Source organism: Pithys albifrons, chromosome Z, assembly GCF_047495875.1.
Source record: "Pithys albifrons albifrons isolate INPA30051 chromosome Z, PitAlb_v1, whole genome shotgun sequence".
Lineage (NCBI taxonomy): Eukaryota > Metazoa > Chordata > Aves > Passeriformes > Thamnophilidae > Pithys > Pithys albifrons.
The window spans coordinates 75,146,310-75,218,398 of NC_092497.1; the positions used below are offsets into that span (position 1 = coordinate 75,146,310).

The 72,089-nt window shown below is 39.8% G+C and overlaps 1 protein-coding gene across 1 annotated transcript; it reads right to left on the reverse strand.

Annotated features, from left to right (window-relative positions):
* Positions 1-6,344: 6,344 nt before the first annotated feature.
* On the reverse strand, positions 6,345-40,162 carry SLC28A3 (solute carrier family 28 member 3). The gene is made up of 17 exons (XM_071581579.1): positions 40,106-40,162; positions 35,336-35,442; positions 32,708-32,799; positions 30,633-30,822; positions 28,598-28,742; positions 26,959-27,072; positions 25,082-25,159; positions 19,251-19,331; positions 17,566-17,646; positions 16,748-16,873; positions 16,299-16,429; positions 15,353-15,521; positions 13,536-13,733; positions 10,837-10,918; positions 10,149-10,247; positions 8,282-8,405; positions 6,345-6,447 (listed from the first exon to the last, which is right to left on the reverse strand). Exons 1-17 carry the CDS (start codon positions 40,160-40,162, stop codon positions 6,345-6,347), a joined length of 1,977 nt encoding a protein of 658 aa, XP_071437680.1.
* Positions 40,163-72,089: the final 31,927 nt, after the last annotated feature.

Genomic DNA, 72,089 nt, shown 5'->3' on the forward strand with positions numbered 1-72,089 from the left:
TACAAATGCTGCTGTGATATATAGAACTGGAAAAAGTTTCTTTCAAAAATGTCCTGTTTTTTTTTTCCATCTGTCTCAGCCAATTAAAATAGAAATATTTCTGTTACCAGATTCGTGTTCTGAGAGAGGTAAAGGCTACACAACGTATTTCCTGGAACTGTTGAACACAGAACTGTGTAAAAGTTTTCCTGGAATTACACCAGTGACCTTTAGTGATTGACATCCTGTGAAAGCAAGAGTACAAAGCTATTAGATACATTCTGACATCCAGTGCGTGAAAAATGCAGTCATGCCACAAATGCTTCATTCACTAATCTGCACTAGTTGCAACCTATTGCACACTGCCATGCCAATAACTGCAAAGCAGGTTAAACTCTTTCTTGTAAGACCTTTGAAACAGGTTGACCTCCATATAGGCTTCATCTGCTTTTTAATTATTTACTAAATGTTCATTTAGATATTTGAATCTACAGGTGTAGAATGTATTGGGTTTACGTGGACAGGTTTCAGTAATGGCAGGGCTGATAGCAGTGGCTTCTCTGAGAAGTTGACAGAAGCTTCCTCCATGTCTGGTAGATCCAGTTCCAACTGGCTTCAAGATGCACCCACTGCTGGCCAAGGTCAAGCCCTTCAGTGACAGTAGTAGCACCTCTGTGATAGAACCATTTAAGAAGGGGGGAAAAGACCTGCTGCAAAAAAAGCAGCCAAAAGAGATGAATGAGAGTACATGAGAGAACAGCCTTGCAGACACTGAGGTCAGTGGAGAAGGAGGTGGAGGAAGTGTTCCAGGCAACAAAGCAGAGATTCCTCTGCAGGCAAGGCTGAAGACCATGATGAGACAGGCTCCTGCAGACTGTGGACCTCCATGGTGGAGCAGAGATCCACCTGCAGTCCTTGGAGGACCCCAGATTGGAGTAGGTTGATACTTGCAGAAGACTGTGACCCTGTTGGAAGCTTGTCCTGGAGCAGGTTTGCTGGCAAAACTTGTGACCCTCTGGGGGAGCCATACTGGAGCAGTCTGTTCCTGAAGGTCTGCACCTTCTGCAAGGGACCCATTCTGGAGCAGTTCATGAAAAAATGCAACCCATGGAAGGACTCACACTGCAAAATTTGTGGAGGACTGTCTGCTGTGGGAGGGACTTCATGCTGGAGCAGGGAAAGAGAGTGAGGAGTCCTCCCACTGAGGAGAAAGAAGCAGCAGGGACATGTGACCACAACACCAATTCCCCATCATCCTGTGTTGCTGGAGGGGTAGCAGTAGAGAAAATCAGGAGTAAAACTGATCCCAGGGTGTAGGAAGAGGTGGGGGGGAAGTATTTGTAAGATTTGGGGTTTTTTTTCCCATTATTCTGAGTTGATCAGCAATAAATTAATTAGTTTTCCTCTAGCTGAGTCACTTTTTGCCTATGATGGTACTTGGTGAGTGATCTCCCCCTGTCCTTATCTCGGGTCATGAGCCTTTTGCTGGATTTTCTCTCACCTGTACGGGAAAGGAGAAGAGGGATAGAACAACTTTGGTGGACACTTGGTGTTTGCCACAGTCAACCCACCACATGCGTAGCAAGCATTTGATTAAATCAGATGCTTGTTCTCAGGTTGGTGATGCAAGTTCATTGTCACTGGTGTTGTTGGAAATGTGTTCCTGGATGCTGATAATTCAGGGTCCAAGCTGCCACGTTAACTCCAAGCTGGTTAAATGTATTGTTCCCTTTTTGTATCAAGAGAAACCCAGAGAGCTTTACACTGAGCTCAGCATCATCACAGGACAGAGGGAAAACAGTCATCTGAACACATTATGGTACTTATTAGCAATCCTTTCCTGCTTTCACAGCTCTTTTTTGCTACATTTAAGATGAAATGTCCCATGTATATTGTACTTTGATAAAGACATTAGCAAACTAGGTGGGCAAGCTCTTTTACCAGGTGTAGATAGGGAAATGTCTGCAAAAGTTGCCTTCCATCTAATCCTGCTGTAGAGGAATCCCAAAAAGGAAAAGAAACACACCACACCTCTTCTGTGAGAGGGAGGCTGTTACCTTAAGCTACATGAGAAGATTTTTTGGAAGTTTATGTGTGGTTGTGTTTGCTAGCCTGAGTAGTCCTTTTATTAGCCAATATACAATTGTGGGAATGGAGAGGCTTGCCATTTTGAAAGGCTAATATTAAATACAGCATGGTAGGGAGGAGCAAAGAGGGAGAGTACTAATGATGATTTGTGAACAGAGCACATGGGGTGTGGTCTGCTTGACTGTGAGAGCTAATGCTTCTGATTAATTTCTCTTGAAATAATTTATTTCTCTTTTTCAGATTCAAAACTTATTTAAACACTAAACCCTGATATAACCAGCATGCTGGATAAAAATTGTGGACCAAACTGAGTTAAAAAACAATGAAATCCAATAGAATAGAACAAAATTCTTCCTTTTATTCAGCGCTGGGAACATGGGGGATAATTCCACCAATGACATGTTCCACGAGACTTTTGTGTTTCCAGGTTTATATACGTAGTTAGAACTGATAACCCCTCCCCGAAGTTCAGCAGTATATTTTGGGTGACTTTTAAGAGATCGAATAGGCTGCTCTTTTCTCTGCAGCCCTGTATTTCTTTTTAACCAAACAATGTTACAGCTTCAAGCTTCAACCTAGACAGGTTTACAGATTTATTTCTTATAGCTTATCTACTAATTGAAACAAGGTTTTGGTTTATTTCTTAAAGTTCATCTTACAGCTACAGGGTTAAATTCCTCTTTGTCTAAAGCTATGCATGGTTAAGATAACTGACAGACTAAAGTACAAGCTAAAATAATAAATTAATATAAAATACAAAGTTCATAGAATCATACAATCATAGAAACGATTGGGTTAGAAAAGACCTCTAAGATCAAGTCCAACCCTTGGTCCTACTCCAGTCCATTTACCAGATCATGGCACTCAGTGCCACGTCCAATCTCAGTTTAAAAATCTCCAAGGATGGTGAATCCACCACCTCTCTGGTGGGCCATTCCAATGCCTGATTCCTTTCTCTGGAAAGAATTTTTTTCTGATATCCAACTTAAATTTACCCTGACAGGCTTGAGTCCGTGCCCCCTTGTCCTATTGCTGAGTGCCTGGGAGAAGAGACCAATCCCCACCTGGCTAGAACTTCCCTTCCGGTAGTTCTAGACAGTGCTGAGGTCACCTCTGAGCCTCCTCTTCTCCAGGCTAAACAATCCCAGCTCCCTCAGCCTCTGCCCATAGGACTTGTGCTCCAGTCCCTTTACCAGCCTTGTAGCTCTTTGGACTCGCTCCAGCCCCTCAATCTATTTCCTGAACTGAGGGGCCCAGAACTGAACACAGTACTCAAGGTGTGGCCTCACCAACGCAGAGTACAGGGGAAGGATCACTTCCCTGGTCCTGCTGGTCACGCTATTTTTGATACAGGACAGGATCCCATTGGCCTTCTTGGCCACCTGGACACACTGTTGGCTCATGTTGAGCTTCCTGTCAATTAGTACCCCCAGGTCCCTTTCTGCCTGGCTGCTCTCCAGCCACTCTGTGCCCAGCCTGTAGCACTGCATGGGGTTGTTGTGGCCAAAGTGCAGGACCCGGCACTTGGCCTTATTGAACTTCATCCCATTGGAATCAGCCCGTCTCTCAAGTCTATCCAGATCTCTTTGCAGAGCCCTCCTGCCTTCCAGCAGGTCGACACTCCCTCCCAACTTGGTGTCATCAGCAATTTTGCTGGTCTCAGTCCCCTCATCTAAATCATCAGTAAAGATGTTAAACAGGACTGGACCCAATACAGACCCCTGGGGAACACCACTGGTGACCGGCCGCCAGCTGGATGCAGCTCCATTCACCAGCACTCTCTGGGCCCGACCCTTCAGCCAGCACCTAATCCAGGAGAGGGTACACTTGTCCAAGGCATGGGCTACCAGCTTTTCCAGGAATATATTATGGGAGACAGTGTCAAAGGTCTTGCTGAAGTCCAGATAGACACAGCCACAGCCTTCCCCTCATCCACCAGGTGGGTCACCTGATTGTAAAAGGAGATCACGTTGGTCAGACAGGACCTGCCCCTCCTAAACCCCTGCTGGCTGGGTCTAATCCCTTGTCCATCCTGAAGGTGCTGTGTGATTGCACTCAGGATGAACTGCTCCATAACCCTGCCAGGCACAGAGGTCAGGCTGACAGGCCTGGAGTTTCCAGGGTCCTCCTTGCAGCCCTTTTTGTGGATTGGGGTGACATTGGCCAACCTCCAATCATCTGGGACCTCCTCAGAGAGCCAGGACTGTTGGAAGATGATGGAGAGTGGCTTGGCAAGCTCTTCTGCCAGCTTCCTCATCGTCCTGGAATGGATCCCATCTGGTTCCATAGACTTGTTAGGATCCAGCTGGCTCAGTAAGTGACTATTTCCTCCTGGAATACAGGGGTCTATTCAGATCCTTCCCTCTGTCTTCCAGCTCCAGAGGCCAGTTGTCTTGAGGGCCACCTGTCTTACTGGTAAAAACTGAGGCAAAGTAGGTGTTAAGTACCTCAGCCTTCTCCTCATCTTTGTTAACTATATTTCCCTCCAAGTCCAACAGAGAATGGAGGTTTTCCTTGCCCCTCCTTTTGTTATTAATGTATTAATAGAGTTTTTGTTATCCCTGACAGAATTAGCCAAATTAACTTCAAATTGCACTTTTCTTTCCCTAATTTTTTTTCTGCATAACCTAGCTGTCTTCATAAATTCTTCCTAAGTAGCCAGCCCTTTTTCCCACAGTCTGTAAACTTTCTTTTTATTCCTGATTAGTACAGGTCTGATTAAAAATTGGTAAAGATCATATGATTTTATGGAGAAGGGATAAAATCCTTTTTCTTGAGAGGTCTCTGAATCAAGGTCCGTTCAATTTGTTTAGGATGAGTTTATATTATATATATATACAAAAGCATGTACCTGTCATAATCAGGATTATTGACTTTGAAAACAAGGAGGTTGACACCCAAACTTAGGTGGATGAGGCTAAAGAAAAACACCTAACAACATGAAACTGGTCATAAAAATCACAAGCAGTATAATACTAACATTGATATTTTTTTTCAGAGGATATAAACTGAGTTTTACAGGCAACTAGTGTTTTTTAGACTGAGTTCAAATAAATGTCCACTGTAAATAGCTGTACTGTCTAAGTTTATGAATCTGGATTTCTTGGAATACATTTTGCATTAACTAAGAGGAGATTGAAAAGTTAGTGATTGTTTTAACAGAAGAGACCTTCTGCACCATTTTTATTTGGAGGGTACATCATGATTTTCTGATATTCCTGTACTTCAGTTCCTCACTTTTTCCCCAAGTCTTTAGCATTAGCAATGTCATAGGGTAGGTGTATATCTCTCTCAATCTGTGAAGAATTACTCACTTTTGGAGTCTATGAAAATTCTGATGCTTAAAACCATAGTAGACTTTCCTCCTCAAGAGAACTGGATATTTTAGAGGTCTTCTGCATTAATGCTGCTTTCACAGAGAGTAGTCATTTTATGACCTGATTTTACCCACATTTGAAAATGTTTAAATGTGGGTAAGAGTTCCTGGTTGGTGCCTCCAGGATCAACTTTCACAGTGGTTAAAACCAAAGATTTAGAAGAATCAACTTTACTTGGAGTTTGGATATTTTAATTCATATAGTTAACTCGAAACAGTGACCAACCTCCTGAGCTCTCTTGTGGGCAGAAGAAGGGCAACTGGGGCATAGAGTGGCTGGTCCCAGTTTGGGTACTTCAGTGGCCAATCCAGTAAGGCATACCACATGTTAGCAGCTCAGTTCACATGCAGCAATAATTACGTAGTTATACGTAGGCAAGTGTACATATATGTAACTACACAGTTATCTCTGCAGACTGTGCAAAGATTTCTGTGAACAGAGTCATTTATCTTTCTGCAGTAAATATTTCTTTGCTATCAAAAAGAGCAGAAATACTACTAGCAATGGACAGCAATTCTGAATAGTATTTCTAGTTCACAGCTTTCTGTAAGCAGCTTCCAAATCTTCTGAATCTGATTTTCTTCATGCTTATAGCAGTTCAATATGACAGATTGATCAGTTTCAGGGTTGACATGAAATAAGGAGAATCAGGCTTAGAAAAGTTCTTCTATTTTGATTTGTAATGGGAGAAGAGATCTGCAGCATGAGTTGTCTTTCATTTATCCCAGTTTAATTCATGAGTAATGCCATGCAAGTGAGAGGAACTGGGCTGGTAGAAGATGGAAAAAAAGATGGTGTGTGGGACATTCACACTCATTGTTGCAAAGAAAATTTTTTATTTCCCTTCTTCTAAGGAACACAACTCTTATTTATTATCTATTCTCCATAAAAAATTAAAACTTAAGTACAATGAAAAGAAGGTTGACCCAATATTTGGCAACATACTTTCCAGGAAGTCAGACTGTAGTTTCCTGAAGGAAAGATCTTCTCCAAATCATTTGCACTGGGGAAAGAGTTAAAAGCAGAAATCAGATAAACTCCTTTTCACAGAATCCTCTCGCAGGCATCTTTCTTTTCTCTAAAGCATGTGTATTCAACACACACATACACATGGGCACACACACTTTCTCCAAAGAACTTTAAACATGTCAAAATTTTCATGAGAATTGAAATAAGGCTTTTCAAGCACCAGGCAAATGTCATAACCAGATAGTCTCCCTTTTTATAAGAATAATGCCTGGTTTTCTGTATAAAGTCTTAATGTCTCTGGTACATTTTCTTAGATAAATGATTGAGGGTTTCATTCCTCTGTTCAGTGTTTTGGCATCTGCAAAGCATCTGCTCAACATTGATTCTGCTGAATGTAGAGCAGGTTCTTGTCTTTGTAGCAATTCGGTAAAGTTAGTGTGATGAGCAAAAGTCGGAGTAATGATGAAATAAAAATGGTGGAATGTGCCTACAGATGATTTCACTGTGTAAAAATTTTTGACAATGGTTCAATGCTATGATAAACTCATTTGGAACATCAGCTTGCAAGAACAGAAATTCTTTGCAATGATATTCAGGCACTGGTGTTCAGGCAGAAGCTGGTGGTCTTGATACTCCCATGAGTAATTGTTTTAGATGACATTCTTGTGAATAGTAGAAATCTAAAAATGTTACCATAAAGATAAGGTGACTTCATAAATTATATATGTCCATACTCATAGACATGTATTATGTTAAGGTCATGGAAGGAAGAAATATGTGTCTCAAAAGAATAATAGAGAAAAAAATTCATTTAAAATTAGAACTGAAATTTTGATTCTTAACATGAAAACTTAAACACTGTAAGAAATTTCAAATTTCCACAATTTTTGGTACTAAGTAACTGGAACAAGATACCTGTCTTCACACAAACCACTTGTTTTACTTAAGCACATCAGATCCAGTGAAATCAAAATAATTCTGAACATTTTCCCCATTGAGGATTTGGTCAAGAGAATTCTTCCAGGCTAGATTACAGTGACATTACCATTAAGTTCACATTGTATGTTTGTTGGAGACAAATGTTTAATCTTAGAGCATTGTATTTCCTGAAATAAATGTGAAAAGAAGAATGAAGTTCTTTTGTTTCCAATAGCATGGGAAAAGGATGAATTAAGAATACTTCTAAAGGAATTGGTTGTGAAAATGGGAAAAAAAATGTAGCATATTAGGACAAATTTAAAAGATTCTTGTCATACCCTAAATACATAGACCTTTGGTTATTTGTGAGATAGTGTTAAGTTTTTCTGAATATATTCCTTGATACCATTATTTATTTCTTATCTATCTTGAATGGAGAATTATCAAATGCAGTTTACCTCATGCGGATTACTATAATTTTCAGTCACATTCACAGAGAGCAGAAGGAAAGGCTCTTTTCCAGCTATAGCTATCCTTAAATACTATATTAACATTATGCTAGTTCAATATTTGATTTATTTCTTTTGTTAGTATTTGAGATGAACCACAGCTAGGCCTCTGAATCTTTATATGATAGGTTCATCTAGGCCTCTGAATCTTTATATGATAATCTATCTTTAGTCTTTTGGGTAGCTTGGGTTTACAAGAGATATTTTGAGTTGTATTCTGGTTCTCTGTGGGCTTGTCATGTAATAGAAAAATTTCCAAGAAAAGAAAAAAAAATGCAGCTGCATTAAAACAGTAATTTCTTTAAAAGATAAAAGTTTATGGAAAACAGGGCATAAGAAAAAAAGCCAAATTAAAAAAAAAACCCTCCTAAAAATTAGGTTTTCAGAGAATATATGAGCTCCCTAAATTATGCTGAGACAGGATAAAGACTTCCTGAATACCTGGTGAAGAGATGCTGGCAGCATTCAACTAGCTCTATGTTGTTGGCAGGGACGTCTGTGAAGTTGGAAGCATTCTGTAATAAAATATGGCAAGGAACTTCCTGACCAGGGACAGTCAGCATTCCTGTCAAGTAAGAAAAAAATTTCTTAATGAGTAATGAAGGGGAAGATAAGACTCAGGGATGTGAGTCATGGGGGCATGATAAAATGAACCATTCTGGTTGAGACAAAATCAGCACCTGAGATGGTTCTGTAAAGGTACAAGACTAAAACCCTTGAGTTGTGGGATTTTGAAAGAATCTGAATAATTTTGAAGAACTGGATGAAGGAGTGATCATAACAGTATTTACTTTTAATATGTAGGAATAAACTACGGTAAACTGTTACACTTAGATCATTTTGGCTTTCTGTGCCTTTTAATGATTCTAAAATATATAGTAATGGCTTTCTCACTACTAGGTCATTGTTCTTTCATTAACTAAAATGGAGCTATGCTGCATTTTTAGTAGTGCATGTAAATACAGAACCTTTTATTTTATTTTAAATCGAGGTAGTTTGCTTTGATAGATGTTCCTGAAAATTTCCTGCAAGTCATTCACTGCCATAATGGAGATACAGATTATGAAAATGACAGCTCACTCTATATGTAGTGTTGTGGAACTCAGACACATTTTTAATATGTTCTTATTAGAACTGGGGTAATAGAAATTGCTTGACTTTTCTAATTTTTCCTATGCATGAGGAAATCATTTGCCATAGAAGGAGTGGGTGGAATGCAATTTCCTTTCCAAAGCAGAGTTTATTATTTTGGAAAGGTTTTCCCAGTGGCTGTTCACAATATTATTCTCAAGATCAGTATTGTGAAATGACACATTTTAGCAGGGCTTCCTGATTCCTCAGTTATGCTGAGCAGTATCATGTATTAAAATACTATGGAGAGTTGTGAGACTAAAGACTTTTCAAGTGTACTAATTCTGTAATCTTCAGAAAATAGTGTGGGCTTATCCTTAAAATGTGTATGTTTCTGTTGCTACAGCAAACACAGAGAGAGAGGGAATTTGAGGTTGAAACAGCTGTGATGCTTTCAGATGCATAAAGCACCAAAATCTTTCTTCACTGTTGAAATTTGAGTGCTTTAAACTTCATCACACAATTTTGTGTATCACATGTTCACAGAAGAGAGCTGGAAAAGGCTTTGTTAAATACTGGGGATAAATTTTACCTATTGATTCATATCTGGTCAATTAATTATTCTCTGGAATCATTAATATGTTCTTTTTAATTTACTCCCTAAAATGGCTGTTGCATTGTAATTCTTGCCTCAGCTTGAAGGTGAGACTTTGAAAATTAAGGATCTGCTGTTGAGTCCTATTTTAGGACTGCTTCATTAATGTAAGTGCTCAGCAGAAATAACGTCTGCCTAAAATATCATTTTAATGTTAAGACAGTGTTGTTCAGCTTCCTCCTTACTCCTTCTCCTTTACACCCTTCCTTGATTACAATTCTCTGCTTCTGTTCCAAAATTACTTTTCTATTTCTGTAGCTAGTGGTGTGGAGAAGGGTTCATAACTCATCTATAACTTGGTTGGTTTATGAGTCATGTGTTATCCACAGGCTAACAAAAAACCCAAACCAAACAAACAACAAACCAAGCAACAACAACAAAAAAAGCCAAAGAGGCATAATGGAAGAACTAAAACCTTTTCCTACTCTAGTTTTCAGGAACCCTGCGTCTATCTCATATGGACTTTTAACCCTGCCAAGCCTGAAAATACTTGTGTTTAAGTGACAGGGCCTTCTCAGCTGATACATGCACTCCCACATGGTGGTCATTGATTGTAGGGGACACCAAACCTGGGTACTGTACCTGCAATACAGGCTGTCATGAAACAAGTGACAGTTCCCGCAATCATTGCTCTGAAAGCACCATCAGCTACTTCCTTCTTTTTTGAGGGAGCAATGCTTCCTAGGAAGAAAAATAAAGGGTATGGAAAACAGAAATACATATAAGGAAGATGAAGCTGCCAGTTTTCCACCACAATAGGAATTTCCCACCTTGCAGTTCGAACTAGAGGACAGAAGGAAGAAAAGTATGACACTTTTTAGAGGGTTACTTGAAGGCCAAGTGCCAGTGTTGGCTCTTCTGTTAGAGGGTGGCTTGTATATAAAATGATCATGTCTGTTTGCTCTGGCAGTTTGCACATCTGTGCAGCTGCTGATGCCCTTTAGAAGGATCTGGTCCTGTGGCTGGGATTTCTGGTTATAGTTTCCCCCTTCTGAAGCTCAGGGGCTGTAGTAGCTCAGGCTCATGATCAAAGGCTAAACAGGGAGGACTTATCAGCAAGGCTTGGTTCCCTCCTCTTGTCTTCAGCACCTCTCCCACTATGTCCACACCCAAACCTGCACCCTTCTGGGATCTTTTCCATGCAGTTGGGTGCTAGCAGAACAGCTGCCCAACTCCTAATGCTGCTAAGCTTCACCCACAGTCTGTTCCTTTGGGCATTTTCTTTGGAATTTGCTTGCCAAACAAATTGTCTGTGAGAGGGGGTTCTTACCCAGGCCTCCTATTACCAGTCCCAGGGAACCGAAGTTGGCAAACCCACAAAGAGCATAAGTGGCAATGGCTTCAGAGCGAGCCTGAAAAACAAGCACATGCCCTCTCAGTGATTTGAAACAGCTTATGCTGATTTAAGGGTCTGAAAACATGGCATTGTGGCTCAGGGTTATGAGTACCAAAATGTCAGTTTGACTTGCTTGCTGCCCCGAGGTGTGGCTTTCAGAAAGGTAGGCTCATTCTCTTGCTGGAAGTCAGTGGCTTTTATACCTACTCTCCATGTGAGGGCCCATAAACCATGTGAGAGTTTTATTTTTCATGTATACTTTTGTACCTTGTTGAATTGAGTATTAGCAACTAAAGAAAAAAAGTCTTATTTTACTAGTGGCAATTTAGCTGCTGTTTTCTGTAAGTGTGAATCAGAGTTGTAACTCAGCTGCTTGCTCATAGCTGGATGCCTCCATAAAATTCTGTTGAAACCTCAAGTTTTGGTATATAGCCCTGACTTGTTTGTCCCTGAACAAGCAGAAGGCTCTATGTACAAAGCTACTCTGCACATACTTCATCCTGCGCACAGAAGGGAAATGGGTCTCCCAGAGTGGGTACTCTGATGTTAACAGATAGAGAGGAACATTAACATTTTGGAATCCCCATTAGCAACTTATTTCCTTAATGACTTATTCTGCCTTTCTCCCCTTGCATAACACCAGCTCAGCCTGGAACTCAAGGCAGAGACAAGGTTAGGATGGCCTTTGCTCCATGGAGGGAACCCTTACTGGACACAAATCACTTAAGCTGAAACCAGGCTACAAACCCTGTAAAACTTCAGATAAATGTAGTTCAAACATTTTGAGAAAGGAGGCAACATATTTAGCAAATCAATTTTTGTTTCCCTGGCAGCTCTGAATTCCTAGTTACTGTGTTTAAGCTCAAGCTGAAAATGCTTGAGTGAGTGTTCTAGTGGGTTTCCTGTTTATTAGAAGTTTCTCTGTTTTAATTCCTATGAACATCAATTTATAAATACTTTCAATCAATCTGTAAAAATGCAGGAAAAGGTTTTTCAAGTATCCACTCTACAAGCTTTTCCTAGAAAAAGCTTTGTGTACTGTGATTTCCCTACTTTTGTTTGCGCTTAATTACCTTTGAAAACAGGAAGCCATACAATTACTGACTCAGGTGAGGGCACTTGTTTGCTCACTCTGAGTGATTATCTGTATGTGGATGTATCAGAGAGCTCTGAAGCTGAAGAGAAATTAAAAATGAAAGTCAAGGACACTCTCACCTGAATTTTTGTGCTGTAATTATAATGGCTACTGGGCATTTTTTTACCAGGATTATGAATCAAAATTATTTATACGTATCAGAGCTTTTTACCATGGAAGCTAAAACAGCTCTTTATAGATTTTAGAAGTGAATGTGGAAGTTCTATAGGACATCTTACTGGGGAAAAATAAGTGAAATAATGTTCATAGGATCTGTCTTTTAAGGTTGACTTCCAGATTTAAAAAACCCTTATTCAATCATACAGGAGTTCAGAGCCATATTCTTCTAGCAGAATGAAGCATAACTGTAGCAGGGCACAACAAAGATCTTTCCAGCTCAGGACTCTATTGCCAGAAATTTCAGAAACACTGGTAATGAATGCTCAGGCAGGAGTGCGAATATTTGATCAAACCATCTGCCTTTCTACCCCCACATGGGAAATCTGTTCTGGTAATCAGGAATGCAAGTGGTCAAGAACATGGTTTTGTTTTTTAATGTAAGAGAGTTATCCACAGCATCCCACCACATTAAAAGAAGATTAAAAGCTGTACAAAAGGCTTTATTAATTCAGGGTTCCTCTACAGTGACAATTAGTCTTGATTTGGGGAAGAAAGACCAATGCAGGTATAAAGTTGACTGTTATGGTTTTCGCTGCCTGTGCTCAGGATGAGATCAGCACAGGCTATGCATGTGGATGTCAGGTGGGGGAGCAGTCATGGCTGCAAAGCTTTTATGAGCCTTGAACACTGCATGACCTTTGGCCCTGTGCATACACTTAGGATGCCCTTAGCCCTGCCTTCCTAAGTGCATTGTAGAAGTTATGTATCTGTTGGGAGGACTGTGAATGAGAGGTGGGATAAGGCTTTGGCTGGAAGTCTTTGTGCGAACTTTCACTGGCAATTGAAACAGACTGGTTGAAGTCAGTGTGGCAAAGGGAGGTGTATGCCATGTAATACATGGCTTTTATTAATGCTCTTTACACCAGCAAAGGTGTGCCAGCAATGCCATCTGCTAAAGTTGGCTGGATGCCTCTCTTCAAAGTTAATGCTTGGACAAACCTCTGAGGGCAGGAGGATACTCCAGTTCTTCCCTGAGATTTTCTCAGGAGAGTAGCTCACAGGTAAGCGAGCTTACTAAGTATCAGGTAAGAAGAAGTTTACCTTGAAGACAGCCCCGTCTTAAGTGCAGTGTCCTCTGGGACATTGCATGTTCCTCAAAACTATGTCTTTCTGTTTCCATTTTTGTTTGAGATAGCTAGTGTGATGACAGTCCTAGAAGCCTCACAAAGCAATGCTGCACTTTCATATTTTAGCTCTGTCGGTTAAAGACACATTTTAGAGTAATAAGCAACCATTTTACGCCCATATTAAAAAAAAATTGAGTTTCAACATTGAAGTATTAGATTCAACAAATCCGTAGAACAGAAAATATACTTACTGTCATATACTGTTTCACACCATTAATGTACATGCTTCCACCCTTTTCTCGGTTTTGAATCAGTTTTGAAAGGCGCTCATAAGCCAAAAATTCATTGAAAAAAGTTTTGTAACCTAGTAGTCCACCGACAATAAAACTGTCTTCCCAGTCTACTCCCATCATGAAAGAGAATGGCATGAAGACATAAGCACAAATATTCTGCAGAATATATAAGACAAAGCAGGTCAAAATATATGGCTGGTCAAAGAGCATGCAATCAGCTCTCTAAAATTAAAACAAGGATGGCTTTATTTCAGCTGAGAAAAATTGGCCTTGAAATCTTGCTGGCAACACCTCTGGGAAACTGAGTTCTTCACAGTAAGGTATGCTGGAGTACTTTTTAAAAGCTTAACCCAAAATTTAAATATAACAAAGTAATTAGGTATGTCCCAAATTTTACACCTGAAGTAAAACTAACATTTCTGTAATGTTTCTGTGCCTTCCCACCCCCTCCCCCGTCCCCCCAACCCCACCCCCGGCCAATAATGGCTTCAAATTAGCACGGTGTTTGAAGCAAAGAAGGAAGAGAGCTGATATGGGAACTAAGATGTGTAATTCTTCTGCTGATTAAATCAGAAGTTTTACTGAACATCCTTAATTACCAGGTTACTGGGCTCCAACTGGTGTAAACAAAAGAGCTGTCTCTGCATAAAAGCTGTGCATCAGACACAAATAAAGCTGTACCACTTTATTCTCTGGCATTAAAAGAAATCCCATCTCACAGTACAGCTTATTTTTAACAACAAGAGAAAGTAGCTCCAGCTGTGAAAGGGTTTGGTCAGATAGTCCTTGGCAAATGCAAAATAGATCTTTAAGCAGTTCCTATTCCTGGCTAGTTTCTCTGCCCACAAAAGTTTAGAGGTTTGTGTCTCTAGAAAGGTAAGGATGGCTGTCCGCATCTTGTCTGTGCATCACAACTCTTTGTGGACTACCTATCTGTCCAAATCTTACACCATCCAGCACTTATTAAGATACCAGCCCTTGCAAAATTGAGCCTGAGGCATGCATGTTTGTACCTTTCCTCGTCTGTGGGTGTTTGCACAATGTGGTATCTGTGAAAGCTCTGTAGGGTAATATTTTAATATTGCTGAAGCCACATTTGTTGTGAGTGCTTATCTGCTTCTGCAACACCTTTATTTCAAGATATATCCATATTTAACACAGAGCTTTTATTAGAGTTTTGAAAAACAAAAAGGCCCAAACCATTGGAACAAGATGGTTGCATTGGGTCAAACATGACATATTGACCTGGGTTAAAAGAAAAGTTCTGTTTGAAACCCATTTACTCAGGTGAGTGATTTGGGTACAGTTTTACACTGTAATTGTGTTGAAAACTAAGTGGTATTGAGTAAGTCCAACCTTGCCCCAGTGTGCTAGCTAAGTGAACCGAGTGGGCATTAAGGGTTTGATGGAACTCATAAACTAAAGCCACTTTAATGTTTAGCTGAAGGAGGTGTTAATGGTTTGTCATGTGTGTAACTGACAGGTCTGCTTTTGGCCAGGTATGTATTAGCATACTCTGTGTAAACATACTGTGAGGGTTAGAAAGAACACTGCAGAGGGAAACTGCACATGGAGTATAGATACAGAAATACTTACATGGCAATAACTTTATTTGGACTGTTAAGATATTTTTTGGAACATGCAAATAAAATATACATTTTGATCATGTTAAAAAACAAAACAACAAAGCACAATTGTAACAAAACCACACAGGCACTTAATTTGAGAGAGATAAATTATGCATGTGAGTTGCATGACAAACCTGGAGACCATACCTCAAAGTTCAGCTGTGGATAGTCAAACAAGTTGCCCACCCAAGAAAGGGCTGAGTCAAGGAAAGTCAGCAGGGCAAGGAAGGAGATCAAATTTACGGCAATGTTTGCTACCAGCGTGATGGAGGCAGAGGCACCCTGACTGGCTGCTTCCAGAAGATTCTTTGATTCACTTTGTCAATGAAGAGAAAACCAGAGTATGAACATTTTAAATTCATGAAAAAATAATAGAACTAAAAGATTAGTAGTCTAGTACTGAAGCTGTCTGTTCATTCATAGAGAAAATGATGAGGAATGATGAGATGGAGTAGGCTTTTGTTGTCAGTCATCATGACAGACACCTGAAGTGTATGTTTGTGGTGCCATGAGGATGAACTTTGGTACATTAGGGCTTGGGCAAGATATGGACCAGGTGTCAATACTGGGACACTGCTAAAATGAGGGAGTGGTCACTGCTCATCTTCTATGCAGCCCTTGCAGAGAGGCCTGTGCTGTTCAGGAACAGCTCCTTACAAGCCTTTTTGATTTGCCTGTCATTCTCAAAACAGGTTAAGTCTCCTTGCAGGTGGGCAACAAGTTTGCTGCTGTTGAAATGATTGTTCCACTTGCTTTTGGATGTTTGCATTTACCAACTCATTACAAAGGAAAGACAGCAATATTACAAATGAGAGAACTTCTCAGAAGGTCAAATCAGGTGGGCATTATCCTCTTTCTTTGGAGAGCTTACTGTCTGTTCAAATGGGAAGAGATACTTCCATATGTTACATTGTAATTGGGCACACTGCACCTGAATTCACAAATCAACCATTTGCAGTATTTTAGCGTGTAATTAATTTACTGCTGGAAGACCTACCATGTAGTCATCCTAAAGCTTACGCGTGAGCAGTGATTTTTTCAAATTTCATTTTTGCAGTAATATTAGGATTAAGTAGAGCCTAGATCAGCTTACCCTTTTGCCATTTGTAGGCCACTTCTCAGAGTTATCAGAGGCTTTTCAGTTTCAGGCCAGAATAGTTTGGAGGTAGCTAATGATGCTGGTGCTGACATGACAGAAGCAGTTAGTAGGTGGGAGGAGGAAACCTAGAATTCCAGGTGAAAAAAATAGTCTGTAATTATTATTATTATTATTATGTGCTTACCCACATAGTGCACAACCATGAAGGAAACCAATTAAAATTATTAGACATTTGTATGATTTTTCTGCAGGCGTTCATTAAAAAATTCACATTGCTCATAAGGAAAAGAAGACAGGGAATTGTTGTGATTAATTTCTTCAGAGAGGGTAAAAAGCCTGATAGGAATGACTCAAGGATACTTTCAAAGCATTTTACCCAGGCTTCTCTAGTAAGAAGATTTCAGATAAACCATATATTTTCCAGTTCTTTTCCCCCATCTTACCCCAAAAGAAATATATGCTCCTAAGACACTTCCAGCAATAGTTGAGAATCCTGCTGTCATGACTGCATGGAGCTCAGATTTGGTGATATATGGTAAGTAGGGCTGTACCAGGAGTGGAGACTCTGTCTGGGAAGTGAAAAACAAGCACCAAATTAAGAAATTGCCAATAAAAGCCCTTAGATTTATTTTATTCTTAGGGCAGAAAAATAAGCAATGTGATGCAGTGATTAACCACTGCTAAATATCACACTCATATTGCTTTTGGGTTTGGTTGCTGCTTGATGATCTTTATACATTGCTCTGAAACCTGGGACAGAGAGTGTTGTAAACCAGGATTTAATGGATTTCCCATTAATGTGGTCTGTAAGATGACGCCTCCTGCTTTTGCAGCTAAAGCCAAGGCCCTGTACTGCTAGCCCTAGATCTTAGTTTTCTGCACTGTCTTTCTCACCTGTCCTTGCCTGCCTTGCACACCTTCTTTTCATCTCACTTGCCTTCTCAATTAAAAAAAAAACCAAACTCAAACTGAAATTGTTATTTCTTCACAGCCTTGGAGTAGTCTGGTAATCATTTTAATGGACATCTCTGACATACATTTGACTTTCTGTTGGGAAAACATATGGTTTACAAAATCGATCCTGTTATGGATCACTCCCAACACAAGAACGTACTGAAATTTTGTAAATCAAATCAGTCCTGCTCTAATGGGGCCATATCTTTATAAGAAATGTTTGTTTAATACACAGATGCTCAATTAGCAGAATTATTTCACTATATTCAGTAATACTGTTATCATGTTTTAATATGTTTCAACTCACCTGTCCCACAAATATATTACCTGCAGCTACCAGAGACTCAACAGGACTTGTCCCCATGAAAATGTGCATTATCCAACCAACCTAAAATGATTAAAACAATGAAACAAAAATTTGGTCAGCTTATTCCAAGCCCTTCTTGAGTTAATCATATCAATCTAAGAGTTCTGAGACATGTTACAATTGTTTCCTGAGTTAATGATTTCAGCTTCAAGATACAGCACATTCTTGAAATTGTAATTACAGAAGAATGATTTAATAGAACTGAGAGTACCCCAGGCTCATCCTTGGCACAAAATTGTTAAACTAAATTAAACAAAACAGGCGTTTTGATGTGTCCCTATTGCTTATGTTCTCGTCCAAAGGGACTTGGATCATATAAAGGGAAAAAAATAGAAATTTAGATTAAAGATAAAGATACCTCGTAGAAATTTTAGCACACTAGTATCAGCTAGGTGAGGTTTATTGTGCTTATAGAACAACCCTGTGAGAGAGAAGGACAAAGTATTCTTCAAATATGATTTAACTACTATCGTATAGAAGATCTTATCTCTCATATGATAGGTTCATTGGGCAGAGAGAACAGAAGTGAGCTTGCTCTTACCTTAGTGGACAGTGGCATTGGACATAGGACCTGACAGAAATGAACACTGAGAGAATGAGGTGGGGAACCAGCTTTTGATCTTGTTTGGGTATCTGTGATAGGAAGGCATTTACAATTGCTACTATAATGCTTAGCAGGAAAGCAGAAATCCCCTGCCTATGATTTAAACTCCACCTTGCACTTTGAGGGCTGGGAGACAGTCAGGAAGAAAGGAAAACTTAAGCACGTCTGGCATCCAAGGAATGCTAAAGCTAGCCAGGAAAATCTAACAGTTACTATGACACTGGCAATAAAACTGAGAGATGGAATGTGGTAGTTTTGGCCTAGTAGGCCTTAGTTTTAGTTAGGCGTCAGTTTTAGTAAGCCTCAGTTTAGTAGGCCCTGATAGGCCTACGAAGATATGAAGGGATAGGTTATCGCCTGACTTAAGCAATCAAAGAAATATTTCACACCAGGTGATACAAACTAGAAGATAAATATGGTAGAGTTTCAGGAGTTTTGTCTTTCTGATCATGGCTGGGGTAGAGACAGGATGCTGCTGCTGTTTTGCTGAGTTAGACCCCAGCACTGCTGCTTGCCACTACGTTATCTTAAGGAAGTAAAATATTTATTCTTAATTTTCTCTCTGCTTGGGTCTGTCCCTCAGGGGGTTGAGCTCTCTTGGGTGATTTGTAGCCAAAATAATGAGATTTGTGTTTGCTGGGAGTGGGGAGTTGTTTCTTTTTACCTTTGTATATGTGTTATATTGTAGTTTGCTTTTAATTTTCCCTCTTTCATGTAAATATAAACCAGTTTCTTTTTTAAGTTTAAGTTTTGGGGTTTTTTTCCTTCCTTTTCCCTTGGCGGGTGGAGGAGGGAGGCTGCACTGCTGTGGTTGAATACTTGGCACTTTCCCAAGGTTTCAAATCAAAACAAGGAATGTGATGTCAGTTAGGATTTTTCAGTGGTAACATTTGGTAATATTTTGAGGTTAAAAATAACATTTTCATATGTCTACCCCTGAGCTCCTTGGCCAGGGACAATGCTACAGTTCCTCTGCATGTTTTCAAAAAGTGTCCCAAATTACACTGAAAAAAAATCATACCTTTCCAATGAGCCACTGCATGAATCCAACATGGTAAAGCATAGACATTACTGTGCTGAAGAAAACCACAACTGGCAGTACCTGATTTGGAAACACAAGAGCATTTAACACCTTTAGAGCAGTTTTCTTTCCTTGATTCTGTGGGCGATTTAATTTTTGAAAAAGATGGTCATGTTTCTAGAGGTGTACTTACACATATTGAAAACTCATCAACTTTACACTTAAGCTGTAAAATTGTTAACCTTCTAGACTTGTTGTTTGTGTTGGAATTAACTAGCTGTCGTTGCTCTACATAGTTGTCTAACAGTTCCACAACAATTTTGGAACTGTTTGGTTTAACACAGTATATTTTAGTCTATAGCCATATTTAAGTCAGTTCAGATATTTACTGGGCAATTGCATCTACAAAGACTTGGATATGTACGTATGTAGATTTTGAAAAACCATGAGTGGAAATATTTTCAATGTGACTGTGGTGTAGAATTCAGAGTTCAACTTTTCATAGAATCATAGACTGCTAAGTGTTGGAAGGTAATTTAAAGATCATCTAGCCCCAAATTCCTTTGCCATGGACAGGGATACCTCCTACCTGACTAGGTTGCTCAAGGCCTTATCCAACCTGGCCTTGAACACTGCCAGGGTTAGGGAATTCCCAGTATCCCTGGGCAACATGTTCCAGTATATCACCACACTCACACTCATGAATTTGTTCCTAATATCTAACAAAAATTTACCCTCTTTCAAATTGTATTCATTACTCCTTGTCTTATCACTCCACTTCCTGATGAACAGTCCCTTTTCAACTTCCTTGTAAACCTCCTTTAGTTACACCGGAAGGTTTCTGCAAGGTCTCCATGCAACCTTCTCTTCTCCAGGTTGAACAGCTCCAACTTCCTCAGCCTGCCTTCATAGAGGAGGTGCTCCATACCTTCTATTAATTTCATGGCTCTCCCCTGGACTTGCTCCAACAGTTCTGTGTCCTTCTTATGTTGGGAACACCAGAACTGGATGAAGTACTCCAGCTAGGGTCTCACAAGAGCTGAGTAGATGGGAAAAATCACCCCCTCAATACACTGGCTCCTTTTGATGAACCCCAGGATTCAGTTGGCTTTCTGGACTGTGAGTGCACAAGGTCACGTTGAGTTTTTCATTGACCATCACCCCACCCCTCACCTTCCATCATCTCTATGTCTGTTGTTGGCTAAGTTTTTTTTGGTTTTTTTTTGACTTTCTAATTTTTTTTAGGTTTTAGAAGTAATTGCAATAGTAGTAAACCACAGATTTTAGTGTACCATTATTTCTAGCAGCTTAAATCCAATGTTTATGCATTCTAAGCCCTATCCCATATCAATGCCTCAAATTCCATTAGCTATTTAGACTTTTTTCAAGGTAGAAGGCTGAATAATATCTTAAAGACTGCAGCTTGAGACAAAAATGTGGGCACATTGACTTCAAAGCCAGAACACTGGAAGACCACCAAGAAATCTATGTGCTATGAGGAAGAGAAAGATGATGAAGAGAGGGTCCCAATTCACCAGAATCAATTCCTGATGGGGTGTGCCAGGGGCGGGTTGGGGCAGGACAGAGGGATGTGTGAACAGAGGATTGGGTGGACAATATTACAAAAACCATGGAAATCAGGGTTTGTGCACACGTGTTGCTATGTATTCCTGTGGGCCTTAGGCCTGGACATTAAAGGACTTTTGCTCTTTATCTTATTCCGCATTAACTTGGCTCGGAGTCCCGTTTTCTGCAGTCTCTCAAGGAATCACTGTTTTTTACAGACTATTTGATTGCAATATAAGCCAAAGTTGTTTTGATTGTGACTTGATTTCACAGAATCAAAGGCATCTTTTTTAGGAAGCCCATACTGTGTAGATCCCTTTTAATAACACACTACAGAAAAATCCTCTTTTATTCTGCTCTATATACATCCCGAATAAAACTAATATCACTTGATTCTCAAGTGTGTTAAATACACAGGACCTCATCACTTCTATGCTAGTATACAACAGGAAGAAACACCTCCATCAAGCATATCCAAAATTAGTCAGATAGATTAATTGCAGTTAAAACAGTACCACTAAGACTATGAAGCTTTCATGTGTGTTCACTAATGACATAATACACTATAAATAAAATCAAGTAACAGAATGAAAAAGAACAAACCACTTTGTTAGTTCAGATCTTTTTACTGAACTGAAGTTGTGCCTTTCTAGAGGAGAGCTGGTACCATCAAGAATCTTGATAAATGTTTGGAAATTCAATTTAGGTGATCAGAACTTTTCACTGAGTGCAATTAACCAATATCATTGTCCTGTCCAACAAGTTAATATGAGGGTGCTTTCTCTGGTTTTCTGAACCTTTTTGCAATCCTCTAGGGATAGTTTGTCATGCAGTAATATTAGAAGGTTTAGTTCAGTAAAAGTACCCTGCTTTTTCTCTCCTGCATTTCCCCTTCCTGTTCCTAGGCGTATGCTAGCCAAAGAGGCATCTGACTTCCAGCCAGCTCCATACTCTGGCACAAATAGGGACTAATGCAATGCCTGTAAAGAAATGGGTCTGGAGAAGGAGTAGGCAGATAGACAAAGGTCAATGGTCTGTAGTTGATGGCAAAAACTGTGAGTGACCTCCCATCTTTCATTCTAAATGGACAAGAAAGGCTCTCAAGTTTTAGAGTTTGGTTTGGTTTCAGCAGAAGGAGAAGGAGAGAGAGCATAATGTTCTGCCGACACTGGTGACAGCTGGCCTCCTTTGGCCTTCTCCATGTTCCTCTGAAAATATTTCAGGTAACTTTAGAACATGCTTCTCTAGTTTTGCGGTTGCAGGCATTCCTGGATGAAGCATTTGTCTTTATAAAGCATGGAGTCTACCTCAAGGTATGGGTACTCTGAACACGGTCTCACAATGGAGTTGTCTCCAACTTGCTTCTGCCATTAAAAAATTCATGTTTAATTTGGATGTGCACACACCATTACAACATGAAGGTGGAGATAGCTGTCAACTGTGAGAAAATTGAGGAGAGAACTGCAAAAAGGAAATACAATCGCAAAGTCGGAGTGACTTTACCTGTAGCAGGAGCCTGTTCCTCGAAAAGGTCTAGCATGTTTCTGTATGGGAAGAGTGGATGGGTCCTGCAGTTTAGTCATAACTGCATGGTTAAATTGTTAGTATTACATTTTTCTCTGTAGACCAACTTGTGTAGAAGTTTAGTCTTCACTATGTATACCTTCTGATACCTACTACATACCATTAAATAGTCAAGTTTTAACTCATGAATACATTTAATGAGCACTTTGAAAAATTGTACAGCCTTTCAATGAAGAATTATGATCAAAGAGCTCTTTAGAATTACATTTATGTGACCTACAAATGTTGCAGTTAATGCTTCCCCTAATACAACCTCTAAGAAAATAAATTCTTTAATTGGTATGTTTTATGAACTGGGATATTTCCTATTTATTATCAGTTCTGCAATATGGTTTGACCTTACTAGAGAGCTACTTTCCAGATCATGGTTTTTACAAATGCTACATACAGAGCAGGGAGTTAAAACTGTTGTCTGCTCTCAACTTCCCCTCCCACTTGTGACTTGATGTTTATTTTTTTCTCATTTTCCTACAGAGGAGAAATCGCTATTGATGTTTAAGGAACATCCTGCTTTTGCACACTCCTAAAGCTTGACCTTTGAAGCAAAGCCTTTCTCAGGGAGCCATAACCCTCCTGGTGTAGAAAGGAAGGTGCTGATATAACAGAAGTTTAATTTCCTGCTTGCTCAAAGCAAACTTTGCTTTTCATAGTCAACAGGACAGATGCCTTAATACTAAGAGGTTTTTTTCCAGCTGCTTAAGTACTTGGATGTGCTTGTTTATGTGGGCAAGTGGGTCTTTTTAAACTCTGAAACTCTACATCTGCATCCACAAATACATGTTTAGAATAACCCAGTGTCCACCTAAGTTAGCAGAAAACTGATGTGCCCCTGCATCCTGCTAAGGATGCAATATGGGTACAATTGGACTCTGACAGTTTTCTGTGAAGACTTACCCTGCCCCTTGCCTACTGTCTCAAGAGCTAAGGCAGTATTGAGACATTTCTCTTTCAGAGTATGCTTTGAAATATCTTGTGGAAAGATTTGCAGAGCTCAGAGAAACATGCAAACCTCATAAAATACCTGAAAGACACAAAACCCCCCACTCTGGACCATCTTAATGTCTACATAAATGAGAAGCGTTTCAAGAGAGAATAGGCTGGCTGTCACTCATACAGAGGGAGCAGATGGAGCATGTTTTGGCATTGCTGTGAACTCACTTGCTATTCTGTTTACCATATAAACATATGCAGCTCTGAAAATCAACTCCTGAGTTTTATTTTCATGTTTTTCTGTGTGAAAATAACCTCCTTGTTTCTGTTATCCTCCTCTAGAAATTCCATGTCTTTTGCTGGCTTGAACCATAGAATAAGATTGATGGATGTTTGCATACACGGAAGCAAACTTTTGGCTATCTGGCCCCTAGTTATGGCTTTAGTCAGCAAAGTACTTTACAGCACCATTGAGGCCCTAAAAATAACCTTGAAAGAATCATATTCATAGGAGATTGTTGAAAACCACAGGAAAAATAACGCAAGGGGTGGGAATTAAATAATTTTACCCCTAAAATATGTAATTGGGAATACAAATTGTTATTTGAATACTCAACAGAGTAAAGGTCAGAAGAGCCTAGAATGTGAAACAACAGGTTTTACATCGATATTTCAAAAAAATTCACTTTAGTATTCCAAAAAATACTGAACTTGAAATGTAATTTATATTTATTGATAAAATACTTCATTTTTTTTCTCCTCTAAGATAGGCTGACACCATTCTTAGTAGAGCCTGAATTACAGATAGCACCTTTTCTAGTGCTTCTACAGATAGCACCTGCTTTCTCAAGTAGTGAAATAGCTAATTTTGAAGATTATTTAGTTTGAAATACCACCTCAAGAAAAAGAGAATATAAGAGGCATGTAAGCTCATGGTCAAGTGTCTGAAACAACAAAAGAATGATCTCTGAGTAAGTCCTGATACATTTCTCATGTTTGTTTGGGGGTTTCTTGTTTGTTATTTGGGTTAGGTTTGGATTTCTTTGCTTTATTATGTTCTTAATCCCACATAAACAGGTATTATGGCATGGACTACCTCTCAGAGCAAAACCAGGAAGGATACTGGTACAGATTAGAGACCACAGAGCACATAAACTGTATTCCAGCAGCTTCCCAACAAGGTCTCCTAAGGGAGATCTGGGAAATCTCTGTGGGATCTTACTAATAATAACCATGCAGTGTAATGTAATTCTCCCTGTTTATGCACGGGTAGCTTCTAACTCTTTCCCCAGGTATAAATATATATCAAGGTTTTCCTCTTCTGCAGGGGAAATGTCTGTGAGGCAGTTGGTCTACACAGCATTTAAGGATACAACAGTATACCATCATATATGACTTTTACTTATGGAGAGGTGGGGAAGAAAGGCTGGGGGTAATATTTCTGTCGGTTGTCAGGTGAGTTTTTATTCCTGTTCCTTCCTTGTACAAAGATATCCCGAAGTTCTGTCTACATGCAATATATGTTGTTATACTAAATATGTCCTACCTAACTCAATCTATAGCAATGAATGAAAGGCTTCCTGGGGGGGTTCCCAAACTTTCTATTCAGAATGTCACATAGTAAGGAATAGTCAACCTCTTGACTGATTTCTCTAGTAACCACATAGGTGTCCCAAGACATACAATAAATATATTTTCCAGCTACACTGTTGTCTATCTGCTACATACAGCATGTATAAAAACTGCCTTACCTTAAAAGCAAAGAAATGATCCTTGTAGTTGTCACCAAACACAAACTTGGCACCTGCATCAGAGTATTCCAGAAAAGTCTAGGAACAGAAAGCAAAGTAAATTAACCATAAACTCTTGGTTGCTGCCAAAAACTAAGCAGATATTGCTATTTGTGTTGCACAGATTAGTGAGGTCCAAGGAGTTTGTGCTCTGTATGTGTCCAGGCCTTACTGACTATGTCTGGCTGAATTGAGGGTCTCTGCCCTGCTCTACAAAGAGTGCAGTTTCGTTTAGGGTATGTAGACAAATGACAGGGGCATAGGGCACAAGTTCCTTGAGTACCAACATAATAGAGGTTATAAACTAAACAAAAAGAAACATTTTTTAATCCCAATACTATGGTGCATTTCTATGCTCCATCTCATGCAAGTAAATACAATAAATGAGACAGTTTAAAATAGAGATTTAATGGCTGAAGTAATGAGTTTTGGAAGGAGTAGCTAAAAGCTAACTGAAGAAATCTAATACTTAATTTAGATCTGGTGGTGCATTTTTATACACCTGATGCCAACATATGCATTAATGATAGAATTTAAAACAGAGTTAAAGTACAGTTTATAATAGCTATAGTAATGAGCTCGGACAGGAGCAAGTGCAAACCGTATGAAGTTAATGACAGGGGGCACCAGACTTGCTTCAGTCAGAGACCGAGAGAACCTGGTGACAAAACCCAGATTACTCCCACTGCTTGCAGATTAGACAGATATCAGCCCTGTGCCTTTGCTTCCACACAGAGACAGTACATTCTGCACTGTCTTATTTTACATGTGCTTAACTACCTGTGAAGAGAAGTTGTGAGAATAATATTCCTGGGGTGAAAAGTCTGAATGTCCTTCAGTGGGTACTCTCTGATCTACATTTTGGACATAGCTCATCCATTACTTTACAGTAATGGACTTCTTTAAAAAACTTCATGTCTGCAGGGACACGCACAGACAGAGCCGGTCCACTCTGTGGAGATTTTTCCTGCTTGCAGATGTGGATTTTACCACATGTATTAGTTGATTTATTTTCTTATATGTTGTGAGGCCTATAAAAGGTCCCTCATGCCAGGATTGCTGCTACTCTGAAGACAACAGTGATTCTACCCAAACCCCATGGCTTTTCAGCATATCACATTTATTGCAATGAAGTTTTGGAGTTGAGTCGTGCCTGTAGGAATCTGAAATCCAGCTTACAGCAAAAAGAGCTAGAAATCTTAAACAGCAAGCCTTGGTCAACAAAGGCTGAGAGAAATTCCATCACCAAGAACAGAGGAGGCTTGGTAATGCTCAACTTGAAGATAAGCTGTCTCTTGCCTTAACATAAGAGTCTAGAATGAATGTTATCAGATTGTGTTGTAATCCCCTGCTATCTTCCCTCCATAAATTCCTGAAATTACCATAACCCTTCCTACCTATTAGCATATGTCTCCCTGAAACCTTAAAAAGTGGTCAAGTGTTCAATAAAGTATTCCAGTTTTCTTCCCTGTAGCTGGGATTGTGTAGTTTTCTGACCTTCACACGTGCCTAAGAGTTTCTACGAGTGCCCTGGCACAATACTGGTTTTATGTTTCAAGGATGCAAGTTATAACTTCAGCCCAAGGATGGTAAATCCTTTAAGAAATGGGATCACTTAGCCATTACTCATCAGCTGGTCCACCATGGTCTTGTATTAACTGGATAAAAAAGAAATGTAAAGGTTGAATTCAGGTAGTCAATTACCTTTCTGAGAACCAAGTTCTTGAGAGGAGAAAAGATCCCTGGGCAAATAGATCCTTGAATAGCCTGACTGTTATGTAAGAGTCTCAAGACAGAAAATTGTATTAAAAAAGTAAGGATTTTTCCCAGTAGCTTACCTGGATCTGAATACCTAGCCAGTTAAATGCATCAAAACCCACTCTGGTCCTCAGAATAAGAAGCCCAAGAATAAACTGGATTCCTATTCCTGAAAGTACTGGTCTCCAAGCAACCTAGATAGATAGAAAAATAAATAAACTGTTATTTGAATAAATAATAATTTACTTTAGACAAAAAAAATTATTAAAATAAGGCAAGGGCTTTGTCTGACTGTACTGCAGGATAGGAGCAGCTGCTGAAAAAGACTGCAAGGGACTTTGATTGTCACATATCTGGACAGATAAGAAGGAGATTTTGCTACAGGGTTTGTCCTTGAGGAATTTCAACTCTGTTTCTTTTCCCCATCTTTAAAGGCTTTTGATACTTGAGAAATACTCAGTTATATATTGCAATTCATCATATAAAGGCAGTTGCAAGAAAAATTGAGGCTGACTCTGACGAGGTCTTTTTCACTACAGTGAAGATTCCTTCTCTATTGCTTCAGAAAATACCTTTGGTTTGTGAAAAGTGAATAAAATTATTTACAAGACAAAGAGCTGATATGGTACCCTAGTTTGCTCAGACTGTATTTGAATAATAGAAACCAGTTAAGTGTAATAGGGACTCATGGGGGAGCACAAAGCGCTTGGAGTAGGAGTTCTCACTTCACTTGGAAACCGCAGCAGTTGCAAAAGATTGGACATGTTCATTAGTCCTTGCCAAGAGTACTTTGCCTATTAAGAAAATCTCACCACTGATGCAAGAAGTGTTGAAAAGTGTTGGTGAAAGCTGGACAGTGGATATAGACTATTGAAAGCACGCACTGGTACGTGAGGCAGGCACACAGAAGTAAAAGCTGAAGTGGAAGTTGAGATGGCTGAAGTCCTTTGTAATACCACAGCGGAACAGAGTGGACATGTGCAGGGGAAAATTAAAATAAGTGGCACTGACCAGCCTATGAAAACGGGTGAGTGAAAACTGAGAACCTAATCTCAGCCTTGGTTTTTGAATTTGCAGTGGGAAGCAAACCTATGAGGGATTAAGAGCTCTACAAGGCAACAATATCTCTGGTTCCATGCAATTTATGTTGATATGATGACAATGTCCTTAAGTGCTGAGGACTGTGATGTGGCTCCTGTGGGTGAAAACATGCAGAAGGCCTACCTCAGCTTGCACTGATGCTCCAGGAACAAATGTGTTCCAACCTGCATCAGGGCTGAAACAAAAGTTGGGCAGTGGCTACCCAAAATAATGAGAGGTAGCTGCTGGTACTTCCCTCAGAAATTAAATACATCACTTGGTATTGGGCAAGCCTAAATGTTTTGCTTTCATGGGTTTTCTGGTACTCTTACTAAACCTGATGACTGGGGCTGTAGACAGCCCTGAGGACTTCACTGTCACTGTCCAAGCTCGCTCAGTCATGGCAGATGGACCTTGGGACTTAAACGGTGGGGCCAGTTCTGTGCATGCTGTGCCTCACCTAAAAAATCCACTGCACAGGTTTGAAGGGCACACCCACGTGGGGAGAGCCCTGCCCAAATCTTCATTCACGAAGTTTGGCCATACACATACATACACATACACTAAGCCTGATGCTAGAGCAGGGCAATAGCTTTTGAGACAATGAATAAAAAACTCCCCAAAGGAATAAATACTCACTCTGGTTGGGTATTTGGAAAAGATAAACATCAGGAAAACATACATCACAAGCCCACCAAAGGAGATTAGCTGGTGGGATCCTTTTTTTGTTGTGTCAAAGATGAGCCAGCAGATGATAGTTATAATAAGAGCTGCACACAAGACCCTGGGGAAAAAAGGAACATGACATCCTGAAAAAAACCAGTTATTCTTTTTCCTTCCCCTACTAAGAACGTTTACATTTCTGTTTGTGAATGAACTCTTTGTGCAATATTCTAGACTGAAACATGTAGTTTAAACAAGCAGGAACGTGCCCGTGATGATACACTTCTGACAACAATAACCCTTGGTGGCATTGCAAAGAAGTGCCCTCCAAAGAGGTCCTCGAATCCAAAGTATGGGGGAAACCCAATAAAGCATGATTGACTCTTGTCTAAGCGTTATTTCTATTACACAAAGTGTGGCTCTCCTCTTCCTTCCTATTCTTTGTTGAATCTTGCTCTGGGCAAGACAGACAGATTGTGGTTTCCACAAATTGCCCTGTGCCAATTAACTGGTGGACCTGTGAAGAACACTGTGTTGAGGAGCAGGTTATATATGGTTTATTTCTTTGTAACCAGATGTAGTCTGTTTAGCTGTATCAGAAACAATGACAAGAGCCATGCATACATCTGTGTTTCAGTGTTTCTATGGTCCCCACTATAATGGAACCACATTCAGCTTATTTATTGAAGGCACTTACCACAAAGAGTCTGAGACAGCAAAATATGTCATTCCATATACAGAGAGGAAATAAAAACAGCCCCAAGTCTTTAATGCTACTTATTAACTTCCACTGATTTCAGCAGTACCTATACACCCAGACTTCATTTTTAGACCTGGATTAAAAGCATTGAAGGCAAGGTCTATAAAATGGCTTGACCGTTGCAAAATTGAATAACACCTTTTTACATTTGAGAGATTTTCTGTTTCTTAGAGAAATATAGTTAAGCATCTAATCTGTGACATGCACTATTTAAGGACTGCAGAAGAGGTAACACAGCACTTCCTGCCCCTGGTTTGTTCCATCTGCTACTCAGGACTCTCCTGTTCTATTTGCTCCTTCCCCCAGGGAGGCTGTCAGATCATGTAATGGTGATGCTTCTTTGTGACTGCTCTCCAATGTGGCTTCTCAGCAGAAGAACCACAATCTTTGTATCATCTTTCAGAGCAAAACATGTTTTTAAATATTAGTAATAAGCTAGGACATTTTTCTGAACTGAGAATGACTCCTCCTTAGAGCTCTTTTTCTCTCAGTTAGTAGGTGACTTGACTGAAATAGAAGGCAGCTGGCCAGTTTACTTTTCCTGTTTAGTGATATTTCATTTGTTTTTTTATTTTTTTTTTTTTTTTCATTCTTCAAGGCTCATTTGGCCCCTCATATTCCCAGGGATAACTTCAATATTCCTGATACATGCTCAGGAATACTTGAAGTAAGTATCTGCCAGATCTAATTATCTACCATTTGGTAGATGCCAGATGAATGTCTACCATCCCAAATTAAGGTTATATGACCTTATTATTATGACACTAATTGTGGCTGGCATGTTTTAATTCCTGAAAGTCAAATAAAAACTGCTACATGTATATGTGGAAAAGTAGTGTCTAGGTAACACATTTCAGTCTTAAGCAGTTTGCATATGTTAAGGTTTTTATGAACCTAACAACCCCCTGAGCAAGTAACAGTAATGCACTTTTTGGCCTGCAGAATGAATCAAACATACCTGAACTTCTGTGAACATATTCTTTTCGAACAACAAACTTGTGCTATCTCAATTTTCAGTATTTTTGACACTTTGTGCCAGTATTTCTGATACCTAGCTACTGCATTTCAAGCTTAAAGGTGTGTCTGATATCTATAAACTGCAAAACACTGGTTTTTGCTGTGATCTTTTTGAAATTTCTATGATTGACCCATCTCCCTGTGCTTATGGAGTTGTAAGTTGAAATAAAACTATAGGATGAACTTGACAAATGCTTTGCTCTTCTACATAAATAGAAAGTAATTAATACTTACCATTTCAGCCAAAACCACTGTTTTTTCAGATATTTTTCTCCAGGGGAAAAGAATTCAGCAATTCTGTCTTCATACTTAGCTATGAAAAAGTCCCAGCAGATGAAGAAGATGGCTATGACAGTGATGATAAAGACTGGCAAGGCTCTCTGAAAATTCATGATGCAGGCTGCAGTAACTACTGCCAAGTATGCTGTCACAGAAACAAGAACATACATGTCCGTTAGGTTGGTCTTTTTAACCACAAATCATAAGGATCATATCTTAAATGTATAGGATATCATTAAAGTCAGGCCTGTGTTTATCTTCTCAATGCTTTTCTGACTCTTGGCTGAAATACTGAAAAATTTTGCTTTCATAGATAGTGATATAATATAGTCCTGATATGAAGGCTGGAAACCATTCTATCAGAGCAGTTTATATGCTTTGGCCAAGTCAAGTTCATGTCAAACATGTTCATAATAAACTTGGGAAAATTCAATACATCTAAAAAAGGGCTTTTCCTAAGTAAAACCTGTGAATTAAGAGCATCAGTCTTGCTCCTTCTTTCATAAGAGAATGAGCATATCCAATAAAACTAGAAAAAACCACTGAGAAATATGTCAATTGACTGATTTGATGGCCCTCTGAAGTAATTAAGAAGCTTAAAAGCAGTTTATTTCCTAAAGTAACTGTGAAATTATTTGTCATTTGGCAGTCTCATTGCTGATGCATGCTGGCCAAAGAAATACTCAGTTCTTGTAAATAATAATTTGATTTTGTCTATGGCAAACAAGGAAGAAGTACTATTGATTTTTGAAAGGCAAGTTGGGTTTTTGTGGAATTAACGTATAAAACTGTAGGAATAATAAGAGATTTTTGAGTTAAGAAAAAGGGGTTTTAGAATAACAGACAGAGTTTTGGGGCCTCCTAACGGGTATGACTTAATTTTGTGGGAAAGAGACCAATTACTAGTAAAAACAAGGAAGATAAGAAGGCTTTGAGTTCTGCTCATGGCAAAGGAATCTAAAAGATAACGTGGCCATAGCAATGATGCTAAATGTGTCATCCAATTAAAGATGTGATGAGAGTTATGGACACTGTGGTTTCAACCTATGAGATGCAGCTCTGGGTGGGAAGAAGGTGAGGATATATTCTGTGATTAGAAGTTAGGGCTTTTTATCTGTCTTTTGTCTCTCCATGGAGTTCTTAAATAAAACTGTCTTTGAGTGTTACACCTGTAAGCTGTTTAATTAATGGCCTAATTAATCCTCTCTCGTCTCCAAGATTTACTACTCACAGTTGTTTCTTTTACATGAAACCCTGACATTTCCTTAGCAGTCACTCACTCTCTTGAGCCAGAACATGCTTGCTCTGTGACAAAGCAAGACAAACCCATGTTATGAGGGCTGGATATTTAGCCTGCAAACAGCACTTTTATGACCACCTTCCAGTATGCTGATGCCTACCTCATGGATGTATCTCAGGTCTAGGTGTTGTCAGTGGTAGTAATAAGAAGATTGCAAAATCAAACTTGGTGAAGTGGAAGGAAGCAACCAACCTACTGGCTAATTAGGAAAGGGAGAAAGAAGAATATCTGAATAACTTTGCAGTGCATACTGTGATAAAAACATTTCCTCTGGAAAACATTTTTTGTGGATTTTGAGTGACATGGGTCAGAACAGTAAACTTTCCTGTCTAGCCTGCTGACTTAAGTTCAGTCCTGTTTGGTGCCTGACTCTTTTTAATGTAATTTCATAGTTTTGGTCAAGTTTCTGAAACTGTAGTTTTAGAGGCAGCTAGTAATGGAGTAGAGACAAAAAGACTGAACTATCTTGCTATCAGAAATGTGTTAGTCAGAGTTGAAATATGTTGGAGGAGCATTTTAGCAAGATTTGTGCTTTGGTGATGTTTGGAAATGTGTGGAGGTTTTGCAATCTGGAGTTCTTTCTGGGACTAAATTCACGCTTAATTCTTTTGAAATGCATTTTTAAAGACAGTCAAGAGTTTTTTGTTGCATAGAAGACAAACATAGCCTATAATCTCATACAGGTATTTAAGTAAAACTTCAGCAACCCTGAGTGTAATATATACTATACCTGTCACTAAAACTCCATAGATCACATAGTGGATTCTGGTTTTATGTTTCGCATAAAATTCACACACTTTGTCATATGTCTTCTCGAAATGCCTAGAAAAATTGGAAAAAATAGCAAAGAACAGAAACGTAAGCTTTTGCAGATGAAAATTGGGTTAAATTGGTCAAAGTTTCTCCACTGGAGTTGGAACTTGGTAGGGGTTAAACATGGATCCCCATGTGCCAAATAAAAATGTGTCTTTTTAGGAGGACTTCTTTGGGATGATGGACAAGTAAAAAAGAAAATATCACAGATACCTAATTGGACAATTTTTCAACTCACTAATGTGCTGAAGTTAGCAGGCCAGTTCTCCCAGCCCATGATGCGCAGCTCTTCTGTGAAGGGGTGTGTTAACAGGGTTACTGCAAACTGTAGGTAATAAAGATTCAGTGCCCATTACTAGACCTATGAAGTCTGTTAATACAACCAACCCAGCATCACTATGCAGAGCATAGTGTTGCTGTAACTGTGAAGGCCTAAGGCTGCACTTGTATGTGTAAAATAAACAATATCCATCTGTAAATTTACTACCGTAGGCATAGGTGTTTCTAGATTTTTGAAAATTTTGTTGTTAAATACATTAACTTTTCATCTCATCAGCTCATGGAAGTTAAAATTGCTATATTTGAACGTCCTACTCTAGTATCAGTTCTTCCAAACATTACGGATTTCACTTTGTTTCCTCAACTCACTAAAGGTAACACAGAGTGATTTCATGAGAGAGGTTGAAATTTAGGGAAGTAGTGGTTAACTAAGGCAATCCAATGCAGATTTTCAGTGTTAAGTATACTGGCAATGTGGATGTATTTCAGCTACCCTAAATAAACACCCTCATGTTGTACAAGCGAAAAAAGAAATCACAGCTACAGCTCTGTCATCTTCGAGGCACTGCTTTAGTGAGGCACATCTCTAAAGCAGTGCCTCACACCCTCATTCTATAAAGGCATGTTATATTTAGAGATGCTAATTATCCAGACTCTACTTGTCTGGAAGCCAAATGTAGCTGGAGTTACAGCCACACCGAAATTCAGCATGAATACCCTTCTTTTCTGTACTTAAAATAAAGATTAAATTTAAATGCAATTTGAGTGAAATAAGCTATATTAATTTAATTCATATCAGCACTCAGAAGAACAGAGCAGGAACCAGCCTTCACCAGTACAAATTATAATAGGGTCTTTGAGAAATCTGGATTGTTTTTGATATCTCAATTTTAGTTCTGAGAATTCCTGTTGCACAATTCACAGCACTTTTTTATAGATAACTTACAAGAATGTTAGGTTATCTATCCAATCTCAGCACAGAGGTTAGATACAACAGAAAAAGAAAAAACTAAGGAGAAATGAGAGATAGATGTATGAAAAGCCAGAGTTACTATAACAAAAAACCTGAAAAAGTACTATCTACTATCTGTATGCCACTTATGAGCCTTTGGGATTTAAAATTGTTACTTTCAGACTACAATTTCTTGTAATCTCTTATTTGGTTTAACATATCTACTTTTTATTAATTCAGCCTATTATCCCCTTGGTGCAAAAATACCTCAATTATCCAGATACACATGTCATAAATATACAGCTCCATTCTGAAAGATGGCAGAAAAAATTCCTTCCTTATGAAATTTCATTAAGGAAACATTCTTTTCCAAAAGCTGATCCTATAGGCTTGAAATGTAGCATGTTGTTGATGGCTTTTACTTAATTAAAGATGTTGAAAAAACAGATCTTGCTTAACCACACTAAGGTGAAGTATTTGTACATGCCAAAACTATTCTTGTTTGCATTTTGCACCTAAGAAATCAATTTTCTTTTGTGCATGTACTCCAGAAGTGAATGTTAACACCTTGCAGTTGTAATGAATTATTGTTATTAACAGAATGATCTTTCAAGGAGGCTGTCTCAGACCACAGGCTATTAAATACTATCTGTTAAAAGAAAACAATGACACAAATGAAGATTCAGTATGACAAAAAAACCCAGAAAAATACTTGAAGTAAAATTTTAAGTATTGTCTTAATTGTTTTAATCCCTTATATAGGGTTTTCCGTTTAAAAAAACCCACAAGAAGAACAAAAAACCAAGCAAACCAAAAAGCTTCATCCTCAGGTAAAATGTAGATGTATGTTTTCACTGTGTGCTCACTTGCACAAAAGAAGTGTAAAAATTTTGCTCCATCAAAATGGTTTTTTTCACAGCTATTCCGTTATTTTGCACAGGAGTAAATGCCTATGCAAACTGAAGGACAATAGTGAATATTTAACTTCTACAAAGAGACTGCTGTTTCAAACCTCTCCATAAAAAACAGTTATGGAAATGCTGGAAAAACAGTTATTGTACAAAAAGTAAAAGTTGTTCCTTTACTTTCACAAGCTTTAAAAGGATAGTTCCACAATCACCCATGTCAGTTGTAAGGTATATAAATTTTAAACAAGTTGTGTTTCTGTATTACACAAATTGCTATGCAATATGAACATCTATGTAGCATAGGGATATGGCAATGAAAGGCAGAGCTGTCACTCCAGAAGCAGAAACACTTGCAGGTTTTTGCTTAGGCCAGAAGTGAGTGGAAAACTTATCCATAATGCATTACCCTTTCAAGTGTAGTTGCTCATCATCTGCTGAGGCACGTTTGTTTTCACGCAGATCACTCTCAATATTGATGTATTCATCCTCCTGGAAAACAGATTGGTGCCGAGGCTGTGAGAGGGGTGTCAGCTTGTTAAATAAGGTGCAGGAAAACATCCCTGCTGGCAGATTACTGAAGCAGTCTCAAGACTTTCCTGCACTGCTACATGGCTCCAGCTTTCCCATCTGCCACCAACTCTGCGATCACTATCAGGCAAACCCACTGTTTAGACCAGCTGCGAACATTCTCAACTCATCCACACCATTTTCAAAGGGGAAATAAAGGCGGGAGAAATACCCATTACTCAAAGCTGAAGATGGCAGGGGCCCATACCACTGCAGGCAGCAGAAAAGCAAGAGAACTGCAGAGCTGCAGGCGGGGCCAGGGGAGATGCTAATAAGCCAGCTTGCCTAGCACCTCCTGTAGACATTCCCCTGGTTCTGTTGCTTCTCTCTTTCTGAACTTCAGTATGTTGGAACTTCCGTGTAAAGAGAATGGCTAAATTGAGCGATTCTTATGGTGTTAAAATTTAACTAAGTTAATACATTTATTCTTAAGAAAAGCTGCTGGGTAATAGCTAACAATTCTTTAAAGGGTTTAGTAGCAGAAACACACAATTTGGACAATTTTAAAGGTGATTGTTCCTCAAATCATCTTAAGAGCATTGTATGTTCAGCTACAGACACTGGTACAGACCACTTAATGCATTATAACACTGACAACAGGAGGCCAGTGAAAAATATTTATTAGCTGTGCTCTTCCCTTTGCATTGTATTTATTTTATGTTTACTTCTGTCTTGCTTTTAACTGTTGAGTTCTTTCATCCCACCTACCTTTGCTTTTTATAAGCCAGCTTTTTTCATTCCTTGAGGAGTGAGTGTGACTTGATGTCTAAAGTTACCAGAGATATGAATGATCAGAACTTATTAGATAAAATTTTTGCCTCTTCAATAAGGACTAAATACAAGCTAGATAAATCCAATCTCAGCTGTAAGGCTATTGTTAGTGTTGTAGGGTTTTTTAGCTGGAAATTATGTGGGCAGCTGTGGCAGTGCTCCGGCCAGTGCCATGGGAGAGAAGTTAACTGAACCACCTTGAAGGCAGGAGATACAATATTGTTTCCACACATTATGTATGACAGTATCGTAGCTACAGATGCACGATGTACTACATTAGCATGTAGACACTAATATGGCCAATTTTCTGAATTGAGGATAATGATTTAGGTTCCTTAAATTGCATGACATTTTCAAGGGGAAAAATAGTAACAACATGAATGTCTTATCAAAAACAGTGCAGCAATCTGTTGATGCTATGAGGTAGCATCCAAAATAGACAATTTTAGCATGTAGTTCTAAACAGTTGCATTGGGTTTTATTAAGGTTACATTGCACCGAAAGGAAGGAGCTTGCTAGGGAAGTTTGGCAGTGTGGGTAGAGCTATCTATCTTCTTAAAACCAATACAAGAAGCTTATTCATTGTAATTCACCCAAATGGTTCTTAGTAACTGCGACGTCCCTCATATCAAAGAGAGAGAGAAAGCAAGAGATACAGCACAGCTGTACATTTGTGGTTTATCTTCTGTTTTTTGAGAAAATTTTGACCTGTTGTTGGGGGAAAGTTGCTTCTGGGTCTCCTAGTTACTGGCATTATCACAAGGCAATAATGCAGGACATGCAGACTTCGAGGTTCAGGTGGAAACTGCATAGTGTACAAAGGGAGCAGCTGATATTTTACAGGATTGTGCATTTTTGAAAATGCAGTTAATGGTTTTAATATAATTATGCTACATGGATGCATGTCCTGCATGACAGATAACAGTAAATTTCTGGAGGTGTAGTACAGTACCACTGAAAATGGTGATGCAGTGAAATGCTTCTGTGATGCAGTGAAAAATCTATCACAGTACAGAAGAACGTGTATGCTATATCAATAGTAAACATGCAATTGAGAAGATTTAATGGTTATCCCCCTTTGACCATTTGTATGACAAGTTGAAAGGCAGATTGCTCTGTATTGCAATCCGTTCAGCCTGTTAAGAGTCCCTCCATAAAGCTTTGATATCATCCTTCATCACTTGTTAGCCTTGAGTTACTTTGTATTACATTGAGAGTTGTTTTGTTCAGAAAACATTGGGCTTACTTTGTCCCTGTTACTCTGTCTCTTTGATCATTATATCAATCCGTCTGAAGACTCCTATGGATACTTCAAATGATTCCTACATAGATACTTAAAACCGTTTCAATTAACCCTTTCCAAGAACACTTTTATATTTTGTGATTTAGGTAAGATACGCATTGCTTAATATTATGACAGTGTTATCTTGGAGGAATTAAAGTGTTCACTCTTTGTGCAAGAAAACCTTAAAGACAAGAAATAGGAAAAAAATTATGAGATTGTTTACTTCTCAGTGGCTTTTACTGTGAAGGGATTTATTTGTCTATATGCAGAAGTATACTTCTGCATCTTATTTTCTCTAAGGAGTGACTTATATATTGAGTCAGAGATAGACAGTGTAAATGTAAACATGAACACCATCTGATGTTCCAGGAAAAAAATCAAATAACAAACCAACAAAAAAACCCAAAACACCTGGCTCAGATCAGATTTCATTGTTGGACAGCCTCAGTGATTTGGCATTTAAATTATTTAAATCAAAGAGGATTTGCGGCTCTTGCAAAACTCTGCAATGGACAGGAAAGGAAGCACCTGGGTTCCCTTCGCACTGTCCAGGTGACCTAGCTGGGCAAGGCAGAGTTAACCCAGATCACTGTACTGTGCTCCACAGAGATTACTGAGGAAAAAGGTGATTTTCAGCTTATGCCATTCAAGAGCATTCAGCATTGAGCTTCTGCAGCTAGGAAGGAACGCCTCTCCTTTTTGGGTTTGTATACACAGACTTTGGAAGCTGATGGCACTAGTCTAAGCACATATTTTGTGTGAAAATAGGACGCCACCTCTTATCTCCTTCACTTGAACTGAGGGAAACCCAGCTTCAATTGCTTGTCTTATCTGCTCTGAAACACAGGTGCATTCAAGGTGCTCTGATTACCCAGGGGCAATGATCTAACCACTGGGCTGTCTTGTTTTAAGAGAGTTCTGTCTCTGTCTCCTCTTGAAGTTGTCCCACTGAGCGTGGATTATTAGCTATTGACTAAAGCAGGTACTTGATCCCGACTCGTCTACATTCCACAAATATTCCTTGATCGGCAGGGTCTCACATCAGTTTATTGCTTGTCTGTCTCTACAGCACAGGTGGTTGGATGTCACCGATCTTACGTAATATTCCCCATGCCCCGGTTCCACAGATACTTTTCTGTATTATTTAAATAGTGTCGGCCGATACATCCTCTACCCACTTCCTGATAGCTGAGCTCAGGGGCAGAGTAAGGGGATCAGAGACTGCGGGGGAGAGTAAGGGTTTGCTTTGCTAATACAGCACTCTCCAGAGTTGTTTAAAGTCACTGTCTCCCCCAACCTATCCCACAATCAGTGACCAGTACAGTGACCCAGATTGGCTGTGTGCTTGCAAATATTTCTTTGTTCTCTAATCCCAGTGAAAGCACAGGGATGCTGGGCACTGAGAAGCAGCTGTCAGGATGTGGGGTTTCTGTTTATGTTCTTCTCCTTCCCTCTCTTAACTCCCTAAATGGATATTATTAGAGAAGGTATATGTATGTGTGTATGCACGAGCAGGAGCAAGTGAGCATGAATGAAACACTGATCCCTCCTCTCCATACAGAACACAGGAAAATATAATGTAAACTGTATGAGAGAGGCAACCCAGTCATAGAAATAAAAACAACTGGTAGAACCACATATTTAAGAAAAAAACTAACTCTTTTTCTTATCCAAATATCATAACATGCTGTGAAATTGCAACTTTAGAACATCCATTTTGATCAGTAAGCGAGCTACAAAATGGAACTGGAGACCTAAAATGCTCCACTTCAGTTTTATAAATGGCAGTCCTGTTGCGTTAAACTTTCGTTGTATTTTGTCCTCCATCTCCCCCTCTAGAAATCAAAACTATTAACAAGGAACTCTGCTCTTTCACATCTTTTAAAAGTAACTGGGGTTTTATTTCGGGGCGGGGTGGGGGAGGAGGAGGGGCGGCTGGTGGGTGTCTTTTTGTGCTTCTACTTTTGAGATCTGCATTTTTCAAATGGCTTTATGCACATAAAAGGCAGAACTTTCCACGTTGGCTCTTTACCTTCTGTGTTCTTCTTGAGAGCAGAACAAGACAATCATGGAAGAATGAGAGGCTCCACTGTGATTAAATTATGATTTTTCTCATTTTACTAATATACATTGCTCTGATGAGCTGTATGTCTGCTGCATAATGACCCTTCTCTTCTACAGAACTGTAAATTACCTATCCTCAGAATAAAAAAGCAATGGCTACAGGAGATGGGAGAGGTGGATGAGCCAGTTGTGAGATCCATCAGCCTATGAAATGTTACTCAGACAGGAAACTTTTCAAAGATAGCTGTACACCACGCAGCAGATGAAGGCAGTGAGTGGAGCATACTCCTGAATGTGTCAGTTGTGCTCCAGCTTTTTTTTCCAAGAGCCATGTACTTTGGCAGGGCATCAATGCAAAGAATGTAGGGTGTTGCAAAATATCTGCAGGCAGAGAGCAGAAAGAGCTTTTCCTTTGTTCAGGGAATTAAGTAATGTTCATTTTTTTTAAGTCCTTCCTCTTCCTCATAAAGCAAAGGAAACCATGCTTACCTGAAAGGCCAAATTGCCTGCTCCTGAGCGATCATGGTGGGTCACCTTCAGCTCCATGTGCCTACCAAGGGCAGAAGAGTTTCGGGCGAATGGTGAAAGCTACTTTCAGCGCAGGACGACACCCAGCACCAGGTTAATCCATCCACAGGACACGTATCACTTGAAGGCTAGTTAGTTGGAGAGCCTCTCAAATTACTCTTGATCACTCTTAGCTCCACCTTCTCGCTCCCCTGACACAGCCCCTTTTGGCCAGCATGGGAAACAGCATTCAGTGTTTCTAGGCTCAAGAAGGGAGGATATCTGCAGATCCCAGAAATGTATCTCACCCAGTGTGTCGCTGGGTGATCCCAAAGACAGGTGTGTTCCTCACTTGCACAGGGGAAAATGTTCCATGCCCAGATTTTGAGAGGTCAGCACAGTTTTTGCCTTTTGTGGGTGTTCTTAAGTCACTCTTATTGCAAAATTATTGTAGCTCTGTTTTTGTAGTAGTTAGAGAGTTCACCTAGGCATATAAAAATGAGAATATGAACAACTCCTCAAAATCTGACAAATATTGGTTAAGCATTTTCAGTTGGCATCCTGTATTTCATGGCATAGAGTCATTTGGTTCTCTTTTCATAGATTACTTGCCTTTAACTGAACAATTTTTCTAACACTTTTCAGGCTTGCTATTTGCAATATTACAAATATATATTCTTAGAATTATCATTTGAGTCTCTTTCACATGTTTTCTGTTGACTATGGACTTCATGTATACAGATTGTTCTGTCTAAGTCCTGAAAACAGTAGGACTATTACAGGCACTAATGTCAGACAGAATTTGTGTGAATATAAATTTTACCTTTAAGGACAACAAAAATGGTGTTCTGTGTCTTTGAAATGCAGCAAAGTATATTTATGTATTCATTAGGTGCCTCCATTCATATTTTTCTACACACGGTTTGAAAATGTCATGAGTTATGCCACATCCTGTGAAAAGCACAAAATTATGTCCTGTTTTACATATAAAACCAGAATGGATTAGCATGACTGAATATATTATTTGAAATAATTAACAATTATATGAAAAATAGGATGATGTGTTTTTCTGAGGAATCTTCCAACTATGTTTTATTAATATTATAAATAATACTGTTGCAATGGATGTTTTATGCATCTCATAACTATTGCTCAAAATGCAGAACTAGTTTTTATCAGGAAGGAGTGCATGACTTTTAATCATTTAGTATGATTTTCAGTGTTCAAAATATTTTTGGTGCACCAAGTTTTGGAATTAACATGTTTGTCACTATTTGTATTTTCCCTGTGAGTAGAGGAAAATTTCTGACTAATTGATTCCCTCTGCACAATACTCTCAAGGAAGAAATAGCTAAATATGTCTTTAACAAGTTTGAATATAAGTGCCTGGTGATTACTGCATACCTCAGCTGTTTTTCTCTTCCTTTCTTCCTTCTCTATTCCTTCCAGTTTTGAACATGTTTTTACTCTGAAAAGGCAGAAGAAAAAAAGGCAGTGAATTATTTTCAAATCTAGTCCACGCAGTTTTAAAATCTGTAATCTGCATTTGCATGGTTGGAAGAAAGCTTTACTCTACTAACTATTACAAGATATAGGTATTTTCTGCTATTGTTCCTCTGCTTCTGACAATCCATTAGATAATTTTTAAAACTTGTTTTCTCAATGAAAAATCTCAGAATAACACTGGCTCTATAATTTCAGTACAGTTTCCTCTTCTGAATTATATTTTATGTTAGAAAACTCACAAGATATTGAAAGCAAAAATACCCACACATCCAAGATAAATCCTGAACTCACCTTAAAAAGCATGAAATATGGCATTTCCCTGTGGACAAAGGACCATATATTAAAAGAAAAGGTAGGAACTCACTGATATTTCTTGACAGGAATATTTAATGTATATGTTAATCTAACATATTAATACATGTATTAAACATATTTGTCAGAAATATAATGCTTGATTTACAGCAAACTCCTTCCTGTTTCTTGTTAGTTAAAATACTTAAATGAACACATGGATTTTCAAGAAATGTTATTCATCTGAAGGATATGGCATCCTGCCATTTCAATTGATAACAAGCCTGAATGTTTTCCTCTTATGTGATTCCTTTTGCTGTAGAAGGCATTAAAGACTCATATTTTTAAATTTTAGAGTATTTTTACAATGGATTATCTCCTAGGCTCAAGAATATGTGTTGCTAAAATTCTGCTGACTAATAACACAGAGAAAAAGTTACAATAACCTTAGAGTGGCTTCCTAAGAATAACACTAAGAAACTATGTTCCACCCAACTGTTTCTGCATGAACTCTTAGTTAAAGACCAATCAAAAGGTTTAATTCTTCCACTGAATTTCACATATAAATGAGATATATATTTTTCCTAGTGCCAATAATATTTGGAGGTGTTTCATTTTATTTGAAGAAATAAATAAAATTTTCCTGGGTGCTTCTCACTTCCTTATTTCATTATAGAAGTATATGAATTTGTGTAAAGAACACTGCTGTTTCAGTTAGCAGGCCTGAGAAACTAGGGAAGGAAAGCATTTCATTATATTAAAACAACAATCTCGGAAAGCAGAAACTACTTTTTATGTATAGACTAAGGAAAATTTATTGTCAGTATGTTGGTTACTTTTACAATAGTATGGAGAGCTGGTGCAGTGAAGCACTGCTATTTTGTCATATATATAACCCAAACCAAGGAAATGAATAAACTTGAGAATATTATTTTTTCTTGTATTATGATGCAAGTAGAGGAAACCAGTAAAGCAACTGTAGCAGTAGAGGCATTCAGCTGAGCTTTCTGCTTGGATGTCTGAGTAGCAAAAAATTGGAGTACTGTAGCAAATAAATAAAACTGTTTTAGCAAATTGAAATCTTCCTGCACAAGTGCTGAATAATATTGCCATGAAATCCTAGTCACATGGAAAAACATTTTTGTGCTTAAAGTAACAATACAGCTGTGCTCAATTTGCTCTGAAATTGTCATGCAGCTTGGCTAGGCCAGGAAGGCTTTTTTGGGTAGTAAAGAAATATTAATTAACAGCACTGCCTACTGTATAAACAGCAGGCAAACACATAGCAATGTGATTCTTACTAATTTGTTAGATGCATAAAAAAGTTGAGCAGGAGTGTGAAGAAACAAGTAAAGCATCTAAAAAAGACTGGGGCCATTCTGCTTTTTTTCATTGTTGAGCTGTGGCAAGCAACTTCAGAGTTAGAAGTTGCAAAGCTGTTCAAAAAATCAATTTTTTAACATACTTAATTGATCCTATTAATTATCTGTAGTTGTGCAAATATTACTTATTTCAACAACATTTCAGTTAAAAGTTTCCAAAACTTTGAGATAATCAAATCTCAGTCTCTCAATCAAATCTCAGTGCCCTGAGTAAATTGCTCCTCAGAGGAAAGATTAATGAAAGAAAAGCACAGTAATCATTGATAAATGGTTGGGGCAAGTAGATTAGTTGCTTTACTTTTTGTTATATATTCTAATAGTTATTTAGACAGTTCTGCTTGTTCCTCTATTGACTTCTCTGAGTGAAAAAGGTGCCTTCCATGTTTGAAAAGACATGGACTAAACCCCCCATATTTTGTTAATATCTGTAATCTCCAGACTCAGGTGTTTGCACTATGATCTATTCAGTTATTTGAAACATTTTCATTTTGATACCAATACCAAAGATAAACTCTAAAACTTCACATTATCATTAGAATAAATGAAGGGAAGAAATTACTGTCTTGGGGGAAAACCCCACAATTTTATGTGTGTAAAATTGTCCCGAACGTACAGTTTCCTTGGAATATATGACTTTGGGAGTAATTTTTACCAAACAGTAACTTCTTATTGCAGATTTCCAGGTACTGGTCCTGTATTCTTAGGGGAAAAGCAGTGAAAAACTCTTAGTATGACAAAAAAAAGCTTTTTTAAAAAAATCAGAATGCTGTGAATTGTGACAAAAAATGTGGACACAAAGCTCTGGATCTCCTCCACATGTAAAAATCTTGTACTTTTTTTCAAAGTGATGTAAATGAAGTAGGTGGCTGAGTGGCCTTCTTCCCTGCCAAGTTCGGCCGTGAGTTCAGTGTTTGGTCCTCACTATTCACAGCCTCTTGCCCAGTAAATCTCCAGCTCCTGCTCTGGCTCCCAGCTCTCCTGAGATCTTTCTGTATGATTTTGAGCAATTTGTTCTCTTCCTTATCTTCTCTTGTTCACTTCCTCATTTTTCTATGGCAGTAGAAATGAAACCTTCATGCTTCCAGGTGTCCTAAATTTGACCTTTCGCAAGAGGAAACACTGTAAGAGAAGTGCATGTTTGACAAACTCAAAGACAAACTTTTCTTCCTCAAACGGAGGAAGAAGGATTTCTTAGAGGAAAGTCGAGCACCTTTAAGGACTGTTGTGTTTTACTTCGTGACAAATACCCCCATAAGGCTAAGCAAAAGGAATCCCACAGCTATTGATTCTCAGACATTAGCAGCAAGTTTAGGGGAGTTCAAAGTGACCACTCCAGAAGCAGCAGGTTTTCTGAGAAACCTAGAAAACTTAGAAAAAAGAATTTTAAGTAATATCTGAATTGTGTGAAATGCATTTATGTGAACACAGAGTGAAAACAAAACCAAAAGAAAATATAAGAAGAAAGATACACATTCAAAGGTGATAGAAAGGATTACTTTAAAGAACACTGATAAGGAATTATGATTATGATAGAAATCTTATCTAGGTTCAATGACTGTTGGGTGTGTCCACCTGTAGGTGGGAACTTCTGTGTGAACACAGGCTCAAAGACAGAAAAATGCAATTAGGCTCACAAAGTTGCCTTTTAATATCTGTGTTTTATTCATATCAAATTGTCTTATCTAAAATATCTTTATCTATGATTTTTATATAATTATCTTAATTTATGTGAAGAAAAATGTATCTATTTGCTGTCTATCACTTTTACTGTTTTTTCGTGGACTGCTGTCGGTCGTGCACCCAACGGGAGCAGGCAAACAGGGGCGTGGCAGGGCTAGCAGACAGGGCACAACCAGCTCTTGTAGCTGAGTTTGTTGTTGGGGTTTTGCTGTTTTGTTTTTTTTTATTCTCTCTCCAAAACCTAACTAAAGCTAGTAATGGTTTCCAGAAAAATGAAAACCATTGCTGCTGTTAATACAAGGAGTGTGTCTACAGACAAGAAGGATGCAGCCACCCAGGCCTCTGGCTGTGCAGAGTGTCTGAGCCTCGCTTTGATACCAGAGAATGGTATGGGAGGCACCTGTGTATGATGTGAACAGGTCAATGACTTGCTGTGCCTGGTGGCAGAGCTTAAGGAAGAGGTAGAGAGACTAAGGTGCGTTAGGGAGAGTGAAAAGGAAATTCACTGGTGGAGTCAAACCCTTTTGACCCCTAAGGGAGTCCAACAAGAGATAGCGAAGCCCTGCCCCTCCTGTCATAAGGCGGATGGAGCAAACCAAATTGATGCGGAGGAATGGAAACAGGTCCCGGATTGGAGAGGTAAAAGAACCCTCTCTCTAATCCCATCACCACCCTGGGTGCCTTTAAGGAATAGATATGAGGCCCTGGACTCAGAAAGTCAGGCAGAGGACAGCCAAGAAGATTTGCCTGGAGAGCCTCCTGGCTTGACACCATATACAAGATGGATTACAACCGCAGCTGTAAGGAAAAAAAGAAGGGAGGTTGTAGTTGAACACTCCCTTCTGAGGGGAACAGAAGGCCCTATATGTCACCCAGACCCATCCCACAGGGAGGTCTGCTGCCTTTCTGGGGCCAGGCTGAGGGATATTAGTGAGGGAGACCTCCTGAGGTAATTCAGCCCTCAGACTATTATCCCCTGTTAGTAGTCCAAGCTGGCAGCGAGGACATTAATGAAAGAAGTGCCAGGATGATTAAAAAAGTCTTTAAAGCACTGGGTCAATCAGTTCATGGGACAGGAGCACAGGTGGTATTTGCCTCAGTTCCTGTGCTATCTGGGAAGGATAAGGAGTTAAACAATGAGAGGAGTAGAAAAGCTCTTCTCATCAACAGGTGGTTAAAGGACTGGTGCCATCATCAAAATTTTGGGGTTTTTGACCATAGGGCAAACTCCATGGTACCTAGTCTCCTCAAATCAGATGGGCTTCATCCTTCTAGGATGAGCAAGAGGACTGTAGCCCATAATTTGGGAGGGCTAATCAGGAGGGCTTTAAACCGGATTTGAAGGGGGAAGGGTTTGAAACCGGACTCTCTCCAAAGATCAGCCTAAGGATGGAAAGCCTGAGTTAAGAGTGAAATCAGCAGCCCACCTGAAGTGCATGTACACTAATGCATGCAATATGGGCAACAAACAAGAGGAGCTGGAAGCCGTCGTGCAACAGGAAAGCTTTGATGAAGTTGCTATCACAGAAATATGGTGGGATGACTCGCATGACTGGAGTGCTGCTATGGAGGGCTACAAGTTCTTCAGAAAGGAGAAGCAGGGTGGGAGAGGTGGAGGGGTGGCTTTATATGTTAGAGAGTCTCTTGACTCTGTTGAACTTGAGGTCAGCAGTGACAAGGTTGAGTGCCTGTGGACCAGAAACAGGGGGAAGGCCAACAAGGCTGCCACCCTTGTGGGAGTCTGTTACAGACCGCCCAACCAGGAAGATAAAGGAGATGAATTATTCTACAAGCAGCTGGCAGATGTCTCAAAATTTCCAGCCCTTGTTCTTGTGGATGACTTTAACCTGCCAGAAACCTTGTGGGACCTTAATACTGCAGAGAAGAGGCAGTCCAGGAGGTTCCCGGAGTGTATAGAGGATAATTTCCTTCATCAACTGGTAAATGAGCCTACCAGGGGTAAGGCCCCACTAGACCTACTGTTTACAAACCGAGAGGGGCTGGTGGATGATGCAGTGGTTGGAGGCCGCCTGGGGCATAGTGACCATGAAATAATAGAATTTTCAGTCCTCAGGGATGTAAGGAGAGCCATCATTAAAACCTCTACACTGGACTTCCGGAGGGCAGATTTTGGCCTATTCAAATAACTGATTCAGAGCATACCCTGGGAAACAACCCTTAAAGGCAAGGGGGTCCAGGAGGGATGGACATGTTTTAAGAAGGAAATTTTGAGTGCACAGCAACAGGCTATACCAGTGTGCTGAAAGGCCAGCCAGAGGGGAAGATGGCCAGCTTGGTTAAATAGGGAAATTCAGAAAGAAATCATAGATAAAAAGAAAGTTTAAGGACTGTGGAAAAAATGGCTGGCTACAAACAAAGAATTTCTGAAGATAGCTAGGTCATGCAGAAAAAAAAATCAGGGAAAGAAAAGTAGATTTTGAAGTTAATTTGGCCAATTCTGTTAGGGATAACAAAAACTGTTTCTATAAATACATTAATAACAAAAGGAGGGACAAGGAAAACCTCCAGTGTCTGTTGGACTTGGAGGGAAATATAGTTAACAAAGATGAGGAGAAGGCTGAGGTACTTAACATCTACTTTGCCTCAGTTTTTACCAGTAAGACAGGTGACCCTCAAGTGGCCTCTGGAGCTGGTAGACAGAGAGAGGGAGCTGAATAGCCCCCCTGTATTCCAGGAGGAAATAGTTAGTCACTTAATGAGCCAGATGGATCCTCACAAGCCCATGGGACCAGATGGGATCCATCCCAGGGTGATGAGGGAGCTGGCAGAAGAGCTTGCCAAGCCGCTCTCCATCATCTTCCAACGGTCCTGGCTCTCTGGGAAGGTCCCAGATGATTGGAGGTTGGCGAAGGTCACCCCAATCCACAAAAAGGGCTGCAAGCAGGACCCTGGCAACTCCAGGTCTGTCAGCCTGACCTCTGTGCCTGGCAGGGTTATGGAGCAGTTCATCCTGAGTGCAATCACACAGAACCTTCAGAGTGGACAAGGGATTAGACCCGGCCAGCAGGGGTTTAGGAGGGGCAGGTCCTGTCTGACCAACCTGATCTCCTTTTACAATCAGGTGACACACCTGGTGGATGAGGGGAAGGCTGTGGATGTGGTCTGTCTGGACTTCAGCAAGGCCTTTGACACTGTCTCCCATAATATACACCTGGAAAAGCTGGTAGCCCATGGCCTGGACAAGTGTACCCTCTCCTGGATTAAGAGCTGGCTGGAGGGTTGGGCCCAGAGAGTGCTGTTGAACGGAGCTGCATCCAGCTGGCGGCCGGTCACCAGTGGTGTTCCCCAGGGGTCTGTGTTGGGTCCAGTCCTGTTTAACATCTTCATTGATGATTTAGATGAGGGGATTGAGTCCATCATTAGCAAATTTGCTGATGACACCAAGTTGGGAGGGAGTGTCAACAAGCTGGAAGGCAGTAGGGCTCTGCAGAGGGATCTGGATAGACTTGAGAGATGGGCTGATTCCAGTGGGATGGAGTTCAGTAAGGCCAAGTGCTGGGTCCTGCCCTTTGGCCACAACAACCCCATGCAGCCCTACAGGCTGGGCACAGAGTGGCTGGAGAGCAGCCAGGCAGAAAGGGACCTTGGGGTACTAATTGACAGGAAGCTCAACATGAGCCAACAGTGTGCCCAGGTGCCCAAGAAGGCCAATGGGATCCTGGCCTGTATCAAAAATAGCGTGGCCAGCAGGACCAGGGAAGTGATCCTTCCCCTGTACTCTGTGTTGGTGAGGCCACACCTTGAGTACTGTGTTCAGTTCTGGGCCCCTCAGTTCAGAAAGGATATTGAGGTGCTGGAGCGGGTCCAGAGAAGAGCAACAAGGCTGGTGAAGGGACTGGAGCACAAGTCCTATGGTGAGAGGCTGAGGGAGCTAAGGTTGTTTGGTCTGGAGAAGAGAAGGCTTAGAGGTGACCTCATCACTGTCTAGAACTAACTGAAGGGAAGTTCTAGCCAGATGGGGGCTGGTCTCTTCCCCCAGGCACTCAGCAACAGGACAAGGGGGCACGGGCTTAAGCTCTGCCAGGGGAAATTTAAGTTGGATATCAGAAAAAATATTCTTTCCAGAGAGAGTAATCAGGCATTGGAATGGGCTGCCCAGAGAGGTGGTGGATTCACCATCCCTGGAGGTTTTTAAACTGAGATTGGACGTGGCACTGAGTGTCATGATCTGGTAAATGGACTGGAGTTGGACCAAGGGTTGGACTTGATGATCTTGGAGGTCTTTTCCAACCCAATTGATTCAATGATTCTATAATTCTAAGCTTTCATGCTTAGAAATATAAGTGGCATCAATCTACAAATGTCATCACATGCAGACATGGGCTGAAACCATGTTCCTTTTGGGCAGTATGTTTGGATTGTGTTCTTGGTTTGGTTTAATTATTTGTTTGTGTGTTTTGGTTGTAGGTTTTATTTATTTTTACTACTGCTTGCTAAATTTCACCTTGTGTATGCTGGGAAACTTTTCCACACCACTTCTAATCATTGCTTAGACACATGAATAGAGCCCATGGATTGTCTAATTCACACTTTATGCCACAGTGTGCACTTTGGGTTTGGGCATGGGTGCAGACTTGTTAGTTCATTTTTGCCAGTCGGATGAATTACTACAGGGTCAAGAAGATAGTCAGTCACTGCCCTTGTGAAAATTAGACCTCTGAGACAGAAAGTGAATGGAAGGTAAATACATGCAAAGTCAGGTGTGTCAAACCCCGTTGAAATGCATTTATAACTGTGATATGACAAGAAAATTCAAGTTCTTTCTGTAGTTCTATTTGTAGTGTGGCTTGGATGTACAAGGGCTATATATGCAAAGATTGTGGGCATATCAGGAGTCCTTCACGGGAACTTCCTAGCTTATCTCTGTACAGATGACAGAGAGGACTCATTTGTGACTGATTGCTTCACTGAACTTCTAGCTTGCTTTGTCTGAAAGCAACCGCATAGTAGACACTCCGTCTCCCGAAGTTCTGGATTCCCTGCGGTGCCAGGCCCTATCCTTGGCAGCCCCGGTAGGGCTGAGCCCAGTAAATACGTGCTACGTGCCCTTTCAGGTGTGTCAATTGACACCCTTGGTGAGCACGGTGAGTAATTCTGAGGGCTCCTCTAGGCAAGGCAGTTCCTATAGCAGGGAAAGAAGTTGACCAAAATTTGAATAAATAAGAGAATTTGAATAACTGAATTTTGAATAATCAGTAGAAACTGTTCCCATAGGAATCTTCTGTGCTCAGCTGAAATAGAATATGTTTTGCAGGTACTTTAAATTAGCCCATGGCAATGTATCATGCACTTCTTGGAGTAGTTACCATGCTAACTGAATTACAGCAGAACACTTAATAATCCTAGTAGGATTACTAGGGCTGTAAGAATTTATCTCAGTCTGATTCAGTGAAGATGACACTGCAGTGCTTGCAATGGGGAGTCATGCAACATCTGCGTAGTGACCATCAGCCCCATTTGAGACATTTAGTTCCCCATGTAAGCATTACCCTATCAATGCAAAAGTTACAAGAGGTTTGTTGTGGTTTTTTTTTTTTTTCACTAGCATTCTGTCTGTGAATGTTTGTACAGGTCAGCGACTCTTTTTGCTGGAACAAAATCTGGTATAAACCAGTGTAAATTATTTTTACTTAGTTAAAGTGAGGTGGTAATCTGACAAGTTTTGAATATTTCAGTGGTTTTTGTATCTTTGTTTGTTCCTGTTATAATCCAAAAAATTATACTTACCTACTTCTTGAAATGCTTTTTGATGTAAGTAAATAGAAATGTTCTGCCAGTGGAGTACAAATTTGTGTATGGTACCGATTTTCAGGCTATAGTAGTACAAAGAAATGTTTTCCTTATGATAAAGTATTTCTAAAGGACCAAAACCAGTACAATCACAGATCAGAAATCTGGAATCTCGAAAGTTCTGGAAGTATTTAGATGTCTGTCTACAAGGAAAAGTTATAACATCAAACTTAGTCTGCTGTGTGATTATTGCTTCCTTAACACACTTAATAGTGTTTCTGGAGCTTGGAACTCCATGAGGATGTTGGTAAGTAGGACCTTCTGTCAGCCAGGTGGAATTCTCACTGACTGGGGAATGAAGAGGCAGTCAGAAAAAACTCTTGAGCTTACATTCCTTACACTTAATGATAAATCACTCATTACTATAGGGATCCAAGGTGATTTAGAAACTGTGAATATACTGTGTATAGTGTGGTTACCTGCCAATACACTCGTTACACAGGCAACAAAGACTCACTAACTGTAAAAATCTGCAACCAACACAAGTTATAAAGCTGGCATCATCACAGTGAGGTGAAACATTTTTGTGCAGAACTGTAACTCTACCTGCAGTCCAAGTTACCTAGATTTGAAAAGCAGCAGCAGTGGTGAGAGGTTTAACAGTGAAATCCCTGTAAGACCATCCTAACTGCCAACAAATGGTCCTAACTTTCATAATTTTTTTTTAATCCATCACCAAGTCACACTGTCAGCTCAGCAGGCTTATATTTCTGGAATAACAGAGTTAAGCATTTTGTCATAATTTACCGCATGTCCAGCATCAGAGACTCCTTAACAACACAAGAAAGCTGATAGGAGGAAGAGGATTGAGGTGCATTCTACCCTGAGTATCTTTAATTTAGTATACTAGTAGTAAAAGTCCCATTCATCTAGTAAAGATAACAAGGCCTATCCAAGGATGTGAACTATGTGTGCATTTTCAAGGGGAAGTAAAGAAAATTTGAACTTTATGAGGCTCAAGTATATACTAATACAAGTTCTTTTGGGGCAAATTTCTTATGCATTAGCTTTGCCTGTTTGTTTGCTGGTCTGTTTGGACTGGATTTGATTTTACTTTTCTATATGGGTCGTACTGATACTTCCTCTAAGGAAATAACAAATACACTACTCATACATTTCCATTAAACAATCCCACTCTAATTACATACATAAACTTTAATGGAATGGATGACTTGGAAGCTGGGTTAGCACATACTGCAGTTTTCAATAAATATTCTATAGGTCTACAGTGGGAACAAATCTTCAGAAATCAGATCAGTATGGAGGATAAAGTCTTGAAGACAAATGAGGTTGAATATAAACTATTAACTTGATGTTACTGTGCTAATTTTTTTCTTCTTGCTGGTTCCCTAGATATACTAGAGATGATACAACATCTCTCTGCTTGATGCAATGGGATCACCCAGTGTGATTCTATTAAAGGCCATCTCTCAAGCACTGAATGTAATTTAAAAGAAATAGAAACAGCAAAACCTTTTAAAAGAAAGAACGAATCTTCTCTTTTGAATATCAGGAAGTTGATTCATTGAAATACTTCAATATGATTAAGCACACTTTGGTATTTTCTGTATCTGCATAATTTACATTTATTGATGAAACACAGAAGTTGAAATAAAATATGCTTCAGAAGAGAAAATATCTTCCTGGGTTCTGAAATATTACACCAGCCAAGGACAACATGTGCACTCCGTTTGAATTCCAGGGCATATTTTAAGCTGCTGCCTCCTGGGGAAGTAGAGACACGATTTAAAAAAGGTCTTTTGAATTGTTAATGAGTATTTAGAAGGTCGAGCTTTTGCAGCAGTCTGAGGAGATGACGAGGTCAACAGTGGCTAAACAGCACTGTCAACATACCGCTGTTAACACAGATAGAGCTGTTATCATCCTGATTGCTTTCAGGGAGGGCATGTCCTAGAGCACAGTTTGGAGCACCTCTGCGTTGCCTCCAGCATCACAGCAGTGTTGCCCAGACCAGTTCTTCCAGTTGAAATCAATTCACTGTTGGAGTCTGAAGATGTTTGCACTCTCTGTCATCTCAGCAGGACGATTTCACCCATGTCCTGCACTGTTTGCTTTGTCTGGGAAACACTCAAACTCATCTGGCAAGACATAAAGCCTGGAACTCTGCCTAACAATAACAATTATGTGTTCTAAGTGCAGTTTCGTATAAGGAGTTGCAACCTCCCACTCCTCACAAAGGAATTCAGGATATACGTCTTTAAGATCCAAGGGACACAAAAGTACAGTTTGTCTGTCAAGGCAAAGGATTGAACAGGGCATGAGAGGATTAGGACAACCAGTACCATAAATGATTCCTCCTTCCCCAGCAGATCCTGTATTTACAGAACTAATCTGTTAATAGGAAATTTATATTTGCAGTCTCCTTTTTGCAGATCTTGTTTGGCTATGCTTAAACAAAAAATCCAAAGCTTTTACTGTGCATGTTTATCATAACATTTTAGGATCACAGGCTTTCTGTCCTGAGGTACCCTTTCAGCTAAATATTTGCTGACCTAGTGACATTTTGGAATTTTTAAAATATACTGCTACATAGAGCAGCCTGATTATAAAACTCACATAACATAACCTAAAGACAATTTTACTCGTGTTTCTGACAGACAAAGCCATAACCTTTCTCACTTTGTCATATCACAAGTGTAATTTTCTCCCAGCTTTTTCAACAGTTCTAGCAGATTTATAAGACCTAGATCCAAAGATCAAAGGCACATATCTATGTTGTTGGAGAAGAATTAGCTACTTTGTGTTGATCTAGCCTGAACTAGAAACAATTTTGAAATTTGAGGGTAGATATTCACAAAATCTCTACACAGAGTATCCTGTTCATTTCAGTCTTCTGATCCCCCATAGTCATATAGTTCCTTTTAATTTTGTCATATCTCATTAGTGATTGCAATTTCTCTCCATGTCTTTAAATTCCATATGTTTCCATCTGTATAGGTCTATGGGATCCTTGGGGGTTACTCATGAATAAATGAGACCTTTTGAAGAAATAGATGATGAGAAAGGACTGTACCATAAAAAAAGTCAAACTCAAATCCTTCCAGGCCCCATTTCCAAATTGCACTCTGTAACCAAACACATCATAGTAGGGTGAGGCAGGAGCATATTTAGTATGTATGAATAGTAACACCGTGCTTAAAAGAAGTAGTGAAGGGGAAAGGAAATTATTTACTATTGGACTAAAAAGTAAATAACTAGTTTAAAAGCAGGAAGGAATTGCAACCATGCAGCTGAGCAAGATGTTCCAGTTAATTAAGTAACTAGGTGCAGAACATAATGCGAGAAAAGACACTGTGTGCCAAAAAACTAGCAATTGCCAGTTGAATAGTTACTGTCACAAGGGGGAAAAAAAGGGAAAAAATAATTTGTCGAATCTCTCTTCAAACACTGGAAAAGTACTTGCTGTCACTATTCCCATTCTTGCCATCCTCTGTGGCCATTTTCACAAGAACAAACTGTCCATTGACTCCCTCTGGAATTGCTAAACGACCATCCAAGTCAGAGCCTCTATCAGAAAAGCTGACTGTTCAGGCCAGGTCTAAGCAGTAAGTTAAATGCATGACATCTATTGCTGACTGACTAGCTAAGTCCTCTTGAGACAGCACTAATTATTTGTGATGGATTAATAATTTTACAAAGCTTTACACTTAAGTACTTTAATGCATATTCAAAAATTCCACTGGAAGTAAATTGCCTTGCAGAGCTGCCTTGCATCAGCTGTACATAAGATTAACTGCTGGGCAGCACCAAGCTGCAGTGTGTGAGAATCGTATTACAGTCCTAGTAATGATTGATATGTAGAACTATGAAAGGTTCCTGACCCCTTTCTTTGTTGGGAAGAGGAAACAGCTCCAATAAATTATCTAATTTTAGGCAGAAGAGTAACAATTTTTGGTAGCAGAAATTCAGTATGTATGTTATGTTCTGCAGGTAGGCCACACACCAGACTGTCAGAGAAGGAAGTCTCTGTTTATGCTAAAGCGACAATGTTAGTAAGCACTGGTCTTTTGAGCTTTCTTTGAGGTCTGAAAAGTGAATAGAAGCATTATTCTTCCTATGTCTCATGCGTGATTATTCATACATATGCCCTGATTCCCTGACAAAATAACAGAACAAAAGCATCTGGTCCATGCACACTAACAGATACATTCTTTAGCATACATTTGTATCACTTTTCCTGCCAAGAATCAAAGTTTGACTCGAAAGATAGTGGTAGCTTCCCCTACTGCCTATGAGGGCTCCCAGATGGAGAGGTCAACTCTAGTTTCAGATCCATTATGGAGGCATAGCAATAGCCAACTCCCTGCCCATCTCCTCTTCTGATGACACCAAAATCTCTCCTTCTGTTTTGCTGTGGTATCTTCTACCTGAGTTAACTGTAATCTTCCTCTTTCCGACACTTATATTAAATCACTTCCTGGCTTGTTTGTATATAGTCCTCCCAAGAAAGGATTTTCTCTTTTTGTCAGTATAAGGGTCCCTAAGCTCAACTATGGCCAGTGTTATGGGTTTGGCCAGGTGGGCCTAAAATTAAGGTTTTAAAGTTCAGCTAGGCCTAGGATTGTCAGCTGATTTAAGCTGGACTGAGCTAGCTCACAGCTGACATCTTCCAGCCAATAATATTGTATTCCATACCATACTACATCATCTCAAAGGGTGTAAAATCCAGTGTGTGGGAGTGGCTTGGTCAGTTCCATCATGGCTGCACTAAGAGGAAGACATCTAGCAGCTTCTCTACTATGCTAGGCCCTGCTTCTGTTGTCTCTCATTTTGTTTGCATCCAGGGAAGTAGAAATATTTTGTTGTTATACTTTCTCTTTCTTGCTGAGTGTCTTTTGGAGTGCTTATGAATTTAGAGTAATGGGCTTTGTATTAATTGGGGAGTGGGAAGTTATTCCTTGTTATATATATGTAACTTGTGTAAGTGTGTGTTCTATTGTAGTATCCTCTTAATTTTCTCTTCTCTGTATAAATACATGTAGTTAGTTCCAGCATAAACCTGGTTTTGAGGGTTTTTCTTTCCTCTCCCTCTTCTTTTCCCTTGGCTGGCTGGGGGTAGGAGGAACCCTTTCACTCTGTCCTGGACAAGTTGGCATTTTGCCAGCTCAACCCAGGACAGGCCAGTAATATTAATTACTATCACACTGACAACTTACACACACCATATAATCCAACCCACTGTTACTTATGAAATAATGTTCTTGTTCAGAGTCTTTGATTCCATTTAGAAACATCACATGGATTATCTGGCTATCTTCCTGCATCACATTCAGGCTTTTAGTTTTCACCATTGTAACTTATACAGTATTGAAGCTATGTATTCTATTTAAACTCTTCTGTGTTTTTACCTTGGTTGTCCCATACAGTCATGTTTCTGCTTTAATCTCCAGCTTTATTTATTGTAAATTCCTCATAAATTCAGTTGGTTTTCCTAATCGTATATTTTCTATTCCTCTATTTCATCTCTTTCTCTGCCTCATAGCTTCCTATGTACTGCCCTGGTTCTTCCTGAGCTTCAAGAAGTTGTCCAATTTCTGTCCACGATCAGTTCCCTTCAAGTCTCTCTGAAGACTGTTTAGTCATAAAACTGTCCTGCTTCTGCTTTTCTTACTGATTATTGTTGTTTGCACTCAGTTTCCTCAAAACTTTGATTTACGGTTCATAAAGTAATTTACAGAGTTAAAATTAGCAAGGCCAAAAGACACACACTTTTTTGATGACTACAAAAGGCTCTTTGCACATTACCTGCTTAAAACTTAAAAGTAACATATAGTGAAAAATTCAAGCATAATTGTTTTTGATGGGGAAGCATCTGTTCATCCATTTTATGGATCAGTAATCTCACAAGATTAATCGGAATCAAACTCATCAGGGATTTCTCTTTTTTATTGAAAATTATCAGTTTTCAAAAATTATATATATTCAGTTAGATTCACTTTAAATTGAGCAGTAAGATCAAAAGTTAAGGAGGGGAAAGGTGCTTGGTGCCAGTGAGCCAGAGTACCAGACAGGCAGTGTGGTATTATCTCCTAAGTAAGCAGGACAGAAGAAGGGATAAAGCCCAGGAGCTGGTACCTGCCTTTGGGTAGGCTGTGCCCTGGGGATCCCCAGCAGACTGGGGGATCCTTGTAGGTGCTGTAGGGCACTGTTGCACTGTGGTCTGTGCTTCGGCTGAGACACCACATTAATGACAGCCCATGAGGGTGCTGGCAGCAGTCCCATGTGTTTATGTGTAATTTCTCCTGAAACCCTTGCCAACACACCTAAGTGCTGAATCAAGAGACAGCATTTAAATTTAATTTTGAGGCATTCCAGGAAATGGAATAGACTGTACAGTTACAGAAGTCAGGCCATGGGGAGAATGATTTCCCATTCTGTCTACACTTTTAAAACTCTAATGCAGGTCTGTTGTCCCTAGGAGAATCGTTTTGCATTTACCTGCACATTCAAATTTCTTAAGTGTTTGTACCACAGAGGCTTGTATATGAACATCCACAATCGTTATATGCTGTATATTAACATCCACTTCATGTGCAGATGGAGATTGAAGAGTCTGATCTGCGAACAAATCTGTTGGACACTTGGGGGCAGTATTTGCTTTGGATTCTTGCAGCAGGAACTCCATTAGCTCTTGCCGTCAGTGCAGTCTCCGGAGAGCTGCGGGCATTTTGGGTTGCTTGGAAGGGGGCATGAGGAGAGAGGGAACCACAGAAGTGGAGTGGTAGGACAGTAAATATGATTTAGTCTTTTCAGTCCTACTGACACAGCTGTCAGAAACAATTTTGCTTTAACTATTTTATTTTCCTGGTTGTTGTTGCCCTTCTGTCTTGGGAGCTCTCACTGACCCTGTTTGCTTGATCTCAGGACAAAAGTTAAGTGAACAGATTTAAAACCTATCACAGTGCAGCTGATAACATTGATGTGGTTTCTATTGATTAAAAGTGAAGGTAGGATTGTTATAACAGCATTAGCCTCCAATTATTGTTGCCGCCGAGGGACTACAATGCTTCGGCAGTGGCTGAAGCACTTGGCAATTTATCAGTGCTGCAAAATATCTCTAAAGAAGTGAGTAGGTGAGAGCAGTCTGCAAGTGTAGTAGCCTTCTGCATAGCTTCCTGCTGATCTACCAATAGTGATACCATTGGAAGTTGTCAGCTGAGAGTGCCTAACCTGTACAGGTGACTGAGGGAAGGCTCTGATAATGCGGCACACAAATGACAGAGGTATAAAGGTATCAAGAAGCCATTGGGAATGGGGCAGGTGTATGCTAGCTCAATACAAGGACTGTGGTGAACAAGAATACATAAACCACTTTGCCATGTGTATACCAATACTAAATTCAATCTCTTCTGTGTTCTGAAACTTGTATTAAACCTACCTTATTATTCAATAAAATTCGTGGAAATGCTTGGGTTTTGTTTGGTTAATTGGTTTGGTTTACTTTTCTGTTTGGTTCTCTTCGGGGGTTTTTTGCAATATGTGAACCAGCAGATTAAAGTGTTTGTGATAGTACTAATGGCAACATTCTGATGCTCCAGTCAAACTGAGATGTGCCTGGCATTTATTCTGCATAGATATTTTCTTTCCTTAATGCAATCAGCTTTTTATAGTGAATTAGAGCAAAAAAAATATTTTAGGGTTTCCCTCCTTCTAATTTTGCTTCTGGTTTTCCTGCTTGTTTCAGAGGAGAGACTCTGTAAGTGTCATGAGATGGTTTCAACAGTTTTGAGTGTGCAATAAAATCATGTTATAATATGGCTTTCTTCTTGATGCTCAAAGTTCTGGATTTTTGTTCTAAAAAATGATGCCAGGATGGTAAAAAAAACCAAAACAAACTCACACTATAAAATAACTCAGTCTCCCTCAAATTCCAAAAAATGTCCTCAGCTGGTATAAAGCAGTATATATTTAGTGTTGCCTAATTTTATCAACTGTGGACGTATGTAATAATTTTAGTGACGAAGTTGGGGAATTTTCATGTCCAGTTGTGTCCTTCCATCTGTTTTCATTTCAAAAGCTGTTAATAGAAATTTCCCCCCTCTTACTACATGGGAAGTACACTCTTCTTGCAGTTGTCTTTATTAAGCAGGATTATTCCTCGGTCCCCTTGAAATGCTCTGTAAAAATTAATAATTTATGCTAAGTGAAGTAATACTCCTGGGAGTAGAACTAATCAGAATTCAAAAGTTGTATGGCCCATTGAAAACATTTGCTGAAATCACTATGGCTCCAGGAGATATTAAGATGTATGAGTATGTGTGTTTGGGGAGACAGAGAGGAGAGCTTTGGCCCCTTTTACTTTCCCAGAGGAATGACTAGCAATTGCAAGATTTAGGAAGACAGCAATGCACTAAGCAATCGTGCTCAGAACACTTTGGAAAATGCAATTCCCCTTCATGGAAATTAAAAAAAATATGTTTTCTGTGTTTAGAAAAGGTAAATAAGTTTTCCAGAATTTTCAATGGGATGAAGAATTTGACACCCTTAGTTAGCAGTGATTAAAGTAACTTATTTAGGGTATAGTTGTGGAATATTTAGGGTATAGTTTTTTGTTGTTTCATTTGGGTATCCATGTTCTGAATTTAATGACTTGGCTGTGCAAGTCCCAGGGAGAAGGTTATCTGTACTGAAACCGACAGTTGAGGCTCTCTCCAGCCAGAGATACCTTGAAGGAAAATGTTACCACACCAGAACTGCAGCTTATGGTGGCTCCAGCATTTTATGCAGTGTCCTGAGCCAGCTGGTAGAGTCCAGAGAGAACACAGCCATGCCTTTTTTACTGGACTCTGGTCATGAAGTATTTCAGTTTCCACAGACTATATTTTAAAATACTTTATGAAAAGCCATTTGTCATAGAAACTCCCAGCCAACTCCTTTCAACAGGCAAGTCAGTATTGGAGACAGTGGAAGGACAACATAGTAACAGTGGTCGCCACTGTGTCCCAAGGCACCACTTCAGCAGAGTGGATTATTGCTTCATACTGGAGCTATAAACACAATGGTCATTGTGAGATAAACCCACATAGTTTATTCAGACCCCATTCCACATTTGTACTCTGGTATGTCATTTAATCGTTTCTTACGGTCCTCCCAAGTAGGTCTACATAGCCAAGCCCCTGTTGCCCTGGGCTGCAGGGGTAAAAGCTGGGTAGCTACAGCTTTTGAGATGTGTATTCCAAGGTACTGGTGCATTATAAGGGTGAGCTGTAAAAAAGGAGATAATGCATATTCAATTCAGGCATCTCCTTCATTTTCTATTAAAACAGGAAGTCTCTCTCCAGCTCTGTTCTCCCCACTCCCCATAGGACTTCAAATCACACAAAACACAAAGCTGCTCACAGAAAAAAATAAATATCTCTAGTAGATAAAGAATTGTTCAGGGACCAGCAGATGGTGCTCCAGAGTATGTAATGCTACTTTCTTCTTTAGCCAAACAAAAAACCCTGTTGCACTTTTATGGTAAAAAAGGATTCTTGGAAGGAGTGTCCCATTGTCTCCTTGAGTGCACAGATGATTATGACTTGGTTTGCAAAGATGTTCACAATATGTAGTTCCCAGTAGTAAAAAGTAAAGGTGCAAACCCCAGCAAAAATATGTCTGCAAGTTTCAAATATCTTCTGGGATGCTGTAGCATTTTCTTCTGTATTTGAATAACTTGATTTACTCAAGCCCAGAGTCTGTTTAGTGCCCCTAGGAAATATAGAAAAAACAAAAATAAATAACTGAAAAAAATCCCCAAACAAATAAAACCAAAATCAAACCAAGCAACTAACTAAAACAACTTCAAAGTGAAACTGTTCAGGGAGTGGAGGCCACAGAATCTACAGTGCAAATGTAAGTCCTGAACTAATTCTTTATTTTCTAACTCTTCACAGGCAGAAGGTAATTCACAGATTTAAAATTGTGGGGGTTTGGGCTTTTTGGTTTGGATTGCATTTGTGTCTGTGGTTTGTTTGTTTGTTTGTTTTTTGGCTGGTTTGGGTTTTTTTGTTGGTTTTGTTATTGTTGTTGAGGGAGTTGTTTTGGGGGGAGTTTGTTTATGCATTTGAGTTTTTTTATGTGTATTGTTCTTTGTTTGGGTTTTTATTTTTAGTTTTAAAATCTGTACAGAATGAGAAGACTATAAACCAGCAGGCATGAAGCAGAAAGCTTTATCTCACTTGTCAACTAAAAACTGATTTGGATCAGCAGAGAAGAGTTGTGTTTCCAACTAGCCCCTCACCTATTCATCAGCACATCTATACAAATGGCAAGGCAGGGCTTTTTCCTATACACAGACTTTACTTGTCTAAAGACACCCTGAGTAGTCTTGTTAATTTAGTTTTATAGATTTCTTCCATTTTAGGTGTTAAAAGAGGTATAGTGTAGTTGAAAGTCTGGTCTAAAAATTGAGAAAAAATTCTGATCTGAAACTGTAGTAGGGTTTTAAATCATGCATAGTTCAAGAGGTGTTCATCCTAGACTTTTTTAAAATTTACAATGATCACTTCAAAATTCTAATCTAGTTTGGTTTCCATTTGTCCTAGTTACAGAGGCTGGAATCAGTTTATCACTATGCAGGTATAACCAAAACTGTATATTCCGCACCCTCTAAGTAATTTCTGATGGACTGTTAGTAATTGACAATTTGCAGCAGCTGCCCAGGGCACACCTGACCACTCAGGCTACAAGCTGGATGTTAAAGAACCCTACAAGACAGGGGAGTGTTTTTGTCTTCACATCAATGGCTCAGCTGTGATAACTCCCCTCTGGGGAGGTATGAGCACCTTAACACCCAGCCTAAGGGGTCTGCTAAAGGACTATTAGGGACGGGCACAACTGGCAGCTGCAATGACCTAGACCATCAAAGATTCCAAAAATATCTCATGACTCATAGAGTTAATCACGCATTCTGAAACTCCCTGACATGGGAGAGGTACTGGGCATGTTCACCTGATCCTGAGCATATATAATTATCAGAGTTTGGGACTTCAGGTACCACTCATTGGATACAGAGGAGAATCAGAACCTCAACAGGACTGCAACTACTACTCTCAACAAGACTGAGATCATTACTTTGGCAGAAATGTGACTATCGTCCTCACCAACACATATCCTTTCCCTTTACTTTGTAGTCCTCTGCGGACACCCCCTTCTCACGAGGGAGAAGCTTGGGTGCTCACAGTGCCCTCAAGAGGTTGAGAGCTATGCTGGCAGTGGTTTGTGCCTCTGGTAGGGGCTCCCATGCCAGCCATGTCTCAGCTGATGGGTCAGACAAAGTGTGTCCATGGGCAGGATGGGCTCGCTAGCCGTCTGGCAACCATCCTAGGAGAAGGACAACTCTAACTCCAAACCCAGGCAGATGGAGCTCAAGTAGCCCTGTAAGGCCATCCATCTAAGAGAAGGATACTCTAACCAAACCTACATCCTGAGGTACTCACTGTCACCATCCAAGCTCGCTAGGCTGTGGCAGATGAACCTTAGGAGTAAAGGGTGGGGCCAGTTCTGCACACGCTGTCCCTCACCTAAAAAATCCATTGCGCAGGTTTGAAGGGTTCACCCACATTGCAAGCCCCTGTAGTGACAGGTGAGGGTCGAAATGGCAGGTGATAGAAAACAGCTGGAAGCCACAGCCCCAACCCTGCATGTAGGGAGTTCAGAACATTGGTCATTCGAGACTGACACCGGAGATGACAGTCTCTTGCAGCAGCATCCTGAACGACCAAGCAGACTTTTCTAGGGACAGCACTGCTTGCTCCACATGAAGAGGGGCCTAGCAAAGGTGGCCTAAACAAAGCTCATCTCCACACCCGGTTGGATAACCCCGGCCAACCGGCATCTTCCATGCAGTCAAACAAAAACAGAGAATTCAAAAGGCATACACCTGCCTCCAAAGGTGTGTTCAAATTAAAACTCACATGTTGGAGCATCAGAACCATGCTTGATACTGGGGATAGTGGATGTCCTGAGTGTCGTTCTGCTCTAATTGCCCACAAACTGTCATGGCTCAACATTGACATTACTGCTCTCAGCAAAATTTGTCTTCACGAGGAAGGCAGCCTCAAAGAACATGGTGCCGGCTACACACTCTACTGGTCAGGCAAACCCAAAACCGAAAGACACCTTTCAGGAGTTGGCTTCATGATTAAAAACTCCATTGCCTCCAAACTTGAAAATCTGCTGACAGGTCATTCCGATCGCATTATGTCCTTACGCCTCCCTCTACACAACAAGCAACATGTTGTTCTTTTTAGTGTATAAGCCCCAACTCTCCAAGCTGACCCAGTGGAAAAGACAAATTCTACAAAGACCTGCGCCACCTCACCCAAAAGCTTCCTGCAGATGGTAAGATTATAACCCTTGGTGACTTCAACGCCAGAGTAAGTAAGAACTCTGAAGCCTGGAAAGGAGTTCTGGGCAAGCATGGCATTGGAAACTGCAATGACAGTGGATGTTTCCTGCTAGAGTTTTGTGCAGAACAGCAGCTCACCGTCACGAACACTATCTTTCAGCAGAAAGACAGCCTGAAGACAAAGTGGATGCATCCTCGATACAAGCACTGACACCTCATTGACTATGTCTTAGTCCAACAGAGAAATGCTGGTGATGTCCGTCATACCCAAGTGATGCCGAGTGCAGAATGTCAAACAGACCATCACCTTGTGCGTTGCAAACTTAACCTCCTCTTCAAGCTGAAACCTAAGAGGGCGGCATTCCAAGGAGGAGACTCCAAGTTAACAATCTTCAAACAGCTACAGTGAGAGACAGCTTCCAGGTAAACCTTCAAACAAGACTTAAAGATAATCCCTTAGATCACTCTCCTGAAGCACTTTGGCAACATATTAAAAATTGCATTCTGCAGTCCTCTGAAGAGTCCTTAGGGTTCTCCTCCAAGGAAAACAAAGACTGGGTTGATGAAAACAATCAAGCGATCCAGGAACCATTGAAGAAGAAAACTGTTAACCAAGCACACCTTGCTCAGCCATCTTGCCATATAAGAAAAGCCACCTTTCGTCTTGCATGCAGTGAGCTCCAACAGAAACTTTGAGACATCCAGAACAAATGGTGGCTCAACCTAGCAGAAAAGATGAGCTATGCACAGATTTCAGTGACCAAAGAGGCCCTGAAACCAGGGCCTGAAAGAGGTCCTGAAAGCAGTGTACAGACCCACACACCAGGTTCAAAGCCCCCTACTCAGTGCAGATGGTCAAATACTTCTCACAGATAAAACCTCCATCCTGAACCAATGGTCTGAGCACTTTCAGACTCTCTTCAGTGCCAACCGTGTAGTCCAAGGCTCAGCAATTCAGCACATTACACAACAACCTGTGAAAAATGAATTGGATGCAGCCCCTACTATGGGAGAGACACTTAAGGCCATACAGCAGGTGAAAACTGGCAAGGCAGCTGAGGCTGATGGAATTCCACTTGAAATCTGGAAGCATGGAGGTCAAGCACTCCATGCCAAATTCCACAAGCTTGTTGTGCGTTGCTGGGAACAAGGGGAACTACCACCAGATCTCCATGATGCAGTCATTATCACCCTGTACAAGAAGGAAGGAGAAAAATCAGACTGCTCAAATTACCAAGGTATTACTTTGCTCTCCATTGCTGGTAAAATCCTTGCAATAATAATTCTGAACAGATTGGTACCCACTATTGCAGAAGATCTTCTACCTGAAAGCCAGTGTGGTTTCAGAGCCAATCGGAGCACCACACACATGGTATTTGTTCTCAGACAACTGCAAGAGAAGTGTAGGGAACAGAACAAAGGTCTCTATGTAACCTTCGCTGACCTCACCAAAGCTTTGACACTGTGAGCAGAAAAGGCCCGTGGCAGATCTTGGAACATTTAGGATGTCCCCCCAAGTTCCTCAAAATGATCATCCTGCTACATGAGGATCAGCATGGACAAGTCAGATATGGAGATGCACTCTCTGAGCCCTTTCCAATAACCAACCAATGGTGTGAAACAAGGTTGCCTTGTTGCATCAGCTCTATTCACAATCTTCTTCAGCATGAGGCTCCAAAGAAGAGCCATGGCAGACCTCGATGAAGAAAATGGCATCTACATCCGATATTGTACCGATGGAAGCCTATTCAACCTAAGGTGACTGAAGGCCCACACCAAGACTCTGAATCACCTTGTCCGTGAGCTGCTTTTTGCTGATGATGCCGCCCTCGTTGCTCACACAGAAGCAGCTCTGCAGCGCTTCACATCCTGCTTTGCAGAGGCTGCTGAGCTTTTTGGGCTGGAAGTCAGGTTGAAGAAGACAGAAGTTCTCTACCAACCTGCACCTCAGGAAGTCTTCCATCATCCCCAAATCACCATAGGTGAATCAGAGCTTAAGCCAGCTCAGCTATCTGGGAAGTATCATTTCCTCAGATGGTAAGATCGACAAAGAGATAGACAACAGGCTAGCAAAGATGTATAGAACCTTTGGAAAACTCAATAAAAGAGTCTGGTCCAATAAACACCTGAAGAAAAGTACAAAGATCTGTGTCATTGTACTGAGCCATTGTACTGTCTACTCTTTTATATGGCTCTGAATCATGGGTCATCTATCGCCACCACCTGCATCTTCTCAAACGCTTCCATCAGTGCTGCCTCCATTCAATCCTAAACATCCACTCAACTGATAACATGACCAATTGTCCTAGTTCAGCAGGTGGGACCAGTTATCACTGTGTGTGGGTGATCCAAGCTGTTTATTCTACTTCCTCTATTCATTTCCAAGAACAAGCCTAGCCACGATGACTTTGTAGTCAGGGGGACCGTGTGGTGCTCAGCACAGGGGTTAATGAACACCAATCTGTTCATGTCCCAGGCTGCTGGTTATACATTTGTTTTTGTGGGTTAAATCCAGTTTTTCTCTGTATCATTGTGTTTATTGTAATCTTTTGATTAAATTATAACTCTGATTTGTAATTTCTCTTGAGTTGTGTTCATTTCTCCTGTTGGTTTTCCTTTACACCAGCACACTATTCTACATCAAGGGCAATATGTTTGGTCACTTCGATTTTGATTCATCCTTCAGTTGTATATTTTAATCTAATGACAACAGTTTAGAATAAATAGTCAAGGCAAGCAATGTTTAAGATAAATCTAAGTCATCCCTATGATCATCTGCCCCAAGTAGCATTATAATTTTTGATAATTAAAAAGCTGTAGTGTTTGATCTTTATGGTGTAATTTCAAAACCATGTTCTTGACACAGTGCCCAATCACTGAGTCACTTACACATGTGATCAACAATGAAACTCCTTAAGACAAGAACAATGGAAGTATTTGCTCTTGGCTTGAACTTTGGGAGAGTCAAAAGAATGTAAAAATCAAAGCAACATGCATAACTTTCCTTTCAGAATAAATCAGAAACTCCATTGAGGCACAAATGTGTCAGGTTGTGGTCCTTTGCTATGAGATCCTTCTTATTCTGATTGTGGTCCCAGTGATCTCAATGTGTTTAATTATCACAGATTTATTTAAGAAGTAAGACAGTGTTTCATATGAAGAATGCTGTTACAGATCTTCTTACAATTAGCTGGAGTTTCCCACAACTGATACTCTAATCTGACTCCATACCATCATTGACACACAGCAATCAGTTCTCGCCTTTTTCTTCTATGAAGTGGCTCTTGTTTACATACAAGGGGATCTTTGAACCCTTCAAAACAATAGGAAGCATAAAATCTTTTACAATAAACTATAAAAAAGTTCAAGCAATGAAACAAAAACCCGAACCAGAACAGGTCAGAACAAGTTTCTGTCAAAATATGATTCCGTAAGACGTCAATTTGATTTAGGGTAGTTATATATGGGTTAAAAGAACTGCATACATCCATATCAAATACAACATACCAAAGCAATATAATCTTACTTTCCCCTCCCAAAGTGTTTTAATGTATTTTGTCTGTGGTTTTCCAGGCCAATTTTATTTTGGATCCAACATAATTTCTGATAACTTTATATTGGATCAGAGATTGCTTGCTATGGTTAATTTGATAAAAATGCAATTATATGTCCACACCTGATTCAGATCAAATCAATAAGATCTGGTTATTCAGTAGTGAAAAGCTCCACTACTATTGGCTCTGCAACTGCATTTTATTTTATGGACAAATACTCCCTTTTGAGTGCAGCAGCACCAGCTGAAGATGTTACTGCCTTCTCCCTCTAGGGTGTCTTTCTTGGACGGTTTGAAATTTTCACCTCCTATGGGTGTGGCTGGTTAAAGTGATCCTGCAAAACTTCCTAATCTAGATCAGGCAAAATAAATGAAGTTAATTCAAACTATTACATGAACTGTTGAAATTAATGCAGCTTGTTTGCCAGAAGTGAATTAGGAATCATTCACAGACACTGTTCTGGGTGGAAACCTCCAGCAAGCAAGGGGTTGCTGACAGCTGGGGTGTGGAGAAAGAGAAATTGTTAAGTAGCACATCTGGAAAAAGCAGAGTTCTCTCTGCAGCATTTGTCTTTAATTGAAAGACTTATCACCTCATTAAAAGCAAGTTGTAAGTGAGTTAAACACAGAACCAGTATGAAATAAAGTAGTAATTACTGTAATGGTCACGTCAGATTGCTCTTGAAAGACAGGATTTTCAGTGCTGTTCTGGTTTATTCTATGGGAGTACTGTGAAGAGCTTACTTGATGCTACTTAAGGTTGAGAATTCAAACCAATAAACATGAATACCTGGAAGTCAAAGATGTGGTGCAGGACTGCAAAATAAACCTTAGAGCTGTAGGCTCTTTTTACTTTTATAGTCTGTAAGGACGATGTGTATTTCAGAGCAGTGCTCTGGAAGTCTTAACAAGTCAATAGGAAATACCTGAAAACAGAGGTGTGGTGAAATCTTATCCCTTTATGGAAGCATTGAGGAGTTGGTAGGGACTATCCTATAATGTTAGACTACCCTCAGGACTTGCTGTTAAAGCACTCCTCAGTGTAGAAGGTTTGGGTTTTACTAGTCCCCAACATGTGCTCTTCAACTTTTCTCTCTGTGCTTGGGGGGGTTGGCAGTTGCTTATCTCAAACCAAGACAGTGATTGTCTCCAGTGGATTCTTTTCTCCTGTGCACATGTTATGATTGGGTAGAAAAGTATGTCTCAGACCAGAAAGAGGTAGCTTACTGGTTCAGTTGGTAGGAGAAAGGGATGCTGGTTCATATGCCGAGCTTTCTCTGTTTTCTGATGACATATAACATGATAGTTTGAGTGTTCTCATGAATCCCATCAGAGAAGGCTTACAAACTCAGTCTCTGTCTCCTATGTGACTCCTTTATTTGCCTGGGGGCTACAAAAGTGAAGCCACTGCTTTTGGCAGCATTTTGAAAGAAAGGACTTAACAAAGTTAGGTCAGAATCTGTATGTACTTGCAACATCCAACTGGACAGCAGGTATCAAAGAACTATTTCTTGGAAACTTTTATAGCAATTAGACAGTAGTTCTGGTCAAGTTTAGAAACAGAAGTGGTGACGTCCTGAAGAGTTTCAGGTCAAACATGATATATACATTTTGCAGCTTTGTTTTCCCATCTGAATGGAAATTCAGATGTAGATACATTCACTCCAGATTCTGGGTATAAATCCTACTTAAGCATATTGATAAGGCAGACACCCTAGCAAGGAGTTCTGATTTTATACTAGTGTTACACAGCTTGAACTCAACAAGATGAACTGCATAGTGTAGGCATCTTGTCTCAAAGACATATTTGCAGCTAGAAAACTAATTTTTCCCTGCCATGAACCATCTAGTGTGACTTTAAAATCCTTTGATTTTTCACTTCACATTTATTTGCTTTTTTGAATTGTAGGTTTTTCATAGCTACATCTGCTCTGCTGTCTTAAAAAAACTCCAACAAAACCCACTTCATTAAACTTCAGAATTAATGACTACCTATGGATTTCACAGGTCGAGACAAATACAGTATAGCCTTAAAGTATATAATTATAAAAACATAATTAGTAGAAATGTGCAGATGTTACTGATAAACCATCACAGAATAAAACTAAATTATGTTGTAAAATACATATAAATAATAGGAATGGAACTGTATTTCAAATATTAATAGATTATTGCCATCAATAAGCAAGGGTATCAATCTCACACACTTACTATAAATTACATCCATTAGGTCTTTCCTTCCTCAAGCACATCAAGCCATACAATCTGAGCATACATCAGTTTTTAAATCCATAAATATATTATGGAGTAGTTCTCTGTGAGGAGATAATGCTTTGCTCAATATTCTGTTAAAATGTCTCAAATAAAATAAATGGGTTTCTAGAATCTTATTTATGGAGGCTCAGGAGGGCAGAACATAAAAGATCAAAGTAAAAACACTCGCAAGCTCAGAGAAAACAGGAATGTATTCTAATCAAATTAAGAAACTATCTGAGTTTCTGGATTCATGTGGCTCACCAGCCTCTGAGAAAATTCTGACTATGTCAGAATCTTATTCGCCTGGAAAAAGGATAATACGAAAATGTAACCTTAAGAAAAATAAATTGTTTCCCTTTTGCTGTCATGTTATTTTGCTGTTGTCAGAGACTGAAGTAGTTCATGGCTTAAACATTGTTAAGACCACCAAAAGGCTTGTCAGACTGCAAAGAAACAGCTGTTCATCCAGCAAAGCCTACTTCTCCCTGAACATGCCTACTGAGAAAGGACCTTCAGATAAGGTAAAGGGGTGCCATTGTCCAACTATCCCAGGTGCAGAAATGGTGTGCAAACCTGAAGCTAAAAACTGGATTTCCAGATACGGGAAGAGGCTGATAAGAGGGAAACCCTGTGAGGTGGGATAATCCTTCTCATCATGCCAATGTCCTCCCATACACATGACTCTGTCATGAAAACGTCTCTAGACAGCACCATGACATGTCCCATGACACTATCCATTGTAAAACTCCCCACTCCAGGGGAGGTACAAGGCATTCCCACCTGAGCTTGAAGTGTATGACAACTCATGAAACCTTTAAGTCTTGCAGGGGAAGGAGGGGGGAGCCTTCCATCACCCCCAACAGATCAAGACCATCGCTTTAATCCAAAGAAATCAAAGCTGCAACTACCAAGCTTCATTATTAGATCCAGTGTGTGGTGACTATGTATATTCCTGCTTCTATTCTTTCTTTCTCTTTCTTTCCATATACATTTCCTTAAGCATTATTTTTATGTTTAATATCACTGTATTACTATGGATTTTAACAACCAAAATGGCTATGTACCTGTTTTCCTTTGAAACTAAATTGTTCTAAAATAAACTCTACATATATAGATGTTTATAAACATTGATTTTCAGTGTTGTTTCACTTTAATCCTCCCCGAGGGGTCTATTGACAAGAACCTGGGTTACTCTCCTCTTCTGGGGCAGGTTGCAACAGCTGTATACTGATAGCTGGTTAAATAAAGACCAGATCAAGATGACTTAAATTTCATATTATAGTCACATAGGATTTAGGGCTTCCTTTTATGTGGGTGCACACAGGTCTATGGGGCCAGAGAGTATCCACCCAAGTGTACTGAGGAAGCCAGTGGAAGAGCTCACCAAGACAGTTTCAATAATTTACTAGCAGCCCTGGTTAACCAGGGATGTCCCAGGTGACTGGAAGTTGGCAAATGGGATATCCATCTACAAGAAAGGTCAGAAGGAGGATCCAGGGAACTGCAGTCTGACCTTGTTGCTGAGGAAGGTCATGGAGCAGATCATCCTGAGTGTGCCATTGCATGGCGCATGCAGGACAACCAGGGGATCAGGCCCAGCCAGCATGGGTTTAAGAAAGGCAGGTTCTGCTTGACAAACTTGGTCTTTTATGACAAGGTGACCTGCTGTGGATGAGGGAAAGGCTGTGGATTTTGTCTGCCTGGACTTCATTAAAGCTTTTGCTATGGTTTAGGAATGGTGTTTTCTAAAACAGTACTCCCACTAAAACCAAGCCCTGCCTCCCCTTCCCCGCCTTTTCCAGTTGGAGGAACAAAAGGCAATTTGCTAGAAACCACTATGAGATAAGAAAGCAAAGACTAACAGCAAAAATATTAATAACAAAAGGCATGAAGAAAATAATGGATTTACATGGAAAGCCCACAACAATAAATAACTATTGGATGGCTTTCTCTGCTGCAGTAGCAGGAACTCCTTTCCCTGGAAGAGAGTCCCTTTCGCCTACTCCCCAGCAATGATGTAGAGAAGTATCAAATAAGATCCTTCTCTGTCCTGTTCAGAACCAGAAAATCATTGACAACAATTTCCACAACACTCTCCTGCAGAAATTGGCTGTTCATAGCTTGGACAGATGTGATCTTTGCTAAGTTAGGATGAGAGGAAATTACCTCCAGTTGCACCATGGGAGATTTAGATTGAATATTAAGAAATATTTCTTTGTAGAGAGTTGTCAATCATTGGAACATACTGTATAGGGATGTAGCTGCTTCACCATTCCTGCGGGTATTTAAAATTTGAGTACATGGGGTGCTTAGGGACATGCTTTAGTGGTGGATTTGGCAGTGGTGCATCAATGGTTTGACTCTATGATCTTACAGGTCTTTTCCAGCCAGTATGACTCTGATTCTGTAAACTGGCAGCTGAGTTGACTTGAAGATGCACTACCACTGTAAATGCTTGGTGTTCATACATGTTGTGCAAAAGTAGTAGAGATTACACCACTTACGGTGTAAAATATCACCGGTTCCACTGCCTGTGCATTTCCTCCTTATACTTTAATTACCAGGGTCTTTCTGACCCATGCATGTCTCCTGCCCTCCTTGCCTAATTTGTTATGCATGAGAATGAGAACCCTTTTACTCTAAGAAAAAAGTTCTTGAAGATTTGGTGGCTCTGTTTAGGTCCCTTTACCTCTGAGGATAGTTTCCCAAAGCATCCTATTTACTAATTCCTAAAACAACTGTTTATATCAAGTTTATATCAAGCAAAAGATGCAATTCAGCTGCAAGTTTGGATCACATAAATGAGACATGGCTGTGCAATGAACGATATGGGCCATTCTGATCAGATGGACTGTTTTTGTTTCCTTGAGCTACAAGATTTCTTACAGTGATTTTACATTCTGTGAACACAATATAAGTTTCACTGAACTTCAGCAATGGCGACTGAATATCTGACTGGAAAATTTCCCAGTGGGCTGTTGAAAGCACGTAATCGACCATTTTACCTCTGGATCGTATCTCAGTTGTGATAAAATTTTGATGATGCTGGATTCCTTCAGGAATTTACATGGCTTTTTTCTGCCTTGCATAAATCTTTGATACTTATTGATACCATATAGGACAAATTCTGCTCTG

Coding starts and splice junctions, on each gene's coding strand:
- SLC28A3 (XM_071581579.1), bottom strand. CDS start 40,162: ATGGAGCTGAAGGTGACCCACCATGATCGCTCAGGAGCAGGCAATTTG. Junction 32,800..35,335: donor GAGCAACTACACTTGAAAGG/GTAATGCATTAT, acceptor CAATTTTTCTAG/GCATTTCGAGAAGACATATG. Junction 10,248..10,836: donor ACTGGTAATAGGAGGCCTGG/GTAAGAACCCCC, acceptor TTTTCTTCCTAG/GAAGCATTGCTCCCTCAAAA.